This window comes from Haliotis asinina, chromosome 7 (genome assembly GCF_037392515.1).
Source record: "Haliotis asinina isolate JCU_RB_2024 chromosome 7, JCU_Hal_asi_v2, whole genome shotgun sequence".
Classification (NCBI taxonomy): Eukaryota; Metazoa; Mollusca; class Gastropoda; order Lepetellida; family Haliotidae; genus Haliotis; species Haliotis asinina.
Window position 1 is genome coordinate 22,287,669 of NC_090286.1, and position 60,948 is coordinate 22,348,616.

Below are 60,948 nucleotides of genomic sequence, written 5' to 3' on the forward strand. Positions count from 1 at the left end.
AGGATTGCTGTTCCACTGGGTCGTCATCGTCACCTTTTCCCACATGCGTAGAACGAAGCCCATGCTGTTGATCATTGGATTGTCTGGTCCAGACTCGATTATTTACAGACCATCGCCATATAGCTGCAATACTGCCGAGTGTGGCGAACAAGCAAATGGTTAATCATATCATTAAACTTTTAACTGAAAAAGTTTCCAGAGTGTCTACGGGTTTTGCAGTAGGCGGATCTAGAGGGGCGTTACAGGGGTGCTTTATCTAGAATGTAGATCAAACAATCAGGTCATTTTATATAATCCACAAAGAAGAGGTTTACGTACAATGCAACGTTTTTGTGAAACATATTTCACTTGTATCCGCAGGAAAATATGATTCATCAGCCCCTATCTAGTGTCTAAACGCTTTAACAGCATTAACTCTTGTTGAACTTGCCGTGTTGGCTATGTTTGTGACGTCAAATCTCAAATCTCAACATTGCTCCAATTCCACAGATGGCGCAATTCCCATGAATCGTTTGTTTTCAAATAGAAATAGATCCTCACTTTTGATAAGCCTAGTTGGAGGTGTCTGTTAGTATGTTTGAATCCAAGTTCCGTCCTGTTAATATTCTTGGTTTGTGGACCCGTGAAGATCCAATATGCGTGAGGCGACTAACGGGATGGTGTGGTCAGACTCGATGAATTTGTTGGCTCGTCATCGTATCCCAGATGTGTAGGTCGATGCCCATGCTGTTGATCACTGGATTGTCTGGTTCTGGTGCGATTATTTACCGACCACCTCCACATAGTTGGAATATTGCTGAGTATGTCGAGTCCGTAATGTCGTGATTCAGTGTTTTCATGTTGTGCCATATGATTATACCCAAGTGGCGGTGTTCCATGTTCAGGGCCCTGTGGTGAAGATGACTACGTGCGGGTTTAGCGCCATGTTATAAGATTATGATGTACAAGTGCCACTGTAAGCACGTATACTTGACCTAGCCTATAATGTTCCTGACCTAGTTCACACAAGATAAGAGACTCAATGGCAGCATGTGAATGTTTAAGTATGTAGGCGGTAGACCATGTGTGTAAACTGAATCTAAGACGAGCGACACTGATTGTTCCTCTGTCCACAAGTGTACGGACACTCATGGTGAAAGAGTGTGGCTTTACACCGATTTTGGCAATACCAACATCACAACTTTGGACACCAGAAATGGGCTTCACATATTGTACCCATGTGGAGAATCGAACCCTGGTCTGCGGCGTGACGAGCGAGCGCTTTGCCCTCTAGACTACCCCACCGCCTTACAATCATAGCCAGGTCTAGTCACAGACACAATCCCAGAAGTGGACTTAGAAGTGGACACATACACAGATTCAGAAGTGGTTTAGTATGTCGCCATATTTCTTTACTATCACAGCAAGAGTATATGAGGATGAATCATGCATGCTAGGAATGACTGATCGGGAAATAACAGTCATATTGAGAGATTGGTCCACAACACACGTCAAATAACAATGTTTCAGAAACATTCAACGATCAACACTGATTTTATGCCACCAGCAATTATCATTAACGGACGTTGTGCTCCGCGGCACTCAGAGAATTTAGTCTCGGCAGTACACTAATTCATATTGCAGTGCCTTCTTGAGTGTTAGTCATTGTCTGGTTCCATCATCTTCAGATATTAGTACGGCAACATGGGGTTTTTATCCTAGTGGGCTTTGTGGGGCTATTCTATATCGATTATGTTCAAGACGGCCTCTGACCTAAGGACGTTTAACCACAAGAGTTTTTTTTATATCTTTGTCCTAGAAATCGAAATACGGACAGTTCGAACATAAATGGTCCAAAATGACTTCACGATATTTCGCAGTCTTGGCTTAGTCAGCCACACACCAGCAGTCATATATCATTTTACATCCAGTACTGAGTGAATATAATTTTATAACGCACGTTGTAACATTATGCCTGGGTATACCAAAAACTGGGCTTCGCACTTTGTGCTCAAGTAGGGAATCCACCCCGGTTGTTGGTAGTTATAAATAAGCGTGTTAACCTCTAGGCTGTACAAATGTCCTTTAACCGCTGTGACTCAAACTATACCATTGATAAACTCATGGTTATTTTAAAGATATGACAAGGCGTGTTTGTAAACACACGACTCTCGTACCATCACCCTTGTCACAACCTGGTAGACTACACCTCCAATGAACGACCTTGACCTACACTATACGCACATTACAAGATTAGTATCTGACGAATTTGTCAACAGTGCAGAGTACATTTTATCTCGATCAACCATCCTCGAACAGTTGTTTAGAAGTGTTGCATGTCTTTAATTGTCCAACCTCCTTGTTCGACCGGCATCCGATCCTTGTTTATCCTCAACCAGGGCCTCAGTTCTAAGAAAATTAGCCCAGTTCGAGGTTATAGTGTCTGTTGGACACTTTTCGTTCGGATCTCTTGTCCAGAACACGCTTTAGCGTTTGTGTGCTTTTCGTAGCAAATCGTGGATTCATTCGGTAAACATCGGCAGTCATGCGCTATGTTTAGAAAGACGGTGTCCAGCCCAAAATTTACTATTCGTCATAGTTGTGAATGGATAGAACTAAGTATGTACATTTCAAAACTGCGTTCCACTTTGAATGAAATAGCTCTGAGTCTTGAAGCCGAGTGACGATTTGTGGCATTCCAACATCAAAAGTGTGTCATAAAAACATGTATTTGAAATAAAGTGTATACAATGTACTTGAGCCGTGCAAAATACATTTTGAGACACACAAAAGTGTGAGTGAACTATGAATCAAAAGCCTGTCAAGGAAGTAAATTCATCCTAATATGATCATTCTGGAATTCGAAATTATAATTTTGTCTTGTTCTAAGCAAGGGTCGTATTGAACTCTTGCGGCATTTGGCTCATCTGGGTACAGTATGAATAGCCTAGTTGGGTAGCCTAGTGGTTAAAGCGTTCACTCGTCACGCCGAAGACCTGGGTTCGATTGTCCACATGGGTACAATGGTGTCCCCCGCTGTCATGCTGCTGGTCTATTGCTGAACGTGGTGTAACACCCACTCTTACAGTGTGAGTCCAACGACAACGTGAAGACATAAACTTAACTGCCATCTGAATAAAAAAGTGTCCACTGCCGCATTCTGACATTCGTATGGTGCACAACATATTTTCAAAGCAACGCCACCCAAACTACATTGCAACGCTGATCCTACAGAGCAGTTGGTCTGTGAAATTACGGAATGATAACACATGAATGATAACACAGAATGATAACACAGATGAAGTTGTTCGACAAAGTTTTCAGCGCACTTAACAATATTGTTGCAACAATGATATAACAATGGTTATTTGAGGTTATTTTACGCCGCTTTATTCTAGCAGTGTCATGGCGGGTACACCAAAACTGGGTTTCACACATTGTATCCATGTGGGGAATCGAATCCGGGTCTTCGGCGTGACGAGCGAACGATTTAACCACAAAGCCACCCCGTCGCAGCCTTAAGGATAGGATGTCTCTGTGCAACAGCACTTGTTATCTTATCGCTGTCATTGGTCCAGGCTAGTTAACTGTTGGTTTCACTTGCCAAAATATCAGTTTCACCTTGGTTATTGTATTAGTCTTGTTGGTCTTACATCTACATATGTATGTACTTGCACACGTCTCTAAGGTAATAATTGATAGGTTAAATGAAAATTTCTAAAAATTACAAATAACACATAGGCGGCCGGCCTTGCTGTCCCCTTGTCTAAACTTGCCTCTTTAGAGGATAGAATTACTATACATCTATTAGTATTCAGTAACACCTTGGAGCAAAGCTAGCGCATTCATTCAAACAATAAAGTGAGCGAGTGAGTGAGTTTAGTTTTACGCCGCACACAGCAATATTCCAACTATATGGCGACGGTTTGTAAATATTAAGTCTCGACCAGACAATCCACTGATCAACAGCATGAGCTTCGATGTACATAGTTGGGAACCGACGACATGTGCCAACCAAGTCAGCGAGCCTGACCGGCCACCCGATCCCGTCAGTCGCCTCTAACGACAAGCATAGTCGCCTTTTAGACAAGCATGGGTTGGTGAACGCCAATTCTACCTTAGACCTTCACAGGTCCCCGACAAAGCAAAAGGCATTATACTCTGACGTGTTGTCTTGTGTATAAGTAAATATTTTGTTTGCATTCATGGTGAATACAGTGAGAACAACAGAAGCTGACACAATCCACTTTAAGTTGACCCCCCTCCCCACCTCAGTAACCTCCCCCATCCTCCCTCTTCTTCCCTAAACAACCTTTAACCACATCTTCCTTCAATCTTAAGTCTCACTGCGCGAGGGAGGAGATTAAATTCCCAGCTCGCTAAAGTTCACCAAGTCCTCGATTCAATACAACAGAGAGAAACGCAGAAAAAACATACTTAAACCCAAACCGCCAATGAGAAGAAGCCCTGCGAATTGAAATAAAGATTTAAGATTTATATGCCCGATTAACAGAGACCTTTGCTCTGAGCTCTCCACGCTTCCCTGTGACGTGGAGTTTATGCGTTTGCTGTGTCGCTCAAGCTGTTAATTATACAGGATAGGAGTCGCTTTTAACACTTTTTATAGCCCAGTGATCCGACTGTTCGATTTCACGATTCCGGAACGTTGAGCGGATTGAAAAACGCACATAGCCAGGCGGTGCTTGAAGCACCTGATGTATCTTCTGAACTGACTTGAGACGAAACATAGGTTGTGGTTGACTGCAGGTCATTTTCGTAATTTATTTTGTAATTAGCAAAGGTTTGTTAAAGATGCTGCAGTTTACAGAGCCAGATGCACTCATAATTGATTTGAACTTGAAGGAGCAGCGTGTTTAGGTCAATGGAAACTGTGTGGAACATCCAGAAGGTATGCATATGATCTGTACCACTCCCACCGATATCCCCATTTATCGTTCTGTTTAATTTCTGTTGGTCTACATAAGTGCAGATCCCGGTTAGAACTGGTCTTCAGCAACCCTTGCTTGTCGTAAGAGGCGACTAATGGGGTCGGGTGGTCAGACTCGATGACTTGGTTGACACATATCATTCCCAGCTGTGCAGACCGATGATCATGCTGTTGATCATTGGATTGTCTGGTCCAGACTCGATTGTTTACGGAGCGCCGCCATATAGCTAGAATATTGCTGGGTGCCGTTCAAAGCAACAGGTCAAATCATAAATCCGAAAAAGGACATTACACTAGGGATTGGATGGTTATACAAAGCTATTTGAGTGTTTACTGTGTCCCAGCGTTTCGGATCGCTGTTCTCGTTATCGACCACTAGTATAAAGAATTGGATTGCAAGAAGACGTCCTGACATGGCAGGAGAAATATTTTTTTTCAAATGTGTATTATTTAGTATTTAATACGTATGTTTTATAGCTGGGATATTGCAAAGTCAAACTAACCGTGATGCTGCTCGGCTATTGCTGAAAGCAGCGTAAAACCCAAATCACTCACTAACTCGAGTCCAAGTTTGCATAACGTGGTGAAGCCCCAAGCATATCGGCATAGAGTAAACAAGCTATAATTACACCACCTAAAATAACACATTATATTTGTGAATCCAAAACGTATAGACACCTCATGTAAGTAGGAGGTCTCGCTTACCAATCGAATCACTCAGTACCTGGTTGGTCTGTACCAGGCACGACACCTGACGTCATAGACCAGAAAAAATTCCTCACCCCATGAGAAATCTGTTTCTAAAGTCTATTGTAATGTGCAAGGCCTGTTCCCATTGAAAGCAGCGGTGTTATTCAAGCCTGTCTTATTCCTCTCTATGGGTCAACTTGACACCGGATACCAGGTTAAGTGGCCATGTTGATCGGAACAAGAGAGCTATCAGTAGCCTCTAAAACCCATGCTGAACACAGTGGTCCTGTTAAATTGCTCGTCTCTGTCCCCGTCAATGCTATGGTAGATACTTGTGCTAAACAAAATTATACGTCAATCTCACCCGTCCAATCTTATTACAAGGATAGAAAGAAGATAATTTCTCAGAAAGCCCTATTGTGGGTACAAATTACTAGCCCCTTCCTGATAAACTGACCATACAGGTATTATTCCTATATTAGCCTATATCCCTTGTGTTAGCCTACGCCCTTAAAAAATCACGGGTTGGTTAAAGGAAATCCCCTTGCTCTTTGACAGCGGTGATTTTATCTTTTTCGTTTTTTTCCAGTCTCCCGCTGGTTTAACGTAAAGATGAAGTTTGGTTGACTTAGTTTAGTTCTTGCTGATGTCTTCACAGTAATAAAATAAGGTTCTTCTCATCCTTCCCCGTAGGGGATAAGCACTTTGTGCCAACACCCATCGCCATCGTTTGGTTTAGGACGACAGGGTCTTCCCTATCGCGAAGTCCGCCGCCAGCTCAGCTGTGAAACGTAATGGGTAGCTCACGCTCTCGACACGTTGAAACACAAAGATTACAAGCTAGGAAACCGGTTGAACAATAGAGTGAAGATCTTGCCTGTTTGGATGCACGCCTCGGGTTAATGCAAGCGTTAGACTTAATGGTGGGGGTAAACATAACTCGAACCTTGTGAATGGAAATCTAAATCATGCATACTTTAAAGGTTTAAGGCTATTTCAAATGATTTAGACAAACTGGATGTGCGAGAGCTTGGTTATCAGGAATGCTCGAAAGGTAATATATGATAATGCCATGTTGGGACTGAGACAAGGAAATATATTAAAATAGGACAGTGTAAATGCATTTGATGAATAAACAACGTAAATCCATGTTATCCAGGAAATAACTATACCTCAACCCCATGTGTCCATTCGTCTTATAAATTCCGGTCTATTGTTACAAATGCCAGGGATCTGCCGCTTTGTTTCGTGACCGATTCGAAGACAAGATCTAAAAATAACCGTCCAATCGAAATGCTTTCATGAGCGAGACACATAGTGTGTGATGAGTGACAGATGATGACGTCATTTCCGTAGCGATGTGTGGTAGCGAATCGGTCCGATATGCTTACCTTGATGCATTGAACACCCTTGAAACTCGAGGATGACTATACTCACATAAAAATGTATATGAAGTAAACTCCTCTTATAATGTACACGCTAAGAATGGATTGACGGAGATGGCGATTTGGATTTTCCTAGTCAGATCACTTGTATATTCTAGTAAACATTCTTATATCGAAGTACTGTTATAACTAGCTAAAGATGCTGGCCACTTTCAGTTCGTCACAGTTTAGAAACGTTCAGTTTGAGTTGGTGCTCAGTAACTCATGCTTGTCGTTAGAGGCGATTTATGGATCGGCTGGTCAGATTCGCTGACACATGTCATCGTATCCCAACTGTGATGCTCACACTGTTGATCACTGGGCCTTTTGGTCACATTCATGAACTGACCACCACCATAGCTGGCATATTGCTAATTACGACGTTAAATAACAAATGACCAACACCGATACTCCTGAGTAAGGAATGCCAGTTCTGTCCTGGAAAACCAGGAGTGAAGCAGTTCAGTTTGGAAAAAAAATCCATGAACACATATATTTGTGCTAACTAACCCTGGATCATGTTCGGATGTAAACCAAAAATGGGAATCCAAGAGCAGCATATCCCAGCACACAAAGGCAGGCAACTCTGCACCACGAATAAATGTGCCTTAAAACTGAGGATCACCATTGTTTCTCGTTTAAATGAAATATTTAGAAATTACTATTATATGGATAACTATACACTGTGCTACAATGTTGTCTTAATATATACAAACTAAGCCAAATAACCGCATTAATGTATTATCATATTAAGACATTTCAAGTCCTTAAACCATTTACCGTTATGCACCAGACAAGAACTGACGGAATCTCATTCGTTTGCATCCAGCAGTATTGAAATAAATCCCAGTTCGTGCACTCAGTGGCCATCTTGTCGAAAATAGACAATCAAGATATGCGATTCTCAGTGTTATTGTGAATGAAACTGCAGGCATTCTTCTAGAGAATCTGAGCTTGTTCTATTATCAGTCTTTGACGGGTCAGGGAGTGTGCGAGAAGGTGAAGGTTAAGCTTGAAATTTAATCTGACAATGGATATACTGCAAGCATGTGACAGTGTTAGGGGCTCAGAACTATACCCTTTCGTCATGGTTGATCTTGAAGAAAGATTCCAGCTTTCCGTTTTTAAATGACTTCTATCAGTTTGGCGCCAGTCAGTTTATACAACGCAGCCTTGCAAACAACCTACAGCCATTATGAGAATGGTAACAATCCTAAAGAAATCGGAGGTTAACACATTTCCCACTTAACTGAAATACTGACTGAGTATGGTTTTACGGCACGTTTAGCAATATACCAGCAATTCCAGCATGGCGGGGGACATCAGACACTGGTTTCACACATTGTACCCATGCTGAGAATCGAACCCGTTCCTTCGGCGTGAGGAGCGAACGCTTTAACCACTACGCTACCCCACCGTCCCTCCCACTTAAAGAACAATCGGTACGGATTCCGTTGTATTCTTTGAACAGAGTATCACGAATTACGAGTGTGGTAATAGTTCAACAACCATCGCTGTGATTGATTCGTTCTTTGATTGGGTGAGTGAGTGAGTGAGCAACGATTTGGGATTCTTTGCCTTATGAATAAATTTAGAAAGTACCTAAACTTTGACGAAATCAGTGCAATATATCCGCTTGACAACACTGCACACATTGTAAACAGAACTGTTTGAAAACAACAGTGGTTAGTCCGCGGATGTCTTTATATACAATGATTCGTGTAAATATTGTTTATTGGCGCTTTGAAACATGAGAATGATTTCTGTTCAGTTATGGAGTAATGTTAAATTCAAATACCAAACTCAACAAACGCTGTATGCACTTTCAAAATCCTTTTGTAAATATGGTAAACAAACCCTAAGAACTGCTATAATAGCGTCTTTTTGTGAAATTTTACGACTCTGTTAGGCAAGGTGATGGTAATGATATAAAGACGCTTTGTAGGTAGGTTGCCTCAAAGTCTACATCCTCTAAAGGTTCCTTTAATAGACTACCTGCTGTAATCAGATGCAGCGCCGTGTAAATAACACGGGTACCTGCTGAGCTGGCAGTAGTGACACAATAGACAAGATGACACAATGCTATATATATCACCTCTGAGTCAGAACAGCGTGACACCTGTACAGGTAAAAAGACTGAAGAGGGTAGAAACTGCACCGAGTGACAAGACTACCTTTGTGAGATAGATAATTCTTTGTATGCAGCCATGGGTGTTAAAGAATGTCCGCGTTGTCTACGAACCTCTGTGTATGTTGTTGCGTTTGAGAGTCATCGCGCATTTAGAAGTGTAAATGCTTGTATTTGAATGTTCCAGCCTAACGATGATGTAGTGGCGCACGGCATTCAATAGAGTGAGTGAGTGAGTGAGTGAGTGAGTGAGTTTAGTTTTATACCGCACTCAGCAATATTCCAGCTATATGGCGGTGGTCTGTAAATAATCGAGTGTGGACCAGACAATCCAGTGATCAACAGCATGAGCATCAATGTACGCAATTGGGAACCGATGACATGACATGTGTTAACCAAGTCAGCGAGTTTGACCACCCGATCCCGTCAGTCGCCTCATACGACAAGCATAGTGTGGAAAGCATGGGTTGCTGAAGGCCTATTCTACCCCGAGACCTTCACGGGTCCCAATCAGTAGTACTACGAGCACAGGTATGGTGTTGATAACGCTGAACTCATAATCAACACAAATATTTTACCGACCTTCGTTCAACTAATAACACTTTATCATGGCTCCCAGCGCACAGGACCAATGAAGCTACGGGTTTTAACTGCTTGTCGTAAGAGGCGACTAACGGGATCGGCAGGTCAATCACGATGAACGGGTTGATCAATGCCATCGAATCTCAACTGCGTAGACCGATGCTTAAGTTGGTCATTGGATTGTCTTGTCCAGGTGCGATTATTTACAGACAGCTGCCATATAGCTGGAACATTGCTGAGTGCGGTGAAAAACCAAACTCACTCACTCCCCACGCACAAAAGCGGTCTTTTTTTTATCATTATTTAATCCATTTTTCAAATAGAAAATACTCTTAATTACGGCAAATATTCGCTTTAAAAAATAACTCACTTTAAACAATAACTCACTTTAAACAATAACGACATGTGAGGACCATTTTCCGCCACCTGAAATTTCTGCCCTCAGGTAGGAAACGATCTGACAATACCGCCAGGTGTGATGATGTAGAAGACATTAACGCGCCAGGACTTATCTCTTGCATCACACAGACATAATACTCGAATAACCTTTACCTGGAAAATAGGATGACATTTTAACATCAAAGACGTGCTTAATACCGTGGATCAGATACAACTCGACGCCACAAAACACTCATTGTGCGCAGCTACCGTTGATAACCTGCACGATATCAAAATTCATTTTGTCTGTTTTTAGAGACACCATGTTCCAGAACTATTAAAGGGCGCATTTTCCTTGATATTTACATTAAAATAATGTTTATGACTTGTGCAAAAGAAGTCGTTTTCGACAAGAGTAAACTGTAACACATAAGCATAAACTAGTGCTCAAAAGAAACTATGGAGTGTGCTTGGCCAAGCTTAAAATGAAAAGAAGAGCAGATGAATTTATGTTAACTGCGGAAAGTGAGTGAGTGCGTGGGTTTTCGACCAGATTGATATAAGTGAATGGATTCATACATATAAGCATGACAAGCGAGTGAATGTATAACAAAACGATTTGCCTACCAAGCTACCGCGACTGACAATACAATCAACACATATAATCTGTTACATACGACCTACATATTACAAACGCAGCTAAAATATCTCTTATTGATAAAACAATTATTAGACAAATAATACTTCTGCTTTAGTTGTTTTGACTTTCTTATTGTTCAAATTTGGTTTGGGAGTTGAATAGTCTAACGGTTAAAGCGTCCAACGCAGGTTCGATGCCACACATGGACACAATGTGTGAAGCCTATTCCTGGTGTCCCTCGCCGTGATATTGCTGGAATTTTGCTAAAAGCAGTGTTAATGTTACGATGCACTTGCAAGAAGAGGATGCGTGGATGTCCTATTCTTTATAATGAGGAACTCATCGTTTCAGAGTACAGTAAACTACGATTGTAACGAACCCAAAGGGACCAAAGACACGGTTGTCACGAACCCAAAGGGACCAAAGACACGGTTGCCACGAATCTAAAGGGGCCAAAACCACGGTTGTCACGAACCCTAAGGGATCACTAAATTTATAATTAGTTCCTTATAACAGTAGTTTGATTTCGAACGAGCAACTGTCTGTTTATTCGTTATAAGCGAATTCGTGATAAACATATTTCACTGTAAACGACTGTATGTATAGGATGAAGAAGCAGTAAGCAGACGCACTGCGAATAAATTAGTCAAAATATATGCAAACATATTTCACTCCTTAATATCTGTTAATGACCAAGGGGTAGTAAGGCAGCCAAGTGGTTAAGGTGTTCGTTCGTCACGCCCAAGAACCGCTTCGATTCCCCATACAGTCATGTGTGAAACTCATTTCTGGCGTCTCCCACTCTAACATTGGTCTAACATTGCTAAAAGCGCGTAAAACTATACTCACTCATCCACTGCCAGTGAGTACTATGTGCATGGCCGCAACAGGTCAGTAAAATACGGTCATTTCCGACCGGCACCCTATAGTACGACCTGTTGTTAGATCCATCAATGGTCAATTTCAAAATGTATAATTAAGGACCAAACAAAAAAAGGAACATCTTATTAATCGAATTCACGTCCTACAAGGGACTACCACGCACAGTACTTTTTAATATTCAAATACACACGATGGAGAGGACACCCTCAGCTCCTTCTATAACAATTAAAGCGAATTTGAAGTCAACTCAATATTTAATTCTGTATTTGACCGACGGCCTTAATTGTAGTCAAACTAATTTCATTGATAGTTGAAAGTCAGTTTTCTACTCCGCGTCGAAAACATAAGAGCCTTGGTTGACAAACGATTTCTTTGAAGAGATTTGAAGAAAGTCCTCCCTGTCACATCAAGTGTTCGCATTGTCTAGTCTCAGAGGATGGTGAACATGATAACGAGGTAGAACAACTTCGCCGTCAGATGAAAAGACGTCGCTGACAATTCACTGACGACACTGTTTTGAAGATGACTTCCTTTCGTTAATTAACACGGATGAATATAAATTTTGAGAGTTCAACACATGGTTGAGATACTGTCGGTCATCATTAAATGATTGTTAACGGTGAACGAACATGTTGACAATGGTGCATGGAACAATAAATGCAATTTATGATTATTTTATTTGTTGCTTAACGCCGCACCCGGCAATATTCTAGCTATACAAGCACACTTTATGGTCACTAGAATAAGCTATTAAATGATAAATAGCCGTACAAATTTCGCTAGATTTTCACAACCTTTTGCCAGTATGCTAGAGGTTATTCATCAATCAATGTTTGATTGTTGTTCAGCTATATTTAGCCATATTCCAACCTTATGGTAGCACTCTGTAAATAATCGAATCTGACAACCCACTGATCAACAGCATGAACAGCGATCTACGCAAAATGACAGATGTCAACAAGGTCAACGAACCTGACCACACAACCTCGATCGTTCGTCGCGTCTGACGTCTAACCTGGGTCGTCATGGGTTCAAATTTTACGACAATCAGATATGCACCAATACAATAACTTCGCTCACTTTTCTTGAGGGGTATGTAATGAGCCGCACACGCAGTGGAACTGTTGAATAAAAATGACACACCCTTTCACATAACCATGAGAAATTTCCCCTTTAATACATTTGTATTTCTTAATACCAGTTGTGCGCGCAAGGGTGTGTGTCTAGATCTTTTGGCCCACGAGCACATGCTAAGAAAAAAAGCCAATGAAGGGAAAACCTACCAGTTAAACTATAAAATTGCACTGGACATTATGTTTTTGTGTCATTGATGCATCTAATTTGGAAACGTTTAAATACTGTAACCCTGATCAGACATGTTTTGGTTCGTAAGATCCTGTAATTCTTCGTAGAAAGAGCATGGCAGATTGTACCTCGAAAGCTGACACTTGACACACGGGGAAGTCATCTTTCTTATTGTACAGTCACTCAGAATCGGTATGCTATTTCCAGATATGAAACATACAAGGTTACATAGCCTGTCTCCTGATATATATCCTGTGTTCATACTGGGGAATTGGTGGTCAAAATATTACAGCTATTTGATGGACAAATCTCCTATTGTTTTGATATTGTGGATCCGAACAGAAATTCCGATTGAAAAGATGAGCAAGGCGACAGCTAAAATATATCGTTTATTTTTTATTTGAATTTTTCAGATCAAATAAAAAACAATGCCGTTTCATTTCCACAGATGTACAATCTTGTCTTCGTGTTGTATATGTAGTTTTGCATTACAGAATCACTCGTCCGGCAGGTCTTTTACTGCAGAACAGAGGTATCATTTGCATAATACGTTCCAGTCAGCTCCTAGCAGTTTAGAAAGAGCGGAAATCTGACAGCGTCAAATCTTGTGAACACAAGGACGTTCAATGAGATCATAGTCATCCATTGAAGCCACGGTGACAAGACTAGTGTCCAGGTTGTTCGGGGAACGACACAGATTCAGCGTGTTTTCCACGACATTTAACCTCGGTATTTACACGCAATTGCCAAAGCACCTTAACACCATACTGGTCATTAGTCATGGTACATTCGGGAGGTACAATTCCCTTGAAACCAGAAATCGAGCTGGCGTTACAGACTTTGTCTTGTTCAGAGGAAACGTTAGATGTTGTTCCACTACTATGAATTCTGTTTAGTCTATGGTTAATTATCTGGAATCCGGGAGCCAATCATGATTGGGAATCATTTTACAAAATGAGCTGACCTGCTTCAAAACAACGTCAATTCTCGCGAGAGATGTGTTTCGGATGGGGATTAGGAAGGCTTGGCAAACTTGCTGAATTCTGTCATTCTTTATTGCCTGCTAAACTGCAGGATAGATGCCAATTATATGGACTATGGTATGTGTGGTTAAACGTAGATCGTCCACAAATAAGTGATTTCTCAACATTTCTTCTGTCGTGGTAACTGATTGTATTGCTTATCTTGGACCGTCTTCGAGAACAGTCATCCCTTCAGGAATTCCGCTGTCAATACTTACAAAGGAAACACCCCTAAAAATGACACCATGTGTGGACAGCCCTTACACATATACAGTCACGCAGAAGACTCGGTTCGATTCCCCACATGGGTACAATGTGTGAGGCCCATTTCGGGTATCCCCTGTCGTGATATTGCTGGAATATTGCTAAAAACGGTTTAAATCTAAACCCACTCACTTCATAATAAACAGAATCGTTGCATTTATTTTTCACCCATAGAGAATATCACGTGTGGAAATTTTCTTCCTGACTGTGTCCTCGGCTCGGTTCTGCTGTAATCAGGAGAAGTGTTAACTGAGTACTAAGGCCCTTTGTTGTTTCGCTAAATGCTCTGCCATCTCTCATGACTGAATCTGACAGACAAATCAGTGCTCAAGGATCCACGTCTAAGGGTCACGTCAACACAGCTAGTTAGGTCAGCCTTTGCAACTACCCCATCCGTAAGATGCGGGTTACGATTTGGCCTAACGAGGCGACTAATAGGATCGGGTGGTCAGGCTTGCTGATTTGGTTGATTCCTGTCCTCATATGACAACGGAGTAGATCGATACTCGTGATGACTGATCCAGATCCAGACTCGATCATATACAGAGCGGACACGTTGCTGGCAATTTGATGGGCGCGGCACTAAACGACAAACGCACAAACTGTAACCACCCGATCCTACATACTGGAGTCTAGACTAGTCAGTTGGACATAGCTCCCCAACCACCTGCAGTATCGCTGCCTCACCTCACGAGGTCGCAGTTAACATATTTAACGGCTCACAATTAATAGTTCTCGTACATTAAATAAACAAATACCACAAAAAACAACAAAAACATCATATTAACAATGTTCACCTTACCTTTTACTGTAAGTCTAGTATAACTATATCGATTATTCCAGGAAGAGTAAAAACATGATCAATGACTGTTCCGACAACTGATATTTTGTGAAATAACAAAAATAATTGAAGCTGTCAAGGTTATGATAAGTAATTATGGTGGAAAAAGTCCCGTGATTTATCTACCCGTGTGACATCGATGTGGCGCGATATCAGTAATTCCGTCTGGGTCACGGTGGCGTGCCATGTCACGTGCATGAGGTGGTGTGACAGGTGCACCTGCCTCCTGTCACCTGACCCCACATCATCGAGACGAGCGTATCACCTGCATATATCTTTGTTATTTCCATCGGGAGATTTGCGTTCAAAACAATTATTTTTTTTCAGAAGATAACTTTCGTTTTAAACAGATTAGAAATTACAATGCTTTGTAGGATGCACACACGCTGAATGTGGAAAAGTCACAATAAATTGGCCGATGACGTATGTAGGTGGCAATCGATGGGTGGTGCTGGATGTACAAATTATGAGTGACTTTAGTTTTAAGCCGAACACACAATATGACAATCCATAAGTGATGCTAAATGTATTTAATGTGAAAAAAACAAGTTAATCGTGATTCTTGGTGTACATAAGATCACACTCGGTGGGTAACCCTGGATGTACAAATGTAACAATCTACGGGTGGTTCTGGCTCTTCAAGGATGTGTGCTGAAAACTACTTGACAATAGATATACACAGAGTTTGAATGTCACAAACATCGGACACATGTTGACACACGGTGTCTATAGACATGAATTTATATGGCAAACAAATGTATACGCATCATTAATAATAACAATACAAACGGGTTCAGTTGAGTAAATACCAGTTCCCCAGCACTGCTCATCAGTATAAGTTATTGTGGAATGTAACGCAACTTTCTTTACATGGCAGTGTGACAACCTCATACCCTCCCCACCCCACCCCCACCCCCTTACAGTTGTAAGTGATTAAATCACAATCCTTGAGGTCCTTGAATCCAGCAAACGCACGTGATATGCACACTGCATCAATCAGAGAACATGCTTTTACATCGTTTTAGCAATTTTCCAGCAATATCAAGGTATTGAACACAGATCTTCTTCGTGTCGAGCGTCGGCTTTAACCACTCAGCTGTCCCGTCGTTCTCACAGAATTAGTATATCAATTCACCTAGAATACCTTCAGACTGAGTTAAGGAAAGGGTTTAAGAACGATGTCAACAATACTCGAGTATACGGGGCGTTAAACACCGGAGTGATACCCATGTAACAAAATTGGCACCACACTTGAAATTATAATCTAAGCCTTTGGCTAGAATATTATTATCACAGGTGTGTCAACTCCTTGGGTCTGTACCAAACAAAGGCGTTGTTATTCATGTCACGTAGGGAACTGTCTCCAAACAGTGACACCGCATTACGATGCAACCTGAAAATAAAACATACTCTTAAAAAGTCGATTTTTGACAACAATAAGCTGAGCTGAGCTGAGCTGAGCTGAGCTGAGCTAAGTGAGTGAGTGAGTGAGTGAGTGTGTGAGTGTGTGAGTGTGTGAGTGAGTGAGTCAATATTCCGGCGTTATCATGTCGGGGGACACCAGAAATGGGCTTCACACACTGTGGCTATGTGGGTGTCGAACCCGAGTTCGAGCGAACGCTTTACGGACAAGACTACCCAATCGTCCCCATGACGAGAATAACTGTGTTTGCGTTTTTCGCCCCAAAATTAATTAAAACGCAAAATTTATTTTTCGTGCATGTTTTCGACGTGTGAGATTTACAGGAACAGGCACCACAAATGGTACGCATAAATATGTTGGTCAGGGGGAGCATTCAGTAAACGTTACAACCAGGTGATCTCACGATCGCGTGATAACGAAAAAAATGGGTAATGAAAAATAATTAAACAGAGTTTGTTAATTTCACTTAATAAGCTATTAATATTAATGCTCTCTATTATGTCATGAAATGGTCATAATACATATGAAAATACATACTAAATGGTGCTTAACATTTTGCAATTGCATTTGATGCAAGCTGTTGGTTAGTTAAGATCACCAGCTGTTAGTTATCTTCATTCGCTAGACCACTGAAGGTAAGTGATAGAATAGGCCTTTGGAAACCTTGCTTGCCATAAGAGGCGACTCTGCTACTAACGGGATCGGTCAGCATCGCTGATATGGTTGACACATGTCATCGGTTCTCAGTTGCGTACATCGATATTCAAGCTGTTGATCAGTGGATTGTGAGGTCCGGACACGATTCGTTAGAGACCGCCGCCATACTGCTGATTGTGGCGTAAAACTAAACTCACTCACTCACTCATTCGCTAATCTGCATACCTGACTTCAAACTCTGGTCTGTCGATGGTGACCACCTCACCATCGCAGTTGAGGTAGTACTTGTCCGTCAGCATGGTCTCACCCTCCGGCGACTGTTGCTGGGGGGTGTTTGGGAATCGAACTCGGAATCCTGTGACACGGTGCTGATCCACAAAGTCATAATCCCACTGGAAATAGAGAAAGACGAGCAACAAATTGATATCCTCGACATGATCCGATTATCCTAAGAAAACGTCACTTAACTTATGTGGGGATGTCATCAACATAAATTTCAGTTGTATTCACATATACGTCTCTGTTTTCCAAAATAAATATCATGAAACCTTTCTGACAATCAACGTGAACCACTTTCTGAGCGATACATTTTAACAAGTGCTTCAGAATGTAAATTTACAGATGTGATTTTGCTTTTTCATACGGTATTGAAGAATAATATTTACTGAACAGCAAAAGGAACGCAACTCTGGCTTTTCGTCACGTTTTAAGTAGATGACATAAAAATGAACGCTTACTTTTATCAGATTTATTTTTTTTTCGAAAATTGCAAATTTTTCTTTTGCTGTTCAGTATATGAAGATCACAGTTACGGAAGGTATCCGGAAAGCCGAACTTTTATGTGAAATCGTCCAACTTTCCCTCCACTAGTTTACATCACACCATCATGTTCGATAGTGTCACAACAGAGCGACGTGATAGTGTAGATGTGCTCTGCTGTCGCTTCGGCAGGTCGTTATTCGTGGTAACTACCCGGCACGCGCAACGACTGTTTGATTCAGGCGAGAAGGAGGTGAGCGTCGTTACGTAGTAAAATAGGCCGACCTTCACCTTAACCACAAATGACGTCAGTGACATCATTAATACATGTATGTGCAACGCAGAGAACGTTACCACCTACATCTGAAGGATAACACATGCGCACACAGTCACATACAGTGGTATGTGACTAAATATTGACCAGAATTCAAACCGACACATTTCGAAGCGGTCATATTTTTTATCTGACGCCGTTTGTACAAAATGCGTAATGTTCCATTACGTTATTTTTTTTTAAAAAAGAAACAGTGGAAAACAAACATACACAGTCTTTCGATTGAAGCTGGACCTTTCTCAATTGTTTCATGTGGTTCGACAACTTGCATCTGCCTGTGATATACAGGGAGAGAGCACTGTCACCAAAACATGCCGCCATTTTGGATTCCTCGTGCCGCCATGTTATGATGTTAACGTCAACGCCATACACAGTGCGGCTCAGCGTCTGCCATGTGTCAGTCAAGTAATCCATTTCAATGTCAATCATCCGCCTGTTCATCACCGACCTTGTGGGTATAATTTTGAATCTGGCTGACCCCATCCACCTGTATCCTTCAAGGTCATTCATGATGTCACCAATCAAACCAAACCCTAACAGCAGCCCAGAATAACAACACAGTTGTCTGCCCTTGAATACGCTGACAACATTGGCTTTTTGGCATTTTCCTAGAAATAGAGGGAAAATATTTTAACATGCGAAGGCAGTTTGATTTTTTTTCTTTACTGTGTGTTTGGGATTTAATCTGGGGAAAATCATCCATTTTTTCGTATATGGCACCGTTACAAGGCATATCCGCACTTTGAATGATTGCTTGCATGATGACGAGTGTGACATACGATTGCTTGCATGATGACAAGTGTGATGTGTATGATTGCTTGTGGCATGACGAGTGTGATGTGTATGATTGCTTGTATGTTTGCGTTATAACGTGAGAGACAAAAGCAGGCTTACAGTACCTAGAACTATGTGTATCGCCGCCGTCGTGGGGTCCCTGGTTCCATGGAGGTACTGCACGATGTAGTCACCAGATCCTTACAACAGAAAGCGAACCGTTTGAACAGCAAGATCATAGGAAGAACACAGTCATGTCTTCAACAGCAGGTCGACATAAATCACATGTGCGATAGTCGGTCTCTCAAAATTGGTAGCGTCGGTCACTTCAGTGACTTCGAGCTTTCCTCATTTTGTTGGTCAGGGGGAAGCTAGACGAATAACAAATGCTACTGCCCACCTGCTGGTATGATGCCCACAGGTAGAGAAGCAGGCGTGATGGTGGATTCCGGATCATTGGGGTCTGTCCCTGCCCTCAGCTGAGCTCTCACGATAAGCCCTGTCACACACTCGGTGTAGAAGCCGTCTCCACCCACAGCGATTACCCTGAAACACCACGGGCCATCATATCACACTACATGCATATAGTATATGTATACGGGTCATCATATCACTCTATAGGTATATAGTATATGTAAACGTGTCAACATATATCACACTATATGGATATAGATTATGTATACGGGTCATCGTATCATACTCTATGGATATAGTATATGTACACGAGTCATATCACACTATATGTATGTAGTATATGTATACGAGTCATATCACACTATATGTATGTAGTATATGTATACGAGTCATATCACACTATATGTATATAGTATATGTATACGAGTTACATCACACTATATGTGTATAGTATATGTATACGAGTTACATCACACTATATGTATAGAGTATATGTATAAGGGTCATCATATCACACTATATGGATATAGCATATGTCTACGAGTCATCATATCACACTATATGTATATAGTATATGTATACGTGTCACCATATCACACTATATGTATAGAGTATATGTATAAGGGTCATCATATCACACTATGTATATAGTGTAATTATGTATACGGGTCAACATATCACACTATATGTATATAACATATGTATACGAGTTATATCACACTATATGTATATAGCATATGTATACGAGTTATATCACACTATATGTATATAGTATATGTATACGAGTTATATCACACTATATGTATATAGTATATGTATACGTGTCACCATATCACACTATATGTATAGAGTATATGTATAAGGGTCATCATATCACACTATATGTATATAGTATATGTATACGAGTTATATCACACTATATGTATATAGTATATGTATACGTGTCACCATATCACACTATATGTATAGAGTATATGTATAAGGGTCATCATATCACACTATATGTATTTAGTATATGTATAAGGGTTATCATATCACACTATATGGATATAGCATATGTCTGCGAGTCATCATATCACACTATATATATTTAGTATATGTATACGTGTCAACATAGTATGCTACACTAGCAATGGACAGACAGTGAAGTTACTTATACCAATCCAACCATCTTCATCTATATTCCGCCTCTTTTCGTCTTGTGATGAAGGTTAAAGTTGAAGTACTTCCGTTTAATTTTATTATGCAACATGAAAAACAATAACTTGCCCGTCAAACTCGGATAGATCCTTGTTCTTCAAAATTTCCTCAGCATGTTTTGGCCTCTCCGTCACTGTAAAAATCATATATATTTTTGTGTACCTTTCAAAGTAGCATCACATGAAAGCTCGAAGAAGATCGACTGTGTAATCCGGTTACACGATGTATTTTGCAGTAGAGTAGCACAATGGCAGAACCACATGAAAGATTTAACAGCGGTGCATGGTACTGAACATTATCCTTAACTGTAATATTCAAACCCGGACCAGGTTTTGTAACGTATGCTATGTTTGGGATTACGCTTTCCAAGGAAAGTACAGATTCTAGGACTGACTCGTTGACTTGTGGAAGTCGCGGTGGCTGAGCAGATTAGGCTACTGACTTCGTGTGCTGGCGATTAGGTGCCTGACTCTGAGGGAGCGGGTTCGAATCCCGAATGGGACTCAGCTCAAAAGAGTGCTAGAATTTGTACTTAACTAAGGAAGCGTAATCCCAAATGTAACATATTATCACATTTGACCGCTTTCTAAATAACATTGTGTATTGGAGACAGCACTGTGTGGAAGTGAATGTTCTGACAGTCGAATCTGGACCAGGCAAACCCGCGACTGCACTAACACTGAGAAAACAAAAAAAGTCGTTTTGAGTATGTGGGCAATGAAAAACGACCGACAATTAACTACAATTGATGCATATATAATGTATGTTTATAATGCAAGCTACTGATACCATAAAACAGTGGAACACAAACCCCTCACAAGACACATTGTGCTGACACTGCGCTCATCTCTCGTTTTGTACCTCTAGTGCCAGGCAAAGCAACAACAAGTACCTTTCTAGATTCATTTATTATGCTGTGACACAACACAGGATCGAACCACTAACTTTTTCGTCTCCGGCAAACGCTCCAGTGACTTGACCATGGAGGCGGTCCCTCAATACATGCATACGATAACAAAAAAAAGTAAGACATGGTTTGACCCTTCGGTCCTTTGAGAAGGAGTCACTGAGCCCATATTTGAGCCGACCCGTGAAGGTCCCGGGGTAGAATAGGCCTTCAGCTACCCATGCTTGCCATAAAAGGTGACTATGCTTGTCGTCAGAGGCGACTACCGGGATCGGGTGGTCAGGCTTGCTGCCTTGGTTGACACATGTCATTGGTTCCCAATTGCGCAGATCGATGCTCATGCTGTTGGTCACTGCATTGTCTGGTCCAGACTCGATTATTTACAGACAGCCGCCATATAGCTGGAATATTGCTGAGTGCGGCGTAAAACTAAACTCACTCACTCACCCTTTTTGAGCCAGAACCAGTTTGCGTGTCGTGAAGTGTCAGGCAGTACTCGTTGACGTCTTTGTAAGTAAATTGTATTCAGCCAAATATCAAGTTGCTCGGTATCTAACATAAACCATTACCAGCTGATTGTTGTGTAAGCATTGACACGTTCAACACTAAAATAAAAAAAACCCAAAACATGCATCTAAATGGATCCATTTTGGGTGTCGTCTTAAGCATATGTTCATACGGGTGGGTCTAATACCCGGTGCAATAACCATATCGATCTGAATGGCTCAATCCAAAATTAATTCAAGGAAATGACATTATGGAGATGGCACCCCGCCAGGCGGCGCTCACCTGCATCCCCATGCAGATCCCTCGATGCATGTATGCAGGTGGGATGCCGGGGTTAGTGGTGTATTTAAAATCTGACAATGAAATGATGTTTCAAAATTATTGCATCAGGGTTACACATAGCACAAACGATCTTGCGTTGACAAGCTGATAAGTAGACAGCATAAAACAGCAGCAGAATTGTTGGGCGCCAATTCGCCTAGTGCAGTGAGTTACGGGCCCTGAATAACCCGGGTCCCTGCAGCTAATCCGGCAACTTTAAATCACATTCATGTCTTATCAAATTACACCTCGAAGTGATTATTACATAAATATGCAGAGTAGTTATTGTCGTGCGTACATTTTGTGTGAATCACCTGGCGTCGGGCGAAGTCTGCGGCCATTCATAGCTACAAAGACTGTGATTATTCAGTGTGCAAGGCAGCAAAAGGTAATTTATGTTTTACATTGAATAATAAAGTCATAAACTCATATTTACGAGGTGAAAATACCATGCTGTCGGAATTCTAATAACTTAAAAGTGCTGTTGGTTTTTTGTTTGGTTAGGCAGGGGTAGGCCAAGGTTACCCAATATAAGGGCGTCTGTTTATATACAACAAAGACTCGAAGTCGTTATGGCTGGCAAAGAGGTGTTAGATGTCGTCGAGGAATTCTGGGTTCTTTGATGGCGTTAAAATGATGAGGATATTCCTTGTACTTATATAAAAAGTAAGCTGATCAATAGAGATTTTTAAATACCATCAATCATGTTCTTGGATTATATGATGCGTTTGTACTGTAGGGATGAAAAAAGTTGACGACCTGTTTTATTCAGGGTTTTAAGTGAAGACTTAAATCGTTCGGGTCACTATATATGACAAACCATATGTTCTATATGTAACCTCAGTGTGTAACATAGACAGCGTAGTTTCTTGATTGATAAGACACGCAATCAGTCCCCAGGAGGGAGATCATCCAATGTGTGCGGTTCTTTCACTTTTGGTCAATATATTTTTTAAGCCTAATACCTATGTAAGACTTTGTGAATTACTATCGGGATGCAATAAACATAGAAAAACGGTGGACAAGTGTGCTGACTGCGCGTAAAGAGAAAATACCACCTCTTCAAGAAGAGTTATACTACTCGGATATAACCAATATTACGCCAAAGTTAGTGGGTTTCGTTGACAACATATTTGCTGTATGCTTATCAAGAGTGGATGATACATTTGTTAATAAAATATAATTAAAAAATATAAACGTAAACGATATAGCCGACAAACCTAATCGCAGCTGTAGTGTACGTTTAACCCGCTGTGAACTTGATCTATGAGCATAAGCGGATCCTTTTGCAGTAAAGTTAGCTATTATTTAACGAAGAATTGCGTCTCCATGTGTCTTAGAACGCGTCAACTCTGACCTTGACCCCGACCTCTTGAAGTGCTAGAGACTGTTTGACGGAATACGAAGTTGAGCCGCGACGTCTGAGCTTATTGTCCCGTTAGGATTTGTGAAAATCTGTAAGTTATGCATGAACTATGAACTGATAAATGGAAACGTTTGTGCTCACCTATGACTTCTGTGAGAACGCCACACAACGTAAAGATAGGTTCTACGTTACGTCTGAATATCGTTCTCGCGTTCCTCTTGCCGCTCACGGGGTTGATGAGAACAAGGAACCTCCTGATTGGATGGCGGTCTGGAAACATAAGAGTTAGGTTTTGGTGGTTTAATGAGGTTTGGAACTATATTTCATATATTTCACTCGTCACTTTCGACTTCGCAACTATTTACCTCGCACTGGATCCCATCAGGCAGGGGCGGAGAGGGAACCTAGTGGTTAATGCGTTCGCTCTTAACGCTGAAGACCCGGGTTCGATTCCCAACAAGGGTACAGTGTATGAAGCTCTTTTCTGGTGAACAATACCCTGATATTTCCCGAACATTGCTAAATGGGCGTAAAACCATACTCGCTCTCATCAAGCCACCTCACTATTTTGAAACTCTACACTAGCTAGTTAGTCCTCGATCGGTCTGCCCGGAACAGTCATTGTCCGGATTGTCGAGGTGTCTCTGTAGTTAGTACGTGGATCTGCAGTTTGTACGCAAATGTGACAAAGTGCAGGACAGTACAGTTACGGTTCAATTTCATTGAGAAGAATTAAAGTATGTTGCTCGGGGTTGCGTTCGCCTGTGTTACAGGAACTGCCTTGTTATCTGGTCCTATACAACAAACAGAGTCTGTCCGTGACAAAATTTGGAAAAAAATGTCCCTATTCTCCACACTGATTAAATACTCACCGTGCTTAACAACTTTAGTGTTATCATAAAAAAGGGTTCAGTGGGTTTAATAACATGTAAGAGCAGCAAACGTGTTCTGCAATGCGACTTGGGGGCCGGTTCAAAAGTTTGCAGTCGGATTACAATGATCTTAATATTTTCAGTTGGAACCGAGGGGTAGGGGAAGGGTAATTTTCTGCGCGTTTAGGGTCGGATTGGTAAAGGTACTATGTCTGTACTATTAAAGGTAAAGGGGTAACATGTTTGTACTACGATCAAAGTTAAGAATTTTTAAAGCTACGAACGTTTCGAGAATAAGGGCCCTGGTCTGTACTCTTGGGGTAAGAGAGTAACAGATCTCCACATTTCAGGGTAGTGGGTATGCGCTTAGGGAAGTTACAACAGGTCGGATTACAACTAGTTTCGGATTAGGGAGATAACAGGTGTGCAGGTTTTCATCTTGTAAAATCCACATTTCAGGCTGATTACATTTTAAGGCAAAAAATAGCAGCTCTAATTAACCATTATATTTTAGAACTGGAAATGCACAACATGAGTACATAAATATCATAAATACGAAGCAAGATGTACAAAAGATAAGCATCTAGAAACACGCAGCTGGTGCGTGAGTGATGCATTTTAGTTTATGAAATACACATGTTCACTTGACAGTGAATATTTCAGCTTTCATTTTTGAAAAAAAAGATGCCCGCATTTTCACAATAAAGCGTAATCATTGTTTTCTTTCAATTAATTACATTGATAATTATCAAATATATTAATTATGTTATATGTGTATACTTATTTTTATTTTTGGAGTGTGTGGAGGATGGGGGAGAGAATGTACATGTATAGTGATATGTTACGAAAACGAGTGATATGTATATTTTTAAATTGTATTCATTTTATCATTTAAAATTATTATACATTTTTTCTTCTTAAAAAAACAAACCAGTTATCACAGTCACACTGCTATATATGTATACATGTAAACTGTTATGAGGAATGAAAGGAAATATAGAAACAACATAATGATACGCAAAAATAGTTTAGCCATCAAGGAACTGCTGAACTGCTCCCTTAAAAAGACATTATGAAATAACTACAGCACCTTTATACAACCTTTCATACCACATTTCATTAGAGTCCAGCCATGCGCCTCATTCGGCATTATCATTGTATGCAGGGACACATTTGTACGTTGTCCATCACGGCGCTCAATGGACAGTGGCGGCGCTTTATGGACGAGTACACGGGTTACAATGGAGTGGAAATGATGTTTTCTGGGGCACAATGGAGGTACTGATTTCTTTAAACTGAGCAATGTGTTGGAAGAGTAACGAAGTGGGCGGGTTTATTCAGTGCAGTTTTTAAACCTGTTCACAATCACAAAAGGGAAACGCTTGTGAAAAAACCAGGTGTGTTTTTACGACGGTTTTAATGTCCGTAGTATGCAGTTGTGCATAGCAAATATTAGTTAGAGTGTATGATGCGTGTTGTTAAGATGCTTTCCAAAATGTAAACAAACGTAATGTGCAGCTGTATATTGCTCGCACTGTCTCCTGTGTAGTGACGTTGTTCAGTGTTGGCGAGTTTCCAAGTACCTGCCATTAAAATTCTCCTTCACGTTTGTGTTGTGACTTGGACTTCACATGCGCTCTTAAGTTGTGACTGAGCTCTACTCTAGACAGTTGTTAAATATAATATCTATTATATGAACTAGTGTAAATCTGTTATCTTAAACAGGATAAATAAAATGAATGAACGGCTGTTTTCTAAATGCATGACGGAGGATTTAATCAGTCGGTTGAATCAATTGTCTTAGACAGTTGGTTGTAGATGCCATATCATAGCCAATAAAAATAGTAAGAACTGTTTATTCGTTGTTAAATTGGCAGATATTTGCGTGTACATGTACAAGGTGATTTTCATCAATGATATGTTTTAACATATGTTGTATTTGCGATTACAACTCCTTAGCAAAGTGCAGAGTCTAGTACTTTGTTGGGTAGAGTCTCATCCTGGATTCGAACCAACACCCGAGATTCAGGCACTAAGAAAGTGTCATCCCAATCATGACATATTTATCCTGTTTAGATAAGATGAAAGTTAGGGGTTCCCCCTTAGATATTGTCACTGTTCTTGAAACTAAACTACACCGGGGAGATCGTTGATCTTGCTCCTAGCACCTTGACTGGTGTACCAAGTACACTTATATAGTGTCCCAAGTTAAACTGGTCTTCAGCAACCCACGGTTGTCTTGAGCCGACTTTGGGGGTGACCCGGGTCCAGAACTGGGATGTCAAACACTCGTGATCTCAATCACAGGATGGTCTGATCAACATGCCGTTATTTACAGACCGTGATATTATGGCTTAAATATTGCTGAGGCGTACCAACATACAAACAACCCGGTCCCCACTGTTTTGGGTTAGTGAGTGAGTGAATTTGGGAGCGCGAGTCAGTAAGTCGGGTTTATCGCCGCACTGAATACCATTGCTGTTACCCCACATACTACAGCAGGAAAACAGATAGCGATACAAGCCTCAAGTGTATATCACTTCGGTAAAAAGACATGAAAACGCGTATGGTGTTAACAAACCTATAAACTATCGGGCGAACCGGGACTCTAACTTCCTATCATGGCGTACCCAAGGGACGCAACTCGTACTACAGATATGAACAGAATACCATTTGTATCCGGGCTGGTTCAGTCGTCAGTCTTTCTCACGATGGAACAAAGATGGCATTGTATTATTTTAAAAACACTCAACAAAATTTTAAAGAAAATGCTTATAGTTGTCACAACATAAAACTACGAGATATTTTCTCTCCAGGGTCACAGAATGTCTTTATACATACAAAAACAATATCGTGTTAAACATACACCAAATAACCCGGCTTGAAGTGTTTGTCAAACTCATCTCACACCCTCAAAGTAAGATCGTTATTTCTCCGAACAACACTTAGAATCACACCCACAAAGGTGTTTACAAGTGGCACCGTACAGGCGTGTCGTGCTGCACAGAGTAGCATCGTGTTCTGGGTATGCTTAGACATGCATCTATTGTGATATTTACTTGATCACACTGCAGAATGTCTGGCCCCTGTGACGGTAGTCTTCTCTGACAAAGGGACGTCTTCGAAATATAATGCCGACTTAAAGATGCTCAACAAGCGCACAGAAGGTATTTGAAGTGCAATCTGTTGACGAAAAACACCTTCTCGTTTAAATTTTAATTTATTAACAAGCACCTGCGGCTCTGTGACTCATCCTGCTGTCGTCTACAGACAATATGAGATCAATACAGATTAAGTCGTTTTGTTGCATCGTTGTCGTGGAGGCAGCGGAGCGTCACGAATAGTAATGGAAATGCTCACACCGTTGATTATCTGCTTGGATGGGTTTAATTTGCTTTAAACGCCATATTTTTGAAGATGCAAAAATTCGTCTGTTTATTTGAAATGGGTCATAGATTTTACTACACTCGTCTCGACGGGGGTACGTGTTTGCTGTCATTGGGCGCGTCATATACATGGCTAATTATGATATGAAGTAGATCAGGGGACGGGGGACACAGGTGAGCAGCGCGAGAGGAGATTCTTACCTGAACCACTTTGCATAAAAGCAGCGTGGTACTGAATTGAAACTGAAAATATAGAATAATCCGACATCATAATGGGAACAGACAATATAGATTGTCAACATCCCGCTTGTAGGAGCGATACTATCTAACTCAACGGCTGACAGGGAGGTATTCTAGAGGTAAAACCGTTAATTCGTCTTGCCACATGGTAACAATGTGTGAAGCCCATTTCTGGTGTCTCCGCTTTGATATTGCTGCCATATTGCTAAAAGCGGCGTAAAACCATCCTCACAGAATCGGCGGGCAACGAGCAGCTGGACAGTGAAAACGAGGTGAAACAGGGGACGGAGAATGGGTGGTTCAGTGCTGTTAAGTCACAGTAGTACGCTGACATGTGTCATATTGTACGTCGCCACATAAATCTATACAGATCCTCAAGTTACATCTTCTTCGTTTAGGCCATAGGTACTATATAGATTTTACAGAATTGTGTATGACCCTTATATAATTGCATTATTTTGGTGGTGTCACTGTGTTTTTGTGTTTTGGGGGTTAATTCGGAAGACCAGTTGAATATGCTGGTTGAATGCAAGACAACTGAATGGAAAGGTACTCCACGATGGCCTGGAAATCCGTGAACAATAATTAATAATCTTGTAACTGGCATCAGTTGTGAAAGTACATCATTCGGATTGATTTAAGAGGAAATCCAAGATGGTTACTTTCATCCAAGTGTCCCTCCGTCATTGAAACCGTCAAATGGTAGAAAACACATACATTCTGTGTATCCATTATGATCTCAAGCTATGCATTTGTCAACTGACATAAAAATATAAATATATAATGAAAGCAAATTACTGAATTACTTACTATTGACATAGCTCCTTAGTTTGTCTCTAATTACCATACAGGTCTTTTCGTCGCCCTTGAACTTGACCTTCCTGGCGCTCAGGTTACAACTTCCGTTTTGGGCAACGTAATGGATGGTGAATGAATCCTGGTTTTCCTTGAGCTTCTTGACCCTTTTGCTGACGGCCAACATCATGTCAAGGGAGATGCTACCTGCAAAGTGCACAGAACGCATCAAAAGAACGATTATGGTATTCAATTCTGCACTGCATCAGAACCTATTCATTGTAACTTATTTGCATTTGGAGACGAGGATGCAGCGAATGGCATATCATTCAAGCTAAAATCACCTTATGTTTGCTGGAACGGACAAAAAATATGTATTACTTCGGGATTCTCTCCCACATGATGCCGACAAGTGATATAACTGGATTGGTAATATATACTAGTTTAGACTTACTTAATGCAATCACTACATGTTTCTTATGTACATAGGTTACATCGAAGATGAATTTCTCCTCTAACTTGGGGGAACCAACTGCAAACCGTATTCAGATGAATATCATGCAACAAATTGCAGAAAAGCATGTGCAAATATCCTGCATGTGAACTACCGTCTTTTGGTGTAAAGTTTTATTAAGAGTTTTATTCGAATTTTCACAGATTTTTATCATTTATTGAACTCATGACAATAATATTTTTAACGTTCTCTTATTTGTTTTACAATGCATCATTTCACGTGTAAACATTACCAGTGAACAGAGTGGAACATTTTGCAAAGTCTAGTATAGTATAGCTGACTGAAGTTGGTGACTACATGGACACTAGTGAGTCTAAACTTTTGATGGGTAGTATATGTGGCGTTAAACCAGTCTCACTCCTTTTCAGTCAGTATGAGATTCAATACTACATCTACATAATACAAATGCAATGATATTCAGCCCGGTTTTACTAACAGTTTCAATTTAAAACGTGTATTGCTATGTCCAATTTACATGTTACCTGATATCTTGCAAAGCCTTGGACAAAGGTGTTATTTTGGACCTGACAAGAATGCCTTTGTAATTTCAATCCACCTGTGGAGTTTTGGGAATAATGAATGTAAATGATGAAATTTTATTTGGGAAGACGTGTACATGCATACACCGCTCAATGCCGAGACACGTATTCTTTAAAGCTTGAATTAATGAGATCACTCAATACTTAAGAGTGTCTCATGACAAGACATGAATGTTTACTCGAGAGAGATTTATGGGATTTAACTTGACTACCGATATGAAAACACGATAGTAATATGGGGATAATTGTTTGTGTGTAGGAAAAGTCCAAAATGACTAAGAGCCGGCCGACTGCACATTTGGCAAAACATGGCCAGTACACGTGCATATATTTCGGCGGGTTAGTCTTTCAGGCTTGGGGTCTGTATGGGTACAATGTATAAAACCCTTTCGTTTTTCCCCAGTTGTGAATAGGTTGGTGTTGTGATAACAGAGTGAAAACATTGCATAGAATATTAGACAATCGGAAATGGCTTAAGAAATGGTTCTGACGTAGGGATTCGAACTTGGGTCTTTGTGTAGCGACTGAACGGTTAACCATCAGGCTAAAGGGCCATCGAGCTGGTCGTGGGAGGATAAAGATTCACTGTATATTATCGTGGCAGTCTATTCGATGTACATGCGCATGTATCTGACTAGGCCGTGCACTGATCACGTATTTACACCATAAAACATGAATGTGGTAATGGGAACGCATTAGGACCATCCACCTGTATTCGTATCAATTATCACTTTCTCATCGCATACCAAACAGGTGAATTCCACACACATCTACGTGATATTCGACAATGCTTTTTCTCCATTATGTTTGTATGTCTGCTTATAGGCGGTCTTGCACATGTTACTTTGCCTAATCATTGTGGACAAAAAGATGAACGTGAGTTGGGCGGTGACTGGTACCGTTCAAACTGCTCATTGTGTGATGAATGATCATTGGGTGTTGATTGAAATTGTAGATGGTCGTGTTTGTATTTTCATGTATTTCAGAATTCTAGAGGTTCCTGGAAATATTTACGTTTGCCATTACCCATCCTTGGGTTTGGGGTGTACATTTGTCTCTTTAAGTGTAATAAACTCGGACTGTTCAGTCGCTGACATTGCTTCCTTTTGAGTCCTATTTGAATGGAATAACACTTGATTATCCGGAAACTATAATATGGCCATAAGAGATTGGTGCAGTGGTGCCACTTTCGAACCATAGGTACGCACTCTGAGTGATCCCGATGCTCATCTCAAATTGTATATTGACAGTGTTTTAAATATTTCAGAATATGTGAGTAGGTATGACTTTACGTCGATTTTAGCAATAATCCAGCAATGTCACATGGACTTCATGCATTGAACTCATCTGGGCGATCGAACCTGGCTTGATCGCTTAAGCCATAATGCTATCTTCTGGAAAATCTAGACTCCTTTCCTGCTCAATTTAGGCAGAGAAGACTTCCGTTTTAAGAAGTGCAACTACACCTCGAGAGTTTGTGGTGTTCTGACGATGTACAGACGTAAGGTGTGACACATACTATGACCCTGGTACGTGACGTAGGGTCTTGAGACCCTAGTAATCGCATAAAATCTTCCAGTCGAACGCATAAAGAGCTGACGATGTAAGTTAAGTCTGCCTCAACTAGTAAACATGCCTGGCAAGGAAAACAAATTGACTAACCTAACTGTACTCGGATCAAACAATGGACAAGAGTGAGTAATTTATGTCCTTATTTTCAAACCCGGGTACCCGGGTACCCGGGCAACAATGAAGGTGTTTAGTGAGATAAACGGCGAGCAATAACACCACTTAACATCAATGGGCGACCAACTAACGTTTGACAATGAAACCAGAGGGGGTACAACCTCATTTACATAATCTAGGAATACAGGCGCTTCAGACTCCACCAAGGAAACAATGCTCAAAGTGTGATTGGGCTTAACAGTGTTTGAGCTATATTTTCATGCTTCCTAGTCACATTAGTGGTGAAGAAATGCGCCTACAATATTAAATGTAATAGGACAAACTGAGGACAGTGCTATCATCAATAGACACGAAGGAATGATCTTGGTGAACTACTTGAGACAATTCGCTTTACCATATAAAAGGAGTTTGAAGACCATAATTGTGGTTACTTTGATTAAAAGACGTTATATTTAAATATCTGAAGACATTTTAGCACATCTTTTAGAAAAAAGTTCAAATGATTTTTTCGATGAAAGCACATGAAAATGTATGTATGTATTTACACCGACGAAAACATAAGGGACCAAACAATTATATGTACCAATGGTAGTGTATATAATAACGTCTTGTTGCATGTACAATGACACGCAAGTGCATAAAGCGTGTGAGGCTATCGGATAATTTGAGTCTTCATGAACCAATGTTTGTCGTAGCGGCTTATGGGATTGGGTGGTCAGGCTCGCTGACTTGGTTGACACATGACAATGCGTTGGGCAGATGCTCATGATGTTGATGCTCTCTCTGCCCTTCCTGATTACTCCATGCAAATGGACAATTGTTTAACTTGTCGCTGTACCATACTCTGGAATTATGGATAAAAAGTTTGAACAGCAAAACAATCATTCCACACAACATCGTGCCCAGATCAGCACCGAATATTTCCGACAGTTAGGCATCTTGATATAGGATTGGCCCTCTGAGTTCCTTGATTTAAACTACATGGGAAAGTTATGTCCATTGTTCCTGGAAGTGTTTTATTACTGATTAACAGACCTACGGCAATTATTCCTATTTAAAAATATAAAATTGTACTTATTGTGATAATCTTCACCGTGCATTACACACGTATTAAATAAGCAGGACCTCATGGCGAAAGCCGTTTAATCACCCTCACTACCGTAATTATTTAAATAAATTCGAGTTAATTTAAATAACTACCCCTTAAAAGTGATTAACCTATACATATCACCGACAGAACATATTCCCCCCACAATATGTAAGGTACAGATCTAGGACCCGTCAACGTAGTCTGTCCTTGGTAGCACTTCTGGAAAGGCGAGCAATACACGGGCAACAATACGGACAGTAACCATGAGTTTCCAAATGTACATATATTCCAGTAGAGTAGATAGATGCTCATGTCGTTGATCAATGAATTGTCTAGACGAGACTCGATTATTTACGGACCCTTATGCTAGATGGTTTGAATATTGCTGAGTGCGGTGTCCGACAACAAAAAAAAAACATTTATCGTCAATAACCATTCACAATCGTTTATTTTTTGGCGTCATTTTGAGGGTATGATCGGGTCTGGACCAGAAACCAAGTGATGCGATACGTGTGTGATGCGGAGTGGAATGCAGATGGCGATGCTATATTTGGTTGAGTGCCTGTTTTACGCTAAACAATATTGCAGCTATATCTGAGCAAGACAAACAAGATGTCGACAGTATGAAAAAAAAATATGTATTGTCATGGACCCATTTCAGTCGACCAATTAAAAGTTTAGTTCTCTCGGGGTACTTGGATCACCCTTGTTCCCCACAGTGATCATACAAAATGACCAAATGACGAAATGACCCAAAACACACGACAGTACCAGAGGATTGATAGATCTGATTTTTACCCCTACCCTGAAAGTTCCCGTCCCCCTTGTCACAATATACACTGACACGCAGGGGGTGACAGCAAAGATATAAATTTTACATCAGTAACATGGAAGTGTCATTACAACTATCAAACCAACAAAGTCGTGATTTATCAATCTCCCAAATCCTTCTACCTCAATACGCCTCTTTACAAGCTTCATGAATAATTCAATGCCGCCTCACATGTGGCAATTCTTGAGAAGATCACACTAAAGAGATCATCCCTTTAGCAGCTCTAATACGTTTCTCGGCCACAATACTGATTTGATTTATGGTGTCCTAAGTCACTGTTTCTGTCACATCCAGTCGTGTTGCTATCTGGGAACTGTTTTTTCGTATTTCCGTCTATAGCGCACCTGCTTCATACATACAAGGTCAAGACTTGACACCTGAATGACTCCAGGGAAATCTAGACTCGCCATTGATACTCCGTCCCAGGACATGGTTTGGTGTGTAGGGTCGTTGTGCATATAATAATGACACGTGTGGCCATTAGATTCTCACAATAAATGCAGGTAACCTGAAGCTTCCATTGTATGCAGTCAGTGTGAAATGTGGAAGTTTACACCTACTTCGTAAGGTTTTCAGCAATTGGCAGTAGTATGTTTATTGGTGATGTGATCGTGAGGGCAGTTATTACAGTCCATAAGTGATGCAGATGGTTTCTAACAGAACAGTTGCACCAGAACAGACGGATGTTTAGTACAAACATATTTAATGTAACATTTTATTCGGTATATATTGGATCCTGAGTGGTATAGTTTGCACCGGTGAGGTATTTCGAACCAATGACATTGCAAAGCTGAAGAAATAAAGAAATAATACCAAATATAGGCCAAGTATACCGTTATTGTAACTACCCATGTTATCCAACTTGGTAATAAGTAAGTTGCACGCACTTAATATACTCAATGTTTCATCTATACCCAATAAAAAAAAAAAATCAGTTTTAAAGCATGTAATCGTTCCTATTATTATCCATATAAAACTTAATTACTGAAGAGTGGTCTTAACTTTTTTTGAGTGTATAGTGAGTGAGTGAGTGAGTTTAGTTTTACGCCGCACTCAGCAATATTCCAGCTATATGGCGGCGGTCTGTAAATAATCGAGTCTGGACCAGACAATCCAGTGATCAACAACATGAGCATCGATCTGCGCAATTGGGAACCGATGACACGCGTCAACCAAGTCAGCGAGTCTGACCACCCGATCCCGTTAGTCGCCTCTTACGACAAGCTGAGTCGCCTTTTATGGCAAGCATGGGTTGCTGAAGGCCTATTCTACCCCGGGACCTTCACGGGTCTTGAGTGTATAGACACCAACTTTCGATAATCGCCTAATTCTTGTTTGCAGATATGTTGACACACCATCAACAACGTCGTCAAGTCGGCCCACCCGATGCAAACCGTATTGGCAATAGTGATGACCCAGCATCCACCACACAGACACGATTTATCAGTTATGTGAGACTGAGGACATTGTCCATCCAGTGAGTTTGTCGATAAGGACACATAAGTTCGAAAAATAAGCAGCAGCACAATGCCCGATATTTCCTTGTCCAGACAGATGAACACACCCGTGTCGATCAGACGTGTCTTCAGGAACCCATACTTGTCGTAACTGGCGACTAACGGGATCGAGTGGTCAGGTTCGCTAACTTGGTTGACACACGTCATCGCAGATTGATGTTCATGCTATTGATCACGAGATTGTCAAGTCAGAACTCCATTATTCAAAGACCACCATATACCTGGAATTTTGCAGTGTGCACGTCGTTCAAGCAGCTGCATACCGTGGTTTGTGCGCATACCGTATGCCACGGGATGTGACAGTAGGAGCGCGTATTTATGTAATGCAGTTATTTCCCTTTATCTTTCTTCTAATCATACTTCATGATGTTTTGGCCACACAGCTACTTATCCTGAGGTCATCTCCCCTGCTCAGCTATAGTTTGGGTATGCTGTTTTAATGTTGATAATGTTGATACCCTTTGGTAACATATCTTTATTTTATTTTTGAATATTATTAATCTAATTTTTACAATCGTGTTATTATAAAATCTTTTTTTTCCATTTATGAACAACACATTTCCTGCCTTATTTTTTTTATCAATACTGAAATATCTTTAGTAATAGTAAACAACTTTTTTTGACATATTACTTTTTGCAGACGGTGCCACAAGGGGCCGCCACTTGTCAAACAAATGCGGTATTTTTATTACATAATTAGGTTTGGGACACATTTTTCTACAAAATGATACCAAATTTCTTGACATTTTGATATTTTGTATCCGGCCTCCTTAAACAACAAACAAACACATTTATCGTTAGCAATGGAAGGCTGGAGACACCACCCATTCCGTATCTCAACGGCGATTTTCATGGGGATACATGCATGAGGTCGAAAAGAAAGGGACGGGCACAATATTTGTTTTGTCCGGGCATATAAACGATCCCCTGGCATGACTATGGGGACACGGGTATCCATGGTTGGACTGACGGTGAACAGAGTTATGGGCCTTGGCAGTCAAGCTGCCTGGATCCACTTGCTCAAAGCGATTGTAACTATAGGTCAACGTTAATCTGTGCAGTTAGAGTGTGTTCGTGGGTTCAAATAACAGTTTCGCCTCATAAATGATCCTTGGTGTATTACACACGAGTTTGGGACAGTCAACCGGTTGTTTTTGTATTAGGTCCATCACGCCTCTGTGGGCCTGCTTGAACGTGTACACACGGGTCTGTTTTCTGTTTGTTTGTTGTTTAACACCGCGCTCGGCAATATTCCAATTATATGACGATCGGCCGTAAATAATCGTATCTGGAACAGGTTAATCAGTAACTGGAATTGTGAGCAATGATCCACAGAGCTCAACAACACGTGTCTGGCCATCTGGTGTGATCTTCACGGTCAGCAGAGTTTCCTATGGACCAGTGCCAGCCAACCTTCATATAAAGCTTGATTCGGTTTGGTTTGGTTTAGTTTGCTTTGTTGTTTAACGCTGCTTACAGCAATATCCTAGCTACATGGCGACAGTCTGTAAATAATCAAGTCTGGACTAGACAATCTAGTGATCACCAGTATGAGCATCGACCTCTACAGATGGGATACGATGACATGTGTCAACGAAGTCAGCGAGCCTGATCGCCCGATCAGGTTAGTCGCCTCTTAAGACAAGCCCCTGAAGATCAGTGCTAACCTTGATCTCCACGTATCACCCTTAGACTTGACATCAAAACTGATGGTAACCATAGGATTCACTCCCATACATATTAAGCTGTATTTCGTTACTGCGTAGACGTTTACCTAATGTTATATATCACCTATCCATGGGCTCAAAACACATCCTGGAGGAAATAAAATATTTCAATAAAAATGGCAAAAATATTCGATGAAGCGTTTAAAGTCTTAACAATATCTTTTTGGGTAGACTCTGAGAGTGAAGAGAAATTGAAGCGACAGGTTTGTTTACCTCGGGGAACTCGCGGAACATAAAGAAACCTCGAGGGTACATGAGCCCATGGCCCCGTCGTGACCAGTGAACAACTTATAATGTCACATTGCGTACTCTGTTTCTACATTACCTTCATATATATCAGACCCTATTACATGCAGTTATGTTATCAACCAAAGATATTGTCAGTATAATTTATGTCCTGTTAATATTCTTCCGTCCGATCAACGAGCACTGTGGCAACATACAAAGTTATGCCTGACAGACAGCTGGCTGGAGAAGTAACAGCACTAGCTAAGCCACTTGATCATCCTGGCTTAGGCTGTGGCGGCCATTCAGGCAAATGGAAAGCTTCATACACCTTGTGTTTCAAGCGTAATCCTAAATGGAATGGTTGAGATGAATATTGGAATTACGATGCGAACAAACAGAAACACTGCATGAACCTGTAAATCTGCTGGGATTAAAGATTGCCATAAAAATGTATATTGGAATATTAATATACATCATGGGTCAAACGTAATGACTTGGCTTCTCGCAACCTCTTCCGGGTCCAAAATACTGGGCGTCTGTATGAGCAACGGTCCAGGCACAAAAGGCGGACACACACTTTCACAAACAAATAAGTAATTAAAACAGTATGATATTGCTAAAAAGGAACACAAGAACACAAATTGATTGTGTTTGCTGCGTGTCGCCACGGTCAGTGCGTAATCGAGTAGAAACAACCCAGTAATAGATATTATGAACTATGATTCACGACTTCTGCGTGCGAAGACGCGCCATAAAAAGACATAAAGCCTGATCCACTGAGTGAGCTCTTACGACAAGCACAGGTTGATGGTTGAACCTTGTATCACCACTGGGTGGATTAATAATGTAAAACACATTTTTTCCTTTGGAAAATCCTGGTGTCCCCTTTCATCCGGTGGGGGGAAGACACCCGAGATTTCAATGTCCCAGGTGTCTCAGTGACTAATCAACTCTGTTCACACTCTGTTGGGGGTGTCTCACTGTTAACATCTCTCCGTATATAGCAAATAAAAAAGTCACAATTTTCATCCAACTATCTCCAGCCTATGTTCACCAATAACAACTATCATCACCTCTTTCAACAAACAATGTTCACCAATAACAATTATAGTCACCTCCTTCAACAGACTGTATTCGCCAATAACAGTTAAAGTCATGTCCCTCTACAGACTATATTCACTAAATACAGTTAAGGTCACCTCCTTCTACAGACTATATTCACCAATAACAGTTAAGGTCACCTCCTTCTACAGACTATATTCACTAAAAACAGTTAAGGTCACCTCCTTCTACGGACTATATTCACCAATAACAGTTAAGGTCACCTTCTTCTACAGACTGTATTCACCAATAACAGTTAAGGTCACCTCCTTCTACAGACTATATTCACCCAAAACAATGAAAGTCCTCCTCCTTCAGTAGCATATTTTCCCATTTCCCCCTCAGATCAACCAACTTCCATTCGTCCCTTTTCAGCTATACAGGGGCATGCATACTGTTCTACGTTCTGTCGGTTTATTTTCGTCCCTTCTACAGTTTCGAGAGTCTCCTTACATTCCCCTGTTAGGTCTGCCCTTTCGAATTAACACTTGCGGGTTCCTTAGTTCTTTCATGGAATTGTCACAACAACCTCTGTGTAGGATCTACGCCATTACAGGGAAACTTATATTTGCATTGCAATGAAAAGGCACACATTTGTACAACCCAGACCGCACATTAAATTTGAAACAACTCAAGCGTCGAGACGTTTGAATACAGTAGATGTATGAATTAGAACTTGCCAGTAACTGCATGGTTGTGTTAAATGGAAATACGGAGGTTTTATTAAAGTGCACTACCTTTGAAACACTGGTAATAAGTGCATCGTAGTGTTGAACTGATCAGTAATAGCGTGAGTCACAAACACATGTTGAGCGATGAGCTCGAATGATTCCTAATCCCGCTGGTTAAGAGACCTCACACTTAAAGACTTGTAAACAGTCCCCTAGTGCAGGTTGTACATACCGAATGTACTTGGATCTATTGAATCCTAATTGGAAATAAGTTTTAGTTCTATTTGTTGCACTGGGAGCATATCTATGTTCAGGATAGAGGTGCTTGGTACTCCAGAAAGCACGTGTTTGATACTTTATTAGTGCTGTTTTATGAAACTGGAAACTGGTTGTCTGGTGATAACATTTTTTCACAGCTAGTCAGAGCTTTCATTCATTCATGCTCTTCATGATATATTGACATAGCAAAACTGTTCACAATGTTGATATTGATCCAGTAAACACTGCTAAATACTCCTACAGTTAAGCACTTCAGTGTTGGTATTCGCTTAGTACAAAGGCTGGTAAGTTCATAGAAGACTATAAGTGTATTAAGGATTCAATGAAGAAGCTTCACGGCGGTTTATAAAGTGCAAGTCGTCTATTCTTGGTCAAACATTCCTTTGAAACATGTCTATTTTTGGTGGTATGTTTTTGCTCGAGGAGTGGAAATAGTGCTCCAAACGCCATGCAATCAGGTCCTGTTTTCTTTCATTTTTTTACTTACTCAGTGCACTGTTGAAGTAATGATGTTCGTACACTAAATTGTACTTCAAGCTATGACTAGCTAGAACGTGATTGTGAGTGATGTATTGTATACATACTACCGCGGTCCTACTGACTTGTAACGGGTATGTGCTAAGTGGGCCTTACTCTTACACTAGGCATTTGCGTGTACGGTCACCAAGGGCATAGTAGAGTGTACAGGTAAACGGACGGACCTACCTGGTTACCATGGTAAATATAGGGTTACATGTTGCTTGCTGGTGGTGATTGGTGCTAAGAAAGGGATGGAAAAGATAAATGGCGTGTGGTTGTATGTGGTGTGTGTGGTGGTGGGGTGGGGTGGGGTGGGTGGATGTGTGCATGGTGACATAGATTCCCATGTACCACGATTGATACTGGATCTGGGATTAGAACCTACGATGACCCTGGCACACCTAAGATACACTACTGTGTATGGCGGGTTTCTACACCCAAGACACCTAACTTGAAACCATCATAACCGTGACTAGGTCTCAACTACTGTGCTGTCTTAAATCATTATGCATACTTAGACCATATATCGTATTCAGTGAGTGAGTGAGTGAGCAAGGTTAGTTTCACACCACACTCAGCAACATTCCAGCTACATGGCGGCGGTCTGTAAATAATCGAATCAGGACCAGACAATTCACTGATCAACAGCATGAGCATCGATCTGCGCATGGGAACCGATGACGTGTCTCAACCAAGTCACCGATGCTCATCACCCGATTCCGTTAGTTGCCTCACTCGACAAGCATAGTCGCCTCTTGTGGCAAGCACGGGTTACTGAACATCTATTCTACCCCGGATCTTTACGAGTTTGACTGATTCAGGACACGTTCTATCTACACTGCATAACCCCAGGTCAACGAATAATTTAAATTTCGAAGGTCATAATGTTGAGAGCAGGTGGTTAGATACATGCTGCATTATAAATAACAGCATGTGTAAATATTTGTTTTAAACTTTAGAATATTATCAACATGGTCAGACAATCAAAATGTACCGTGTATTGTTTTCCTAATCCGGTTTCTGTGTCGTGTATGAATATATTTATATAAGCTGTTAATCTGTGCATTGGAGACGAATGGTTTGAGGGATTGTGTCGTACTAAATCTAAATCTACAGCACAGATGTTAAACTTAAACTGTAAACATCATCATGACCTCTGATGTGTAGCACGTGAAAACTGTGCACACTTATCACAATGTTAAAAAGGGTGGTCTCTATTTTCATGTTAATATCTTGATGAACTATCATTGGTATCTTCTGACATCTATTGACATCTGTAGATGACATCTCCGTGTCGCACCACTACAAACGTTTATTTAATGTAAACACGCCACGCTCGACCCGTCCCCAAACAAGCTACCATTGAAGTCACACATTTAGAAAATAGGAGTTTAAGTAGAGACTATTTAGGAAAATAACACATGAATAGTTAGAAATGGTCATGTGACAGTTGGAAGCCATCTTTGAAAAGAAATCGCTTAAGCCATTGTATATACACAGAATCTATAAATAACACCTCCGGCATTGATATTGAAATGATACCTGGGTGCTGATCTTTGTGACTGCCATGATGTAGATTTAAGTAGCGTTTGCTGAAGACCACTTACCCATATTCCAGATGTTTGTGAAGCCATGATCTTTCTCCTTTTCATTCCTGGGTTTCACTCTGTAGATAAAGTCAGTGTCTGTTAAAACAACCTGGTGTTGGAGACCATCTTTCTGAAGCTCACAGTGCAGCATGTTGCACGTCTTATACAATATGGCTTGTGAACCTGTTTGAATCCTTGACCTGCTCTTGGTATTTAATCGGGCGAAAAAATTCGCCTATTCAACCATAAGTATACTTTGGCCCTTCAAGCATGAACTCGGTCGTGAAATGCTGGTGTCGTTTGTAGTAAACGGCAAACACGTTAAAGACGGTTTATGTGAAAGAGATATTTGGTTCAAGTTGAGTTACTCGGGATAATACATGGCTTTGTCAGTCTCAGTTTAAATTCGGTCCCTTAAAACGTAATTACCCATAGAAGAGCGGAAACACAATGGAACGTCAAAGCCTTTTTCTTCTTCGCCATAGACATGGCTTAGGATCACCGATATATTTTGCGAGGGTGATATGGTTGACTTGCCCCTGTTTGCTCTGACTTCTTATCGGAAGACAACACTGTCCAGGGCTGGACCCTTGTCCATGTACAGTAAAACATGTAATTGCTGGTGTCATGGATTGAAATATGCCTGCAGCACAGCCATCTCTGATTCAGAAGTCGTCTGCCGGAAAGCCGTCTGCTCGCGAAGACGTAACCGCAAGTAGCTCGAGCTGCATGCTTTTGTAGCTGATTTCACTCACACCCACCAGATTCCATAGGTTCGGATGACACGCCTTGCTCCATCACCAAGAATGTCACATGTCTCACCTACACAATATAAGGGGTGGATTCCCCCCGGGCAACTCGACAGTGGGCGCGGACCTAGGTTATTACCGGGTGTCTGAGATGTGTCAGGATGGTGATCTGTGATCCTTTTCACTTAAAAAATGTATCGGTTCTATTGTCCTTCGGAGGTGCAGCTGCAGAGTCGAAGAGTCCCCTCCTCCCGGGCAAATATTTCGCGAACACACTGTGATAACCTTCTGAGGAGCAGAGGTGTTTTTACACATAGGTACGACATCCTCCAAAGCACGGAAGAGTCGACAAACCAATAAATGTGTGTGATATAAACCTAGCTGTGGCTATAAAGTTACTTTATGACTTGAAGTTCAATTTCTACACAACCTTTGAGAGTAGATGCAATTATTCCTGTAAGATCAAGACCGCATCTACGTCATGTATGTGCTAATGGAAATAACAGGCCTACACTTTTTCAAAGAATTACATAGCAAAAATATGTTTGAATTACGTAAGACAAATGTATTTTGACAATGTTCGATTATAATCTCTCTGTCTGTCTGTCTGTCTGTCTGTCTATCCATCATCCATTCATCCACACACTCATACACTCACTCTCACACATACACATATATGTATATATGTATATATATATATATATATATATATATAGAGAGAGAGAGAGAGAGAGAGAGAGAGAGAGAGAGCGAGGGGGGGGGGGGAGGAGGAGGGGTGTACAGGTGACCTTAACTCGAAATTGTTGAAAACCTTCACGGGCACCCACTTTCCGGCGACTGTTGAGAGTTTACATATGTCCATATGTAAATAAAATGCACCACAGATCGAGCAATTCTCCAGGTAAACAGTTTAGAAACCCACATAATCCCTCTTTTGCCTCCAGTCCTATGTACAGTCTATTTACATACGAGAATCTCCGATCTCATTGTCAAGTAATAGCAGTGGTTAGGGCACCTACTTCAGATATATACGGTTTACCCATCAATTCCACGAGCACCACTCGTGACGTACTGCCCTATTTCACCAGCAGGGTCTCTCGGTACATTTTCCCCTTTGTTAGTATGATATTCACCATAAACGCCGTCAAGGATCGCGGCTCTTACGGCAATAAAATAACAATTTGTTTATCAATATTCATTGAATCCTGTCGTCTTATGGGGCTCATTTTCTGGCCTGTGTTGTTCCATTGTCGTTATATTATGCAAGCGAGAAGGTAGCAAAGCTTGGATGACTGGCCCTTTGGGAGCCTGCGGTTTGGGTACAATTTGGCTGGTGTTCTCATGCCGTGTACATGTATGTTTCTGTTGAATGATCTCAGCTAATGATATATTTAAATAATAAACACATGTGACAAAGCTTCGTTGTTGGTGAAGAAACATTAGTCTGATAATGAATACTGGGATCTTCTTTCATCGGTTTTGTATATTGTTGCCTGGTGTTGTTGAAGAGTTGTACTATTAGGATGGAGAAATAAACAAAGTTTTATAAGCATTTTTCGTTTCGTATGTTATTGGAAATTGAAAATATCATAGACCAACAACATGGTTCACAATCTTAAATCTGCCAAGGGCCACAAGTGATAACCAGGACTGGATATAATCCAAGGCCATTTTCGCGTATTGCTCCGGTCAGATAGGATTTAGCTCACAGACCCAAATTGAATTGATTTTTATTTCCATCTATGTTTCTATTCCGCGTATACATTCGTGGTATACTGGAACTGGTGAGATAGCTAGTATGCACATATATCATCAATAATATAATTCTGTCGTAATAGAGCCTCAAAAAGTGCACGATAACAACTTTGTCGTCAGTTTAATCAATAAATGGGATTTTATGTAGTATCTAGGGTAGGTATAATATATGGACGCCAGAGAGTCATGAGTCTGTCTTTGATAAACACACAGTATATAAATTCTAGTGAGAAACATTACCATCTTCTACTTTGTTAGATCTTCACCATATGTTTTAATATCTTTAATCTATTATATACAGCACGTCAAAAACACACAAGATTCTGTGTGTTATTGTGAATGAAACTGCAGGCATTCTACTAGAGAATCTGAGCTTGTTCTATTATCAGTCTTTGACGGGTCAGGGAGTGTGCAAGAACGCGAAGGTTAAGCTAGAAATTTAATCTGACAATGGATATACTGCAAGCATGTGACAGTGTTAGGGGCTCAGAACTATACCCTTTCGTCATGGTTGATCTTGAAGAAAGATTCCAGCTTTCCATTTTTAAATGGCCTCTACCAGTTTGGCGCCACTGAATTTATATAGAGCAGCCTCGTTACAACCAATCGCATTTATCTGCATGGTGACAATCCTAAAGACGCCGGAGGCTAACAAATCTCCCACTTTACAGACTGGCTAACTGAGCATAGTTTCAAGTCGCTTTTAGCAATATTCCAGCACATGTCACGGCCGGGGACACCAGAAGTGTCCATTGTACCGATGTTGGGAACAGAACCCGGGTCTTCCGCGTGAGGAACGCTTTACCCCCTTGACTACCCCATCGTCCCTAAAAGCAAAAGCCACCACATGATGGCACCTCGTGTGTTGCTGTCTGACGTAGGCAATAAGGTTTTATTACAAATACTTGTTGGAGTCAGAATGGTTTGGGGGGGATATCCATGTTAAAATGGGACAGTATGTCGCTGAACTTGCTATATAGAGCCAGCTTAAGTCCGGGATACTTTAAGCAGCCCCACAGGCTCCGGTATGCAAGTCGTTTCGGGACATCAAAGTGAAAGCCAGTGATATTAGTGAAATATTGTTGATACGGTGTAACCCTGCCACTATCTAAACTGTCTCACTGACACCGAAGAAGATATGGGCGGATACAGGGACCAGGGGTGATGCAGGGTGTGCACGACACATTTTGAAGCTGACATGTTGCACTATTGGTCAAGTCACTTCGTCACTTTTGTAACTGTATTATTGTATCATTATATAATCTATTTATATAGTTCCAGCTTGGCAGCTCAAAGGCGCTTTCACTTGTCTGTACATTCCCATATTCAAAATCTTGGATTCCCAACCTTTCCAGTACCTGCTAACAAAAGAGCCTACAGATGAAGGGTCAAGAAGCAGACCAGTGATGTTGCGGATTCCTAACAAACAGTTAAACTTATAACTATGAGTCATACCAGCATAACCAGTGTTCGCCATTGGGCGCAGCTCCTTCGGGTCAGTTACTGACCTTTGACCTCTGACGGTTTCACATCCTCATCGAACTGGAACTGCAATTGGACACACCAGAATCTGTCATATGGTTGACAAATCGCGCTTCAGATGCTTCACGAGACGCGTTAAAAGGAATTTGATTTCACCATTGTGAGACAATTCCCTGAGCTCGGTCTTCCGCGGTGTCTCAGACGATGTTTCCGCTCCACTGCAGCGCCATGTTTTCACACCAGTCTTCAAAGAAGAATAAGCGAAGGATAACATCGCTGCAGGGAACATGTGCATCTTGCCATTATCGATCTTCCGTTTTCGATTCACGTTTCCTTCTTTTATTGAAACGTGTTTCCGTCACATGCCTAAAACAAAGTTACGTTCGCTTGTCTTGTTATTCGGTAAAACTGGCTTGTTATTGAAACAATTAAGGAAAAAGCTCCCATTCTGAAATTTTAATTCCATTGTGAAGCAGGTAATGTAGCATTACTACATGCTATTAGGTCGCTACGGTTAGATTATTGGTTTAAATGAGAGAATTGTAAAGTATTGGTTTAAGATTATGAAGATTAACAGCTGTCTGTTAGCACTTGTGTATACGCCTGTATTGTTTGATTGTCAAGAAGTGGCAAAGATTCGTCCACTTGTTGTAAAACGTTGTTATATAAGCAATGTTTTAGCTGAGATTTTCCATGGAAGAGATGCTTTGATCAATCTTTCTCTTTACAGTAATATCAAAACTGCTCTTGGTTAGGAAATATACTTTGGCATTGTACCTGGGGATTGTACCTGGAGTATGTACCTGGGGATTGTACCTGGGGATTGTACCTACTTCTGACAGTCCTATACGTAGAGAGAAATATGTTTGCAAAAATACCACAAGAAGACTTTTTAGTAAACATGGCGGATGTGAACTGACATACAGAATGAAGGAAAGTATCGCGAGTTCGGTTATCCAAGTTATCGACCTGTACGTATACCATGCACATCGGGTCATCCGGTAACTGGGGTGGAGGGATAGTCTAGTGGTTAAAGCGTTCACTAGTCAGACCGAAGACCCGGGTTCGATTCCCTACACGGGTGCAATGTGTGAGACCCATTTCTGGTGTCCCCGCCGTGATATTACTGGAATATTGCTAAAGCAATATTCGGAGAATAATTATTATTTGTGGAAGCATATGGCACCAACTACTTTTTTTTCGATTATTTTTTGGCGCAAATAACAAATGTACTTAATGTTTTTTAAATCCTAGATCAGACATGCACACATATGTATATCAAAAACACCATTTACTAAACACTTATGTTTTTTTATTTAGACAGTTTTGTTTTACATGGGATCACAAATTTTCACAAATTAGACAAGTAACATTTTGTCAGATGTGGGTGGCCACCGTGATATGGTAACGTGATGAAGCGTTTTTAGTTTCGACATATTCCAGAATTCTGTCACATCGATATGGCAGTATTTGTCACAAAGCGTCATACCGATAGCATTCAGGAAAAAGGATCATTTACAAACAGACTTGAAAAATATATGTAAATATAGGTATGCGTGTTCTTGTTGCTTTCATTATAACAGTGCCTCAGTTTTTCATCATTGACACAGAACAGTATCTTGTTGATTGCGTTGACCTAAACTCATCTCTGACCTTGACAAAGAAGAACGCCCAAACATAATGTTGGTTTAAGTGAAGACGGCAAGGCACTAGAACAAGTAAATAATTTATTTTGGCCTATCGTATTAGGAAGGTTTTTTGAAACTATTTGCTTTGGATCCTTAGATCTTTTCGAACAATGTTTGGGGCCCCGTTCATTAACACTCTTTAAGACGTGTCCCAACAGTTTTTAAGCACGACGCAATTCATCTAATGAATTACAAACATCCTCACTGTGATAGAAACTAACAATACTTGACAAATACATCAAAAGTTTTATTTTTTTTAGAAAAAATGAGAGGAAATTTCTTTTATTGCGCTATTCTTATTTCGATTTGGTGAAATCCGCTTTTCTGTATTGCTCGGCTCTAATGTTTCCAGCAAACCATCCTATTTCTAGGAAAAAATGTCAATTTACGTCTAATGAGACTGGAGCCTACACAGAATAACTGGCTTTAATGACGCACAGGTCACGTGACCTGGTCAAGGGTCTCGTGCACACCCGGAACTATTTGACCAAGGTCAAGCGTTAAGACGCTCTTATCAGTGCCGCTTGTAGTGTTCCCCTTGTTGACTTCCGAAATAACTCGAATCAGCATCAATTGATGTCTCCATTAAGTTTTCTTCAGCCAAGTCGCGGCTTTTTATCGCATTTTCATCGACACAAGCTCTTTTTCGACCACTTGGGGTTTTCTTTTCCACGAAGAGGGAATATAATTATTTTAATTGGTGGGAAATTTGCTAAGGAAATTACTTCCTGGCAATTATTAGCGATTTGCTAATATTTGCTTTCGAGCCTTGCGAAGAAAAGTCTTCAGTTCACTTTTGCAAACTTCACAGATTCAAAGTTTAATGGATTCAAATACACGTATTTTAGCAGTGATTGTCGACATGTGAGCTTTGTCAGTAACCTCAATCCCCTAAACCGACATATGTTTAGCATGGCCGGTAAAAAAATGTTCTCTGTCTTCTCATCACTCAGTACAGTTTTGACATCAAGTAATTATTCATTTGTCGTAAATTCGGGACAGATGGAATGGAAATGCCCCAAAAACATTATTTAGAGTTAAATCGGTATATCAATTCACTCTGAATTAATATGATATTGATTGAAAATATCATCTATTTTCTCAAATGTGTTTGTACTTATAAACGAGAACTCTATTAATCCTACAAATAAACAAAAACAACATGGCGTCAGTAGAACGCATCACGTGACTGTTGATTACCCAATCGGCATTATCTCGCTGCGTCCCGGTAAGTAAAGCCAGCACAAGCAGGTGTTGATTCACATTGTCACTTTTGATCAAATCTCATCACACACGCTTTCTAGATTAAATAAATCTAAACTGTTTTACATTTTCTGGTTGGATGCCGCGATTTCCTCAGGCAGTGTGAATCTCTTTATCTCATCACAAACCAAATTTTCTCAAACGAGGCTCTATTCGGACATTATAAAATGCATCCATTACACACCACGGGATCTTCGACCTCGGATTTGGGGTTCGTTATAGGGAATAGATTTAGGCATACCTTGTGAAATGTATTTCACAGTGGGGTGTTTCTTAACAAACGAGCTTTTATCAAACGCTTTGTACTGGTGTGAATACCTCCCATTTGGGGTAATTCGGCAGCATAAAGTTTATCCCACTTAAAAGGACTGTAGCGTGTGTAAATCCCACAGGTTTAACTTGTATACGTAGTTGATTTAGATGGCAAAGTGACAGCACATTTAACCCTTAACAAACTATGAGTCACCGCGTGGTGTTTGAAGCTTCGTGATTTTGTTCAAAGCTGTTTAATAAGTTGTTTCTGTATCGTTGATATAACACAAGGTATGACAACAGACACTTGACAAATAAAAAGAACGTGTATGTAAATGTTGTTTTATTACGATAACAGACCCACAGTATGATAATGAACGAACAGAGACTACAAAATCTGACTTGAGCCAGATGAACTGACTCGCTACCTACGCCAGTGCAACTGACCCTCTGAAGCAAGCAAAACCGAACTATGCTAGCAGGGCTGACTCTTCAAATGTCAAATGTTGTCTGATAACAACAATAGGGAAAAACTCCCTAATTGCGCCGGTAGAACTGACTCCCTAATTACTATTTACTGGTACTATTCTTAGGACGGGAATCTTCTAACGTCATAGGACTGACCCTCTGTCTACACCAGTAGGACAGACTCTCTATTTTCACCAGTAGGACTGATTGTTTATTTCCACTTGCAGGAATGACTCTCTGTTAACAGACCGTGAAGTTCCGGGGTAGAATATGCCTTCAGCAACCCATGCTTGCCACAAAAGGCGACTCTGCTTGTCGTAAGAGGCTACTATTGGGATCAGGTTCGTTGACTTAGTTGGCACATGTCATCTGTTCCCAATTGTGCAGATGGTCATGCTGTTGATCACTGGATTGTCTCGATTATTTACAGACCGCCTCCATATAGCTGGAATATTTCTGAGTGCGGCGAAAAACTGTACTCACTCCCGCACTCTCTATCTACACAAGTAGACTGACTCTGTATTTTCACCAGTAATATTTACCTCAATAGGACTGACTCTCCATTTACACCAGTAGGACTGACTCTGTCAATACCAGTAGGACTGACTCCCTATTTACCCCATTAGGACTAACTCCATCTATGCCAGTAGGACTGACTCTCTATTTACCCCAATAGGACTGACTCCCTATTTACGCCTGTAGGGCTGACTCTTTATTTTCACCAGTAGGGCTGATTCTATCTATACCAGGAGGATTGACTCTCTATTTACCCGAGTAGGTCTGACGCTCTATTTGCACCATTAGGATTGACTCTCCATTTTCACCAGTAGGACTGACTCTCCATTAACACTTGTAGGACCGACGCTCTATTAACCCTGTAGAACTGGTTCTCTATTTACATCAGAAGAACTGGCTCTCCATTTACACCAGTAGGACTGGCTCTCTTATTTACACCAGTAGGACTGGCTCTCTTATTTACACCAGCAGGACTGTCTCAGATCGACGAATTAACATCATCGGATTCATACATTTACGTCATCAGATTGTACAATGGCATCATCGGATGCTAGACATGACATTTGTACAAGTATTATCAGATACATATCTTTATACTTACAGCGTCAAAACCTACCATCCCCATATGAAAATACTTATATCAACCCATCTCAGTCATATGTAACATCTAAAAAACCCGTTCATGGCACCCATATTAACGCTCCCATTTTTCAAGATAGTTAACATTATACACATAAGTGTGGACTAGGAAAATGCGTCATCGATGGACTCGAATCCTGCCAGTCATCCTCTACCTCGTAAATCCGATCTCCCATGTGTAAGCAGATCGGGTGACGACTGGGACGGTAGGTCAATGTCTATACGTGTGATTGCATTCTTATTTCTTCCAAGAGAAAGGATCCGGATACAAACTGTGTGTGTATATGATCCGCCAGTATAGACACGACTGTGGTGAGGGCATTTCAGTACATAGGGATATATCACGTTGAATAACACAACTCAGTGTATTTACTTTGAATTGCAACGATACTTTTTGCCACACGAGAAGTACCAAGTGACTCGGTGCTGTCTCCGGGGCATACTGCCTGCTCTCAGGAATGTTGAGTCATCGTTGTGAAGAAAAAATTTGGAAATACTTAAAACGTAACAATTTATGTACAATATATCAGTGCCAGGAACTGTGAAGTTTGATAAGCAAGGTAGTCGAGTTTAGAAAGTTTAGGTACAGTTCGTAAATATATATAAAGTATATAAATATGTAAGTATATTAATTAAAGGTAGATTATATGACGTATGGAACTAAATGTTACGGTGGTGATAGGGCCACTTGGGGCAGGAGTAAGATCTGTTTGCGCCTAACACATTAATTCAAGCTGAACTATCATAAATGTAAGTAGGTCTTCTGCAAATGTTTATGATTATCCTGCAAATAAAAGTTTAGTCATTATCTAGATATTTTGACGAAACGACAGGATCTTCTGCTCAGTGATATGTATTAAAACACCAAGCAATTAATTTTTGGTTTTGAAAATAACCGGCAAGGCAAATACCGACTGACAGGTTAGGTTGGCATTTCTCACATTTGATAAAAATTGCGAATTCCATTTACCATTTTCATATCAAAATTTACATATCTTGAAACGCAACACAGTCTTCAGTGAAATCTGATGGTATCGTATGGTATGTATATACACTCAGTTAATGGTGTAACGTCTTTAAGAAATTGAATTTCCTGCAGCTACTCTACTTTGTTTCAAAACTTTTGACGGCACCTACGAACACAAATCTGTGCATTTGGTTCTACTTGATTAATTCCCCAAACGCACGATGCCGTGGTCTCACTTCTGGGACGTCACGCTGGTGAATTTGTCACATCAGTACATTTCAGTCGATGTCACGGTCACGTCAAATGAAAATTAGGTGTTTTCTGATTGACACTGAATAGACGCATGGCACGATTAACTTGATTTGGAGACTTCTGAAACCAGCAGTTAAACATGGTATTGATGCCATTCGAAGAACCGGTCATGTTGATGTCACATCATTCTTTTTATCTCCAAAACTCGCATTTCGGTAAACCAACACCAGCACCAGGATGTTACCTCTGTGAACATAGGGAGACATGGGTCAAATAGACGACAGGGGAGTTTCTGGAACGAATGTGACCTCTTAAGATTTGAACACAAGGAAGAATGGACCTCCAGTGGACGACACAGGAATTTCAAGAACGAAAGAAGCGTGGATGTTATTCTGTTTATAATGCTTGATGGAATGCTTCCTGGAAGTATTCGGACTATTTGCTTGTTCTGATCAGGATGGTTGATCTTGAAAATAGTTATCGGAGTTGTTCGATCTGGCCTATTCTTGACCTATTTACCCAGGTTTCATTCGAGTTGATGGTTTGTTTGACGTTCTCAGAATGATTTCCGATAGACCATTGATCACAAGATCTCGGTAGACCGATTATGTGAGCCGATATGAATCAGCCCTTCATCAGTCATCAAGAAATGTAGTAAGGGGGATGTTTTTGCCAAACTGAACCCTTGACAATCGAATTCAGCTTCGAAACCAGAAGTAATATACATTTTGTTCATACATATATAAATTTATATTGCAAACGATTCCTTGGTATTTGATTGGCTCACCAGAATATGTTTGGCGTTTATGTTTCAATAAAACGGACAGCAATTTGACTTTCTGATGTGGATGAGGTTAGAGTGGACGAGGTTTTCTTTGTATTGTTTCCCTGAACGATGTCATTAATTTAGTGCTGTGTACAGTTCTTTTTGCCGACGAAGTTTGACATTCATTCTTTCTCCATCCGTCAACTTATTTACTTGGTCACTTACACTAAACCAAGTCACCAGGTCAAGTTCCAAACAAAACAAGGGGCCTACCGGGTGGTCACTGTCCACGTGTTCTTGACTGAAGTGGTCTATTCTTATAGACTGGTATGTTTAGTCTCTGAATATAATTTTGATACTAAGAAACGAACCCATATAAATTGAAAATGACCCCGGGGAAGACCGGAGAACCTGAGGAAATCTAGACTCGCTGCATTAAAGGCATTGCAGAGAGGGCATGGAAGCAGGGACAATAATGTGGGCAGACGTTGGGAAGTTTCAAGTGAGCAGGCTCTTAACATTCAAGTGGGCAATATTGGGCGGAGAATGAGTGACGGAATCCCAAGACATTGTGATATAACCTGTACAGAAAAAAATATTTTTGTGCGGTGGGGTAGCCTGGTGGTTAAAGCGTTCGCTCATCAAGCCAAAGACCCGTGTTCTATAACCCTCATGGGTACAAGTGAATTTCCGGTGTTTCCGGTGTCTCCCGCCGTGATATTGCTGGAATATTGCGTAAAGCGGCATAAAACCATACATCCTACACAAAAACGTGTGAGGCCTAGTAAGTGAGGCCCCATCCCTTAATACATCACCTTATTGTAGCCTGCCATGATTCTAGCAAATACTTTATCATGCCCTACTTACACACACGCATGTCCCGATCTTGACCTTTGCAATTGGCAGCATTCACCGGAAACATAGTTCCTCTCTGAAGGTCAAGGTTTTCCTCCGTTCACTGTAATGCGGGGGACAGTAATATCCATGCACACATCATTTTGCGAATGGTATTGCAAACAAAAACATTTTTGCTTTTCATGCCAAATTTAAGCACCAAAATAGTAAAATAGTTGCCTTCTCCTTTTCAAACGTAACAACCTCACACTCACCAAAGACATATGTTTTGATATTTTCAGATAGACTTAACTAATCGAAGAAACAATAAAATTATGACATTATAAAAACAGACATTATGACAAAGAAATAGCAATCTATTGCTGACATGACTGGAAAGGACCACACACGCACCTACTCACAGCTAAAAGTGGTCATGATTCTGGGACAAAAACCCTTGTGAAACACGAGTCTCCATGTCTTGTAAGCTGCTGTTTAGCGCTGAGTACACATGCAAATCGTCTTAAGTAAAAGTCAATGTTGAACATGGGGATGATTGCGTTTTTTAAACCCCAATGATGTCAGAAAAAGGCAGTGTGGGAATGTTTCGGAGAGGTTTTGCAGTTGTAAACTGTTGTGACCTCAAATCAAGTTAGAGTTTCTATAAAGCGGTCGGTTTATTAGACCAATGGTAAGCCACTGTTAAATATCAAGACTATTGTAAACATGAAAATTATTGGTTTGGGGTCACACCTTGTTCTGTTTCGGCTCTTGTTTTTAGTGTAGTAAGGTTTCGATAAAATTTGAAAACTTTTGTCCACTCCGGATTTTATAACATGTTTGTTTCTTTTGGTAGTTTGTTTGATTTCGTTAGCGATAACGGCAAATATCTGGTAATAACGGTAAATACACATGCATAGTGTTCATGCGACCGACAAGCTGGTTGTGATTCAGTACTCGGAAGATTTCACAACTCGTGCATTCTGTTAAAAGAAAACAGGAATGTTGATTCGAGTTGTCAAATATGTATCGTTCGTGAAAAGCAAGAAAACGCCGGATATAAAATATAATTGATTGACCCAACTTGATTACACTAATTGTAATAAACTACATAACTGAGCAATTTCGAGAGATATTAACATCGTTGGTAGTTTCCTAAATTATTGTAGGTTTTGAAATTTCAGGTATCTGGTGTTAATAAGAACTTTCTGTTGTTCTTTCAAGCAGTAATCGATTACAACAGGGGTGTCTGCACAATGGTTTCAAAGGTAGTCTATGATTGATTGTTCAAATTTTAATGTATCCTTCAAATCATTTTCTCGAGTCTTTGCTAGCTGTCTCTTACCGGTACCGTAAGTATACCGATATTAAAATAGGCATTTTCTAAAACAGTTGCGTTCACTATTGATTTCATAGTATATGATGTGTTCAAGCAAACATTACTGAAAATAATAGTCAGAAAGAGATTGAGAATTTGTAAACATTCTGACCAGTTTTGAATCAATTCTGGATTTCAAATCGACGTTCAAGTTTTACCATTTACAACTATCGAATTCCCCCGGCTTCGCAGATCAAACACAGAAAATCTCCATCAATCCTTCTTTAAAACAAGTATGGTGGCAGAGAGGACCATTCCCCGAAGCATTATGTAATGGATTAGCTGCAGCAATGCGCATCAAAGGGTTTGACCGTCTGAAAATATGTTGAGGTTGGTGTGGGTTAAGGCGTCGTGTATCGCCAACAGGGTCTGCGAATGGCGTAAGGTAGAAATACACAGTGAATTAAGAGTTTCTCACGTCTTGATGGTGACCTTTGACCTTATCCAATCCCAGGTTTCCGTAACCACGTGTCGCTATCGCCATGACGCTGTTTAACATCGCTGCCTCATGAGCTTCCTAGCCAACATGGCGATATGTGACGGTATTCTTATGTTCCAGGACAGCGCACCAAACAACATCTTTTAGAATAGGCAAAGGCTTCTGTTGGTGCAGTCAGATTGTGGAATCAGTCATTTTATGAAATTTCATTTCATATATATGTGGTGGACAGGGGTTTGTGAGGTGTGTCTGCTCACAGCTGGTGTCAAACAAACGGGTGTAAACGCTTCAAAGCCAAGCTGAAGTGCAACAGACGTTGCCACAATTGTTTTAACTGTTCGTGACAATAACTGATGATGAAATTGTGATTCACTGTTATACATTAAGTCTTTCAACGAAATATCATGAAATGGCCAAACTATATTGATTGATGTAACAAAATGACGCGAAATGGCTGTCCCTATTAGTCGTTTCACGAAATGAGAGATCTCACAATCTGACTGTAACTTAAGTATAAGTTTATATGCCGCAGTTTAAATGCTGCGGGTCTCGAACAACTGGCACTATAAAATCGGGATATTTCGAGCTAGTTGTTTGGTGTTTAACGCCGGACTCTATATGACGACGGTCTATAAATAATAGAGTCAGACAGTCTACTAATTAACACGATGAGCATTTATGGGCCACAACGGCATGTGTCAACACCGTCACCAAGGCTTGACCACACGATCTCATTAGTCGCCTCTTATTGGTCGCTGAAGACCATTTTTAACCCGGATATTCACGATTCCGGACCAGAATAGACACGAACATTTAAGGCATTAGATATGCTAGAACACGTTTTAAACCTATTTATACCTCCCAGCCTTTGATAGAGATTAACTTACCTGATTTAAAATGTGTTAGAGACACGCGTGGTGCTAAAAGTAATCCCTGTTACCATAATGTATATGTATCGAGACAATAAAGGCACATCATCCTAAGCAAAATACAGTTGATGAAGTTCGTTTCCACGAGTGGCATCGAATACAATACAGAGAGTCAACATGGTTTTGTTAACGTGTTAATCTGTAAGGTGGATATTAGACGCTTTACAAATGCATTATTATTAGTATTATTACATTATTAAATTTGTCGTAAGAAAAGGCCCCCTTTTTTATTTTCTAGTAGGAAATGTATAGAAAAACAACGCTCTTTTAAGTTTTATTTCATACACATACATAAATGTAAAGGATTTATGACATAATGACGTATTGATATGTTGATATAAAATCATACGAAATGACTGCAGTTAACGTTATAGGTTATAGTTTACATAAAACGTCACCTTATATTTATGAAGTCGGATGCTCACTCCGACAAACACCTGTTCCTTCTGGAACCATTGGATGGCCTTTCAAAGAGTGCTTGGTATACATATGATCTTGGACCAGCTTTAACCACCGATCTTTGTTTAAACGACTGCCATTAGAGAACAGAATTGTTACTTATGTTGTCAGTTCCAGATATTTAGATAATTAATTTGTCAGTTTAGATATTTAATCCGTGAGCTCATCATGTTTATTTTTCGTGATCATCAAACATCAACATGAAAATTCATATCATTATGTACAATTTCTTCATGTTTTTGTTATAAATCTTGATGTCAGTCTTGTCAAATATGTAACTAAATCAATAGAAAGGATTTTTTAACCAGTGACTTTCCCCCTCTATTTTTGTACCAGTTACTTTTCCTCTATTACCTCGAATCAGGGTCTTCGGCGAGATGAGCGGACACATGAACCACTAGGCTACCCCGCCACTACAGAGAAAGAACAGAGAACGTATACTTCAGCAGTGTAACATAACACCTTTCAAAGTAAAATAAAAACTCGAATTTATTATAAGCCTTTTAATGCCATCAGTGATGGGACATTAAATTCAACCATTGTATACCTGTGAATAAGTAATGACTAGAACATGTCCACTAATCCAGTTTTATTGTCAAGAGAACCTAAAGATACACGGACGCATCGATAATAACATAGACTCTTTGTTAAAACGTAAATAAACAGGATACATTATGTCACATTAAAATGTCTGCTTGTCGCTATATCTCTACGGGGTATACACCAATTACAGGTTCACCATTGTATCCCTATATATAGCAGTAAACTGTATGTCAGCATGGCACGGACATTCATCACGTATTAAACTATGTCCTACCACCAACATGTTCTTGAAACCAATAGATGGATGTATTGTTTAATACCTACAACATACGCATATTTATCTGACTTAGACTTATCATATGCAGGGTTAAGAACGACCGAGCACATCATACGCTTTACTAATAACTATGTCTTCGTTGGTTGTTTTACGCCGCACTCAGCAATATTCAAGCTATGTGGGGTTTGTCTGTAAATAGGCGAGTCTGGATCAGACAATCCTGTGATCAACATCAAGACCATACGGTCCATAAGTTGGATACGGTGACATGTGTCACCCAAGTCAGCGAGCCTAACCACCCGATCCCACTAGTCGCATCTCATGACAAGCATGCGTTGAAGAAGTCCGGTTTTAACATGGAAATCACGGGTATGTTGATTTGTCTGAACAAGAAAATATAGCGCATAGTGGCGTCATGTTTCAACCTTGTGCATCCTTATCTCGAATCGCACGCTCACATGACTCCGTCTAATGTCATACAGCTTATTTTTGGTCTTGGTCTCTTGTTCAAATTCTTCCAGGAACCATGATAATGATCATAATTAAGATTTCTTCCAAATTATATAAAATTAAAACAAGAGAAAAAGAAATAACACCACACTTAAAAAAGCCCAAAACAAAACAAACCCCAAAACAACAGCAGCAGCAGCAACAACAACAACGACAAAAAACCCATCAAAGAAACCCAGCAACTAAATACTACACAAACAAAAATAGCCACACGTAGTGCCAAACCCTATGTGTTGTAGTATTGTTTTTTAAATATGACAAATGCATTTATACATTTTACTTTGGATTTCTTCAAAGACCATGAAATCTGATATATCGGAGACAAGCTGCAATTCCCTTAATCAAAACAGCTGAACCATCTTAATTATCATAATTAAAGTGGGTTCCCAATTATAATATGAAATCGTTAACAGAAAAAGAAAAAAGCACAACACGAAAAACCAGCAACTTAATACTGCACAAACAAAAATAGTCACTTGGTGCAGAATATGGATGTGTGTTATCAGTTGTTTCTTAATTTATTGAGACCACTATAACGATGACATTTTCACAAAACTCATGAACATGCGTGTTAAGATCATTAATATGTAATTCTGTACATTTATTGTACATTTATTGTACATTTATTGCAATATCCGTTTTACCTGTGGAACTTAAAAAAAATTATGAAAGTAGATAAGGCTGTATTTCCCTATCCCCAAATTCAGAACTTTCGCTGCGGCAGTATTCAGTAAAACAACATGTATGCTGATGTATTCAATTTTCACTATTAACCACAATAAAGAGAACTATTTAATATAAGAGTATATAGTATATGATTATGATAAAATATGTTTATAATGTATACTCGAAAACATTCAAAGGGTGCTTACTCTTGATCCCGGCCTGGGGTAACCGTAAGAGGCGTCACGGTGTCTGGAGTTCTTTAGGATAACGGTACTCAGCAATATTGGGTTATGCTGGTGCGTGTCAGCTGTATTATATGCTCGGTCTCTCAGCCTAGGTGCAATATAGCAGAGTAATAAACAATAATCACTCATCTGTCTAAAGGGTTGATAAATCTTATGGCAAGTTTTAATTTTGAGTGGTAATTGAAGCTTATGAAATGTTCACTAATTAAAAATGATATTTTATATCCAAACATGAATGTTTTAGGCATGTTTAACGAGCAGCATTTATGAACATTTCCTATCTATAATCACAGTTGTGAAGAATATGAACATTGGACATGAGCAACATTTCTGAGAATGTCCGGTGTCGTGCCCATGGTACCACCCCTATAAACATCTAATTTTTCTAACAAAGCAGTGTTTTGCTTACAAAGCAGTGTTATTTTGAAGAGTCCAGGACTCTTATTGAATGAAAGTAGCATTAACAGTGTATCCAATGTACAAAATGAAGGAACTGAAGGTATGGAACCAGTGAAATATTCAGGAGAATATTAACGCAATCTAGACATAGCTGCTATTTTAGATATACGACGATGTTCTTGAAAATACTAGTGTCATATCAGTGAAGTGTAATGATTTTGGCCGCTTTTAATTTTTTTCAGGAACAGAAATGAGTTTCACTCTGTATAAGATTTTTATGTTTCTTTAAAGTACATACATCCATTCAGTAATTAAAACTGACCACATTTTTTTGTATCACTACGACTTATGCTTATTGTGTGTACAGATATTTTCCTGTAGGTGACATTTTGTGCTGAACTTGGGTTGATATATTCAGCTTCCTGTGCTCTGAAACTTAGCAGGATAAGTTAGGCGGAATTTGCGTTTTATTGTAGTTTAAAGGCCAGGTTGTATCCACGTGTACATGGAATAGGTGCTGACAGTCTGGATGATTTTAAAAATAAAATATAACGTCACCATAGAAGTCTATGGAGAAACATTTGGTGTTGTGTAACCGTGACTGCTGCAACCTTCGGGTTACCTGTTGCAGAGATGTTTCAGTTGAGTCATTTTGAGTGGATATCCGTTATACCCGCCGCACACAGATGATATCACTGACGGCCTATGTCGCCGTCTCCTGTACATCAGCAACGATGACTTTTAATATTACCACGTAACCGGTGCCATCAGTGTCTCGGGGGTATGTCGGAAATAGCTGTGGCCAGCGAGTGGGTGGAGGAGGATTAACGATGTGTACAGGAGGTAGCCAGGTGTTGGCTTGGTTGCGTACTGCTTTGTCTGTACAAGAGTATATGAGATAGAGAGGGGGCGAGAATGTAAAACAATTGCGAGCAGAGGATGATTGTGACAAGGTACACAGTTAGACTAACTGGTATTCTCTGAATATATATAATTTTGAAGATAACAGATAATCCCTTTTAGATTGAAAAGGAGCCTCAGTGAGATGTGGAATCTAGATATGCTTCACTTGGGGCTTTAATATACCATTACAAAAACAGGGGATAGTCCTTTTTGCGAGCCAGTGCCAGTGCATATGAGAAAACTAATATATATCCATTAAGATGAAACATTTCCAAAGAAATGGAAAAATATTGTCACCGTTTCCTTTAATTTCTCTTCAAAATCTGTTTCCATTTTATTTATCATTTACATTTTATCAATCTTGTAAATCCAGTATCCCCTACATTTTTTGAATGGTATAATATTGCAGAGAGGGACATGTAGTAGGGAAAATAATGTGGTTCGGGGAGTGTCAGACAGATTAGTACAAGATTGGCGGACGGAATGTGAGCGAGTTTTACGACAGTTTGGGGGACAGTCAAGAAAGTCATATCATGGCTGAGACACCCATTCGTGGGAATCAAAAGAAAGCAGTAACTAGGCAGCTTTCCGTAGTCAGTGGCCAGTAGTCAGTATGTAAGGATCACAAACTGTTTTTCTATATTCGTCCATGAGTGAGTGAGTGAGTGAAAGAGGGAGAATTTTGTCTTCAGATAACAACATTTATACCGCTGCAACGAATAGTACCGGAAAACACATCAATAAAATGCATTACCCAAATCTTTCTACAGGAGCGTTAAGTCGACGTCTATGAATCACATTGACCCTCTCGACCCGACCACCCTTCGAGGTAAGTATCTCCCGTCTGTCAAAGCAGGGATCTAGTTTACTGTCTGTCGTAATACATCTTAGCGCGATGCCAGACACACTATATCAACACTGTTTGTGTATCCGGAAGTCCTCTGCCACAGGTGGACCGTTATATATAGCCCTGAAGGTCGTATTTCATTGCACAAGGATAATCCTCTTATTCATTCGCAAGATTAGATATACTCGTAAAATATTTAAGAGGAAAAGATCTCTTACATTGACACAGAATGATATCACGGAATTTTCTGGTGCTAACAATGAAATGTCTGATACAAGTATACACACCTAAATCTGTGGTTTGGGCCAGACTACAAGTGCGATTAAACTATATTTGGCGCGTCGACGCAGGTTTACAGTGTTTGTTCTGTTAAAGCAGAGAAAATGAAAGTG

The 60,948-nt window shown here is 40.3% G+C and overlaps 1 protein-coding gene across 1 annotated transcript; it reads right to left on the reverse strand.

Annotated features, from left to right (window-relative positions):
• Nucleotides 1-15,028: 15,028 nt before the first annotated feature.
• On the reverse strand, nt 15,029-42,364 carry LOC137291495 (ceramide kinase-like). The gene is made up of 9 exons (XM_067822856.1): nt 41,349-42,364; nt 29,054-29,245; nt 23,887-24,015; nt 20,714-20,777; nt 19,431-19,576; nt 19,156-19,230; nt 18,467-18,864; nt 17,389-17,555; nt 15,029-16,476 (listed from the first exon to the last, which is right to left on the reverse strand). The coding sequence occupies exons 1-9, from the start codon at nt 41,479-41,481 to the stop codon at nt 16,374-16,376; spliced, it is 1,407 nt and encodes a 468-aa protein (XP_067678957.1). The 5' UTR covers nt 41,482-42,364; the 3' UTR covers nt 15,029-16,373.
• Nucleotides 42,365-60,948: the final 18,584 nt, after the last annotated feature.

Bases quoted from the DNA above. Each gene is read 5' to 3' on its own strand.
- LOC137291495 (XM_067822856.1), bottom strand. From the start codon at position 41,481: ATGCTGCACTGTGAGCTTCAGAAAGATGGTCTCCAACACCAGGTTGTT. The intron at 24,016-29,053 runs GTAAGTAATTCA...TTATGTTTCCAG, and splicing joins ACTAAGGAGCTATGTCAATA to ACCGCCATCCAATCAGGAGG. The intron at 19,577-20,713 runs GCAAGTTATTGT...GTGGTGTTTCAG, and splicing joins GATCTATCCGAGTTTGACGG to GGTAATCGCTGTGGGTGGAG.